Source organism: Sprattus sprattus (assembly GCF_963457725.1).
Source record: "Sprattus sprattus genome assembly, chromosome: 20".
Taxonomy (NCBI): Eukaryota; Metazoa; Chordata; class Actinopteri; order Clupeiformes; family Clupeidae; genus Sprattus; species Sprattus sprattus.
In genome coordinates, this window is record NC_137918.1 from 7201798 (window position 1) to 7268704 (window position 66907).

Below are 66907 nucleotides of genomic sequence, written 5' to 3' on the forward strand. Positions count from 1 at the left end.
AGGTGTGAAGTATGATTCTTTGGACAGGTTTCTTTTATACAGGTCACCAGTTGAGATCAGGTATACCTTGTTAGACCTAATGAGGACTAATCTGTGTGCTTTTTGGGCACATAACTGGCCATTGGGAGCAAGAATTCTTGCTGTTTGCTTGGGGGTTAAAATACTTATTTTTTGCATCAAATGCAAATAAAGTCATAAATCTTATAAAATGCAGTTTTCTGGATTTTTTTGTTGATATTCTGTTTCTCACTGTTAAAATACACCTACCATTAAAATTCTAGATCACACATTTCTTTGCAAGTGGCCAAACTTGCGAAGTCAGCAGGGGTTCAAATACTTATTTTCCCCACTGTATATATATATATATATATATATATATAACATGGATATCACTTTTAACATCCGATTCACCAAATCAGTAAGAGTTTAACTAGTGAAAGAACATTACATTACAACTGAGAGAGTGGGTCTGCCATGAGCTCATCTTCAGATCTCTTAGGTACTCAGCCACTGATAGGGTAAGTGTGCATCGCACCGATGGCTTTAAGTTCACACACACTACAGAGAAGCAGTGATGGCTTTGAGTTCACACACAGGACAGAGAAGCAGTGATGGCTTTGAGTTCACACACACTACAGAGAAGCAGTGATGGCTTTGAGGTTCACACACACAGCAGAGAAGCAGTGATGGTTTGAGTTCACACACACACCACAGAGAAGCAGTGATGGGTTTGAGGTTCACACACACGACAGAGAAGCAGTGATGGGTTTGAGGTTCACACACACGACAGAGAAGCAGTGATGGGTTTGAGGTTCACACACACCACAGAGAAGCAGTGATGGGTTTGAGGTTCACACACACCACAGAGAAGCAGTGATGGGTTTGAGGTTCACACACACTACAGAGAAGCAGTGATGGTTGAGTTCACACACAGTACAGAGAAGCAGTTGCACTCTGTGATGACTTGAGTGAGTGTGAATGTCACTCTGTGATGGCTTGAGTGAGTGCGAGCGTCACTCTATGATTACATAACATGCCTTTCACACGCCACATTAATAGGCTTTAGCAGAAACGGGTTACAAACACTTGAAGCGATGATGCCACCACAGATATGGATCATTGGGTATTGAAATGGGACACTCTGGGCACCACAAATCACATGGATAAAGACTGATCCCCTTCCCTGTCACCAGGGGGCTCTAGCTGCACACTCACCTTCCCCAGTGCCATCAGCAGAGGAAAGTCTATCTTCTCCCGGTGCCGGAGGATCTTCAGGATGCCGTCCAGGTACACTTGGTCCTTACTGAAGCAGCCTGAGAGGAGGAAGAGGAGAGGAGAGGAGAGGAGAGGAGAGGAGAGGAGAGGAGAGGAGAGGAGAGGAGAGGAGTGGAGTGGAGAGGAGAGGAGAGGAGAGGAGAGGAGAGGAGAGGAGAGGAGAGGAGAGGAGAGGAGAGGAGAGGAGAGGAGAGGAGAGGAGAGGAGAGGAGAGGGGAGGAGAGGAGAGGAGAGGAGAGGAGAAGAGAAGAGAAGAGGAGAGGAGGAGAGAGGAAAAGAGAGGAGAGGGGAGGAGGAGTGGTGAGAAGTGGAGTGGAGGGGAGAGGAGAGGAGAGGGGAAGAGGAGAGGAGGGGAAAGGAGAGAAGAAAGGAGGGGAGAGGAAAAGAGACCAGAGTAGAACAGAGGAGGAAATTGTTACACCTACTGTACACACAGCTGTCTCCTGGCCAGCCTCCATAATGTAATTTCACCTGGTGTTTGTGTGTGTGTGTTTGTCTGTGTGTGTGCATGCGTGTTTGTCTGTGTGTGTGTGTATGTGTTCGCGCATGCGTATGTATGTGTGCGTGCATGCATGTGTGTGCATGCATGCGTGTTTGTGTGTGTGCGTGTGTATGAGAATGTGCATGAGTTAGTCTGCGTGATTGTGTGTGTGTGTGTGTGTGTATGCGTGTGTGTATGTGTTTGTGTGTTTGTATGCGTGTGTAAGTGCATGTGTTAATCTGCGTGCGTGTGTGTGTGTGTGTGTGTGTGGGGTCAGGAGGAAGTCACTGGCATGGAAGTGTGTTATATCACAGGGCAGATCATGGTCTCTCGGTTGCACTCATAGTTATTTATGAGGTGGAGGGTTTTTGGATATTAAAGAGTTATAAGATATCAAGCAGTTAGTGCCCAGCCTATTGTGATGTGTTTTATTACACTGTGCTATGAGGCATGATATTTGATGGAATATGATACGTGTGTGTGTGTGTGTGTGTGTGTGTGTGTGTGTGTGTGTGTGTGTGTGTGTGTGTGTCTGTGTGCATGTGTGTGTAGAGCCAGGAAAGTGCCTTAAGATGATGATCATACTTGTACTATTTGATGTCTGATGTTGAGCAGTTTCATGCAGTTAACATTGCTGCAGTGTTATTTGAGCAGTAGTCCAGGCACACGTGGATTAGGGCCAGTTCCAGCCCAGGGCCAGTTCACTCTGAGTAAGCAGTACATCTCCTAGTGTGTTTGTGTGTGTGTGTGTGGTCAGGGCCAGTTCACTCTTAGTAGGCAGTACATCTCCTAGTGTGTGTGTGTGTGTGTGTGTGTGTGGTCAGGGCCAGTTCACTCTTAGTAGGCAGTACATCTCCTAGTGTGTGTGTGTGTGTGTGTGTGTGTGGTCAAGGCCAGTTGACTCTGAGTTAGCAGTACACCTCCTAATAGAAAAGCCCTATGGCAGCATTTTTCTAGCAAAACATATTTGATCTTATTGTATCTTTTGTCACTTTTGGGTTTTGTTGTTCTTGTTATATTATGATGTTGTTATTATTAATAATGTTGTGTTGTTGTTATGTTGTTGTTGTTATGCTGCTGTTGTGTTGTTGTTGTTGTTATGCTGCTGCTGTTGTTGGGCCCTATCTTGCACCCAGCGCAATTGACATTGTCACCGACGCATGTATCATTCCTATCTTGCACCCGGCGCACAGCGCGATTTTCCCTCCAGAGGCGCGCTTCGAAATGAACTTGCGTCGACATGGGCGGGGGCGGAACAGAGAAGGCGTTTCTCTGGCGCAAGTGGTATTTTGCAGTTTCAAAACAACGCCGTGCGCCGTGCGCCATTGACCAAAAAAAAGCTGGTCTAATGTGAGGCGCAATGTCTAAAGTCTGTAACGCGTATTCAGAACGCTATTTTAAGGGCGCATGTGCTTGCCCGCACAGTATAGGACCTGTAGGCTACACTTTACTTCTGTCGTCTTCACGAGAGATTTACACCAATTGTTTGGCAAGCCATATATAATTACAAGGAAAATAAAGTATTTACCACATGAGGAAATCATTTTGATATCCGTATCCAAGACATTTAAAAACTAGGCATACATCTAGCGTACACAATTGACCCAAATGATTCAGGTTAATTGAAGCTGCGTGACATTTGATTTATTGTATGGCTTTGTTGCATTTATTTAATGCCAGTATTATTATAAATCTTGTAAACTCATCTCTGTGTATGTGGACTTTATTTATGTACCTTGGGTTTGGTCAGCTGGTGCACTGGCTTGGGTGCCGATTTCCATGCCCCCAAATCCCTGCACGCTTTCAGGCGTGAGGGTAGACGTGGCGATGTCCTCTGCTGCCGTCAGATCCTGGGTCGAGGCAGATCCACCTCCCGTGAAGGCACGAGAACGTGTGTTACCTTCCAGCTTGGATGTCCCACGTCTCCGGACGTCATTATAGCGTTTTCGGCAACGTTTTCGGGTGCCCCGTTGCAGAAACAATCACGGCAATATCTTGACATGCTTGCTTGACTTTTGGAGGGTTTCTCGCATCCCCATATATATCTATCTCCCGGCTTTTTACAAAGCCATACAATAAATCAAATGTCACGCAGCTTCAATTAACCTGAATCATTTGGGTCAATGTGTAGGCTACATGTATGCTTATTTTTAAAATATCTTGGATATGGATTTCACAATGATTTCCTCAAGTGGTAAATACTTTATTTTCCTTGTAATTATATATGGCTTGCCAAAAAATTGGTGTAAATCTCACGTCGGTCTCCTCGGCTGTGAACTTCTCCGGTCTTCCACCAGGTAATTCCGCCATCAAAATAACAAGCCGCTATGGACTATGCGCTTCTCGCTCTTAAAGGGAATGTGAAATGACGCTCCGATTGGTTTATTGCATATTACGCCCAAACCACACCTATGGCTGAGTAACCTCCTTTGGACCAACCCTTTTGACACTTGCGCTGGACGCAAGTGTGTTTTTTCCGCCGTTAAAATAGCAACTGCGCCATAGAGCCGCCCACACAGCTACTTGCGCTTGGCGCCGTCCTACTTGCGTTTCTGATCGGCAAGATAGGGCCCGCTGTGTTGTTGTACTAAGCTCTGCTCACCTGGCTGCGAGGTATCGGTCTGTCCTCTCTTGGCGCGCACACAGTAGTCCCAGCGTGTGTTGGGGTCGTGCACGAAGCGGCCCAGGTCCTGGAACAGCTGGGCGAAGGGCATGCGGCTGGCCTGGTGCACCGTGTAGTACAGCAGCGCCGCGCGCCACAGCGTCGGATCCTTCCGGAACAACACGCTGTGGATGCTGGCCAGGCCCTCCTCCGTGGGGTTCAAAGGTCGAAGGTTGTGCTTCCTGCGGCCGCTGCTGCTTCCCCAGGGCTGCTGGCTGTTGTTGATGCCCCGGAAGTAGTGTGTTCCTGGACAGGGGCGGGGCATAGGTCAGGGGCGGGGCATAGGCAGTGATGGGCAATAGCGTCACTACTTGTAGCGACGCTACTAGCTTAACTACATTTGTAAGTAGCTTGGCAGTAACGTCTCTATTTACAAAACCAAGTAACTTTTCAGTAGCTAAGCTCTTTTATTGATCAAGTAGCGCAGTAGCGTCCTCGAAAGCTTATCCTGGACCTTTCTAATGTTCATTCATAACAGGCTTCCCTGCAGCCATCAAACACAAAAATGAAGCAGTACGTCACTTTAGTCGAGACGAGTGAAAATAGATAGATAGATATCGTCATTACAAGTACACCAGACGCTGCTCATACATTTAAAATGAATTCTCCCCTAATTTTAAATTGGTAGTTTGCATGCAGATTCTAGACAACCGATAACTAGAATGCTGTTGATATTTAGATACAGCTGAAGATGATGAAAGTTAAAAAGTGAAAAGTCCGTGCTGTCTGCTCAGGGAGTCGAATTGCGAAAATGCACGAAATAGACGAAAGATGAAGGTAGACGAGGTCTTCTGCATTCATTTGTTTTCATCTGCGTTTGAATGCCTAACTCAACAGCCATACCTTCAAAAGTACGTCACTTTATACGAGACGAGTGAAACTAAATATGTTTTCAGATGCCTTCTTTGTAATCCAAAGAAAAAGTTCCTGTCAACGTCAATGACATCCAACACAAACATACGAACACACGTTCAAGTGATTGAATTTCATCCATTCAACCGTTTTTATCTGACTGACAGTTGTGTTGATCACTAAAATTGCATTGACTTGGCATGCAGTTTGTTTAACTGAAAGTAGCTTCTAATGTATCAAACTACTTTTGACAGGTGTATGTAACTTAGGTGGCAACTCTTTTTATGAGTGGTAGCTTCTGTGTAGTGAAGCTGAATTTATTGTAGAGTAGCTGATGGCTTAGCTCACTACAAATATCAAGTAGCTTGCCCATCACTGGGCATAGGTCAGGCGACAGCGACATGACACGTCGCACATAATCACGACATGAGATTTGAACACCTGACTTTAAAGAGTAAAAAGCTCAGTTGTGTAACTCCACACATCATGCCCCACTGGGAGTTAGCTTAGCTCACAGCCCTGAACCTGTGTCAGCATGGAGCTGTTCCACACTCAGCATTCAGTTGTTCATTAATCGCCTGAGATAGGAAAAAAACCCAGAGCTTATTCAGCATTCACTCACACACACTCACACTCACACACACACACACACACACACACACACACACACACACACACACACACACACACACACACACACCCTTACTCGCACTCACTCACACACTCATACACACACACACACACTTACTCACTCACTCACTCACTCACTCACTCACTCACTCACTCACTCACTCACTCACTCACTCACACACACACAGAGAGCTCATTCAGCATTCACTCACACACTCACGCACACACTCACTCACACTCACACACACACACACACTTACTCACTCACTCACTCACTCACTCACTCACTCACACACAGAGAGCTCATTCAGCATTCACTCACACACTCACACACACACTCACTCACACTCACTCACTCACACTCACACACTCACTCACACACACACACACACACACACACACACACTCACACATTCACACACTCACTCACACACACACACACACACACACACACACACACACACACACACACACACACACACCCTTACTCACACTCACTCACACACTCATACACACACACACACACACACACACACACACACACACACACACACACACCCTTACTCACACTCACTCACACACTCATACACACACACACACACACACTTACTCACTCACTCACTCACTCAGTCACTCAGTCACTCACTCACACACAGAGAGCTCATTCAGCATTCACTAACACACTCACACACACACACACACACACACACACACACACACACACACACTCACACATTCACACACTCACTCACACACACACACACACACACACACACACACACACACACACACACACACACACACACACACACACACACACACACACACACACACACACTGGAGAGCTCATTCAGCACATACTCACTCACAGACACACACACAAAATCACTCACACACACACACACACATATACACACACACAGAGTGAAATGGAGAAGAGTAAATCAGGCCAGTGGAAGCAGTCAGTGATGAGTGAGGATTGCCTTTAATTACTGAGTGCTCTGGAGTGCCCGCTGCCTTTAATCTGACGGCCTGTGCTGAGTGCTGCCATCCATCAGGCACACACAGGTCCATCTGTCCATCACTCCATCTCTCTGTCTCTCCCTCACTCTGTCTCTCTGTCTCCCCATCCTTACGTCTCTCTATCTGTCCCCCTATCTCTCTACCTCTCCAACACTCTGTCTCTCCCTCACTCCGTCTCTCTGTCTCTCCATCCTTACATCTCTCTACCTCTCCATCTCTCTGACTCTCTATCCTTCCATCTCCGCATCCCTCTGTCCTTCCATCTCTCCATCTCTGTCCTTCCATCCCTCCATCTCTCTGTCCTTCCATCTCTCCATCTCTCTATCCTTCCATCTCTCTATCCCTCTGTCCTTCCATCTCTCCGTCCCTCCATCTCTCTATCTGTCCCTCCATCTTTCTACCTCTCCATCTCTCTGTCATTCCATCTCTCCATCTCTGTCTCTCTATCCTTCCATCCCTCTGTCCTTCCATCTATCCATCCCTCTGTCTCTCTATCTTTCCATCCCTCTGTCCTTCCATCTCTCCATCCCTCTATCTGTCCCTCCATCTCTCTACCTCTCCATCTCTGTCTCTCTATCGTTCCATCTCTCTATCCTTCCATCTCTCCCTCTATCTGTCCCTCCATCTCTCTACCTCTCCATCTGTCTCTCTATCCTTCCATCTCTCTATCCTTCCATCTCTCCATCCCTCTGTCCTTCCATCCCTCTATCTCTCTATCGTTCCATCCCTCTGGCCTTCCATCTCTCCATGCCTCTGTCCTTCAATCTCTCCATCCTTCCATCCCTCCATCCTTTCATCTTTCCATCTCTCTATCCCTCTATCACTCTGTCCTACCATCCCTCTATCTCTCTGTCTCTCTATTGTTCCATCCCTCTGTCCTTCCATCTCTCCATCCCTCTGTCCTTCAATCTCTCCATCCTTCCATCTCTCCATCTCTCCATCTCTCTATCCCTCTATCACTCTGTCCCAGGTGACTTATGCCTCTATTGTAACTCCATCCTGCAGCTAGGCTGCATCTCAGTGCTCCCACACAACAGAGAAGCTTCATCAGGTCAGCAATTATAGATGAGGCTCATAACTCACGCTGATAAACAACACAGCATCTCTTAGCAATCAGAGCAAGTGATGGATCATATGTCTCAAACACACGTGTGTGTTCACACACACACACACACACACACACACACACACACACACACACACACACAGCTTCATCAGCAAGAACAAACACACACAGACACACACACACACAACAAAGAGCTACTGATTACTGTCATTGACTCCTTAACCAAGAACCACTCAGAGCCTCTGTGTACAAATTACTAGCAGTAAGGCACATACACATGCATGCAAACACACACGTACAAGCATACAGCTGCACACACATACATACACACAAACCCTATCTCACACACACACATACAAACACACACCCCTATCTATCTCTCACACACACACACACACACACACACCCTACCTATCTCGTGTCTGAGCATGCCCTCCAGCCAGTGTTCTCGTGCGGTGGCCATGTTAATGGTGAGGGTGGGTCTGCTGTTCACAACCGTCATGGAGGCCCGGGAGAGCAGGTCGTCTGTCAGGTGCACCACGATCTGAGGAAACGCACACACAAACACACCCACACACCACACACACACACACACACACACACACACACACACACACACACACACACACACACCTTCACTATGGGAACCTTCGTATCAACAGTGTGGGCCTCAAACAGAGCCCTAGCTCAGCAAGCAGTGCCTTACCTCGAGGAATTCCGCGGAGGACACAACCTGACTGGCATATGTCCACACTACACTGTGAGTCTCTGTGGAGGATAATGGCTGCTAGATGAATACATGTTAACTTTATTCCAGCAAAGGGGAACCTGCTTAATGACATGGGGTTGGCCTCAAATGCACAGGTAAGTGAACTACAGTAACCAGAGGGCCTCACAGTTGGTTAGATGTCTTCAGGTTAGTGAACTACAGTACCCAGAGGTCCTCATAGTTGGTTAGATGTCTTCAGGTTAGTGAACTACAGTACACAGAGGGCCTCACAGTTTGTTAGATGTCTTCAGGTTAGTGAACTACAGTACCCAGAGGCCCTCAAAGTTTATTAGATGTCTTCAGGTCTAAATAATTCCAGAGCGGTCTTCTGCGTATTCCCTACATGTGTTCTACACACAATCCCACACAGCTTCAGTGGGCACAGAGGCTCCCTAGACTCACAGATCCAAACACACGGACAAATGATTCATAGGCCAACATGTTCCTGTTATTCTGAGTTATGTCCGCATCATGTGTTCATTCCATTAGCAACAGCAGTACATCATTAAGGAGAAAAAGTGTTTTTGTGAGTCTCGATTTCGTTTAATTGTTGTTTTGAAAAAAAAAAAAAAGATAAAAAAAAGTAGAGAAGCATTATGTTCCCCTTACATAAATCAAAGGGCTGTCCCTATGAGCCACATGCGTCTGCAGAACGTTCCAGAACAAACTCTTTTTAATGTCCTGACAGCATATTTCTCCTGCTGTTTGTCACCCTACAGTGGGTGACTGTTGAGTCATGCTAGAGATAGGACCTCGGGGACCAGATATTTTGCAAGGTTTTAGATGTCTGTGGGCATTTTCTCATGACTTGATTGGCCGTGTCAGTTCTGCTGAGCGGATGAATAATCTGTTGAGACATTTTCCCACAAACCCAGGGGACAGCAAGGTCACTCGCCACAGACTGCTCCGGGAAAAACACACACTGAATCAGATGTTGATGCTGCACAGACACACACACACACACACACACACACACACACACACACACACACACACACACACACACACACACACGCGCGCACACGCACACACACACACACAGCTGTACTCCAAAACAGTCTGTGTCTCTCTGGGGGAAGTTACCTGTAAGGCACATTACATCTGCACGTGAACACCCAGCACTGCAGTACATACAGACCTCCATCCAATAGGGAACGAACACAGAAACCTGCTTTACTTTTGAATACATACGTAGGTTAAAGTACAGTACAAGTGAACCTCACCCAGGCAGCCCACTTTCTCATAGAAAAGCACTTTTAGTAAAGAACTTAAGTGAGTTAAATGCTGTAATATACTCAAATATACTACTATATTTAGTATTTAAAAAGTAAATCCTAAATCTCTCTGAAAGGACGTGTGTAATATGGTGTGTGTGTCTGCTGTGTCTCACCTCTACCAGGCAGCCCTCCTTCTCATAGAAAAGCACTTTTAGTAAAGTTAAATGTAAGTGAGTTAAATGTGTTTAAGCTGTAATATACTAAAATACACCAGGACGTGTGTAATATGGTGTGTGTGTCTGCAGAAAGGACATGTGTAATATGGTGTGTGTGTCTGCTGTGTCTCACCTCTACCAGGCAGTCCTCCTTCTCATAGAAAGGCACTTTTAGTAAAGAACTTAAGTGTGTTAAATGTGTTTAAGCTGTAATATACTAAAATACACCAGGACGTGTGTAATATGGTGTGTAATATGGTGTGTGTGTCTGCTGTGTCTCACCTCTCCCAAACAGCCCTCCTTCTCCATGTACTTCTTGACCTGGTACCAGATACGGCTCTTGGTGAGTAGGGTGCCCCCGGTGGCCTGTTCAAACTTCTCATAGCTGCCATACTTCTGCAGGGCCAGCTCCATGATGCGCACCGCCTGCACAACACACAGAGAAGAAGGCACATCACACCATGACATCATGAGCTCCATGAAGCGCAACGCCTGCACAACACACGGAGAAGGCACAACACACCGTGACATCATGAGCCCCTCAGTCATCCTGATTGCACCGCCTACACAACTAGGGCTGGGTATCACGGCCGATTTCGATTCTGAAGGCTTTAAATCGATTAATCACGATTCGATTCGATTCGATTCAATCCGAATCGGTTCCATCTGCTCCTAGATTGAATGATAATTTTCTTAAGTTGTAAGGAAATATTCTTTTTAGGCGATTTTTTTACCCAGGCCTATACACAACACACGGAGAAGTCACAACACACCATTACATCATGAGCTCCTCAGTTCTATTTATTCTCATAGCAATTGTGCAAGATGAGGTAAAAAAAAAAAAAACGTCTTAAATATCTTTGTGTGTGAAAATGGTTACAACCAAAGTTGTTGAAAATGTTGAAACTGTAAGGATTCTATTTCTACAGGTCATGTGATAAAATATAATTTTCTCGAGTGGTGTACATCTACATGTGCTCAGTGATATTGCTGCACCATGACGGTTTGTGCTTTTCTCTTAAGCCAGTTCCCTACACTCCTGGTCCGCCCACTGTAACATTACACACTTTACACTGCAGGCTATCACGTCATTATAACCATCCTTATGCTAACCCCTGGATCACATCCACCGTCAAAAGAAGACTGGGAAAAAAAAGGGCCGTTTGCTCATTGGGAATGAAACCTCTTCCTTATCTCTTTCTCTCCCCATTAATGTGTGGAAGTGTCAGGAGTTGTTAGAACTGAGGTAACTTCAACAGATCCTGATGAAATGTAGTTTTCAGAATACAATGTGGAACACGGAATGTGTCGCTATCTCTGTGCAGTGAGATGCTGGCTTACTGGCCTAGGGGCTTCTGTGTGTTCAGCTGTCCAGTATAATCAATACTGACCACCGCAGATCATTACCACAGTCACTGACAGGCCCACCACATAGAGCCATTACGCAAAGCTCACATGGACATCCGGCTAGCACTCAGTCAGATTTACAGAAGGCTAAGGCTTAGCTATTGACTTTTACAGGAACTAACTTCAATGATTTAGTACAAAGAATGAGATAAGACTATGCCTTCAAACGTGTGCTTAGTATTTCCACATTGCATGCATTTTTAAAACTTCCATATTTCCACACAATTATCTTTCTTGTCATTCATCAAAAGAGAAGATCCATAATCTGACTGCAGTAAGTTTGGTGAGACTAAATAAGCAGAGCTCCGAGCAGCTCTTGATCGTCTCGTGAGACTGGTGGTTTATTTAGCTTCAGGTGATCCTCCAGAGGTCCTGCTCAATGGAAACTCATCCCCTTCAAGGACGCTCCGCTTTAAAGCAGGTGATGTCACTGTAGGACTGCAGGACTCCACTGGCAAAATCACTCAACTAGCAGCTAGAGAAAGTGTTCTGAGAAGTGTCTGAAGATCCTTTCCCTTAAGCACTGGCTTCTCTCAGAACTGGCTCTGGGTTAAGAGAGGAGGAGAGAGGATATAAATAAGACAGGAGGGGAGGAGAGGACAGGAGAGGAGAGGAGAGGAAGAAAACCTCTTGGCATCCTTTTACCAAGATTCTTGTTCAATGTTCTCGTGTTTCCCTGACGCTGTGGGTGACAACCTGAAACTAGCCAAGAGAACGCCCACCACTTCTCCACCACAGTGATCCAACAAAGACACACCAACTGTAAACAGAACAATGGGAACCGTAGCAACCCAACTGTTCTGTCTAGAGTGCATCCACCATGTCTGTAGTTTGTGTTGGATTCTCTGTAAAGATCATACACACAGATCACGGTCATACACACAGATCACGGTCATACACACACATCACGGTCATACACACACATCACGGTCATACACACACATCACAGTCATACACACAGGACAGGTCACGGTCATACACACACATCACGGTCATACACACACATCAGTGAATGGAAATGATTGCTTAGCTTTCTTGCTTGTTGTTTGAATGTTCTTTGTTGTTATATAGTGCTTGCAAACAGGTTCGGCGATGCCCCAGATCGGTTTCTTGAGTGACAGCTGTGGGTGTCAATGACAAACGAGGAAGAACCTTCTCACTGGGTTTAGTGAGTTCACTACAAAATGAACCATTCACTTTCATAGCTGGGCAGCTTCAGGCTCAAAGAGGAAAATAAATCCGTTCAAACTTTAGCTAAGGTTGGGGTTGGCGCCAAGTGCACTCGCTGAGTGAAGGTTGTTCTTTCTGAACCCGGATTATCCAGTTCTGTTTACACAATGAACACCAAACGGGTCTCTTAAACTGTAATGATAGTGTAGCATCCTCTGACCTCTCCAGCAGCTCAACTGTCCTGGCTGCGTCGCTGACCTCATCACTCCACTGTGTTTAGCAAACACCCATCGATCCCACTGCTCTGCTCAAGCACAGGTCTCTGGACGCCTGCCTAATGACTGGATATGTGAGTGCTCTTGTTTTTCCACTTTAGCCCTGGATCTGAGCACCACTGCCATCTCCTCTCTGTCTCCTCTCTCCTCTCTCTGCCTCAACTCTGCCTCATCGCTGTGTCCTCTCTGCCTCAACTCTATCTCCTCGCTGTCTCCTCTCTGCCTCCTCTCTATCTTCTCTGCCTCAACTCTGCCTCCTCTCTCTGCCTCAACTCTGCCTCCTCTCTGCCTCAACTCAGCCTCCTCTCTGCCTCAACTCAGCCTCCTCTCTGCCTCAACTTAGCCTCCTCTCTGCCTCAACTTTGCCTCTCTCTGTCTCCTCTCTGCCTCATCGCTGCCTCTCTCTGCCTCAACTCTGCCTCCTCTCTGTCTCCTCTGCCTCTCTCTATCTTCTCTCTCTGTCTCCTCTGCCTCTCTCTGTCTCCTCTCTCCTCTCTCTGCCTCAACTCTGCCTCCTCTCTGTCTCCTCTCTTCTCTCTCTGACTCAACTCAGCCTCCTCTCTGCCTTCCCTATGTCACCTCTCTGCCTCAACTCAGCCTCCTCTCTGCCTCTCTCTGTCTCCTCTCTGCCTCATCGCTGCCTCTCTCTGCCTCAACTCTGCCTCCTCTCTGCCTTCCCTATGTCACCTCTCTGCCTCATCGCTGCCTCTCTCTGCCTCAACTCTGCCTCCTCTCTGTCTCCTCTCTGCCTCAACTCTGCCTCCTCTCTGCCTCCTCTCTGTCTCCTCTGCCTCTCTCTGTCTCCTCTCTGCCTCATCGCTGCCTCTCTCTGCCTGAACTCAGCCTCCTCTCTGCCTCAACTCAGCCTCCTCTCTGCCTCCTCTCTATCTTCTCTGCCTCAACTCTGCCTCTCTCTGTCTCCTCTCTTCTCTCTCTGTCTCCTCTCTCTGACTCAACTCAGCCTCCTCTCTGCCTTCCCTATGTCACCTCTCTGCCTCAACTCTGCCTCCTCTCTGCCTCCTCTCGGTCTCCTCTCTGCCTTAACTCTGCCTCCTCTCTGCCTCCTCTCTGTCTCCTCTCTGTCTCTCTCTGTCTCATCGCTGCCTCTCTCTGCCTCAACTCTGCCTCTCTCTGCCTCCTCTCTGTCTCCTCTCTGCCTCCTCTATGTCTCCTCTCTGTCTCCTCTGCCTCAACTCTGCCTCTCTCTGTCTCCTCTCTCCTCTCTCTGTCTCCTCTCTCCTCTCTCTGCCTCAACTCTGCCTCAACTCAGCCTCCTCTCTGCCTTCCCTATGTCACCTCTCTGCCTCATCGCTGCCTCTCTCTGCCTCAACTCTGCCTCCTCTCTGTCTCCTCTCTGCCTCCTCTCTGCCTCCTCTCTGTCTCCTTTGCCTCTCTCTGTCTCCTCTCTGCCTCTCTCTGCCTCAACTCAGCCTCCTCTCTGCCTCTCTCTGCCTCCTCTCTGTCTCCTCTCTGCCTCCTCTCTGCCTCCTCTCTATCTTCTCTGCCTCAACTCTGCCTCTCTCTTTCTCCTCTCTTCTCGCTCCGTCTCCTCTCTCCTCTCTCTGACTCAACTCAGCCTCCTCTCTGCCTCCCCTCTGTCACCTCTCTGCCTCTGTCTATCTCCTCTCTGCCTCAACTCTGCCTCCTCTCTATCTTCTCTGCCTCAACTCTGCCTCCTCTCTACCTCCTCTCTATCTTCTTTGTCTTCTCTCTGCCTCCTCTCCTGTGTTTCCCCCCCAGAGGTTGGGGCCCCGTGTGTCTTGTGCGCTTGCTCTCCAAACCTGCCTGCCGGCCAGCTGGCTTCCACCAGTGAAACGATCCACTCCACCTGTACCCAGGTAAAGCAGAGACATGTTCCTCGCCTTGGCAAAGAGCAAGGGGTGAGGGTGAAAGGCAGGTGGAGGACAAGGAGGAGGAGGAGGAGGAGGAAAATGAGATGAGACGCAGATCAGACGATCTTAAGTTGGCACAGACTTAGGTTGGCACAGACTGGATTGCGCTCTCACTGAAGCCAACGGGATTACCAGAGTTGGCATCGGCCATCGGGTATGAAGAGAGGTGGAGGTCAGAGGTCAGGGCAGTCTGTTGTAGCCAGTCAGGCGTTCAGCTGTTTTAATCAGTGCCAGCCTGGATCGTCTCACACTTACAATATCTACCGTAAATCCTCAAATTGTGGCACGGGTCTTTTATTTACTTAGGCTGCACAGCGAACAGGCCTTAAATTGGGGCAGGCATGTATTAGGGGCAGGCCTTTATTTCTTACTTATTATACGGCTCTTTATAATGTTCCAAAAGGTTCTGTCGATTTGAATGGGGCACCCAAACGTTTGCAGGTCTGTAATTTCTTGATATTCACCATTGCGAAAAGTTAATGGCCGCTGTCATTGGCAACGGGTTTTGTTCTTCAAATTTACATCTTTCATATCATTCCGCAAGTAGTCCGATCATTTAACGTAGCGGAAAGTCATTGTTACTTGAAGTAACTTGACGCAACACCTGGAACTTTAAAGTTCTTGTAGCCTGAAGAACAATTTTTCCTTAACGGAAATCACGAAACAGCAACAAAATCATTAAAAAGAGGTATTTTGGAGGAATGTCTTCTATCGTTTTGGCAAGTAACAGTATAATAACAAATCCGCCTAGTAAACTGAAACATTTCTTTTTTTAATTGCAAACAGCCCATGAAATTAGCCAACAACATTAAACATGAGGAGAACATGTATTTATGAAATGCTTTGTGCTGAAAGACTGATGCTGGTAGGCTACAGTAAAATAGACTACCGGTACCTTATTTTACCCCTGGCCTGTATTCGGGGCCTGGCCTTTATTTGTCCATATCGACCACGGCCCCAGCTACTATTTGAAGCCCGGCCTCTAATTGAATCCCGGTCTTTATTTGAGGATTTACGGTATATTACAATATTATCTGGCATCAGGTCAGATGGTGACTGTAAATGTGGTATCATGTATCTGATATGTGTGATATTCATAACCTCATGGATATATGGTGTCACCGTGACAAAACTGTCAAGGAACTCTTCACTGTAATGACAGGAGGACAAGGAGCACTCTGTCAGCAGGTTCTGGCCAGCTCTCCTCCAGCGCTGCAATTCAATCTGATACATTATAAACTACAGATGCCTGTGTCTCATTATACACTACAGATGCCTGTGTCTCATTATACACTACAGATGCCTGTGTCTCATTATACACTACAGATGCCTGTCTCTTATATACACTACAGATGCCCGTCTCTCATTATACACTACAGATGCCCGTCTCTCATTATACACTACAGATGCCTGTCTCTCATTATACACTACAGATGCCTGTGTCTCATCATAAACTACAGATGCATTTGTCATTGTGATATTTGTTGATAATGATGTTCAAATCTACAACAAAGACACTGATATCCAATACCAGTGGGGCCACGCACTGTGTGTGTGTGTGTGTGCGTGCATGCTTGCGTGCGTGCGTGTGTGCGTGCATGCGTGGGGTGTGTGCGTGTGTATGTGTTTTTGTGTGTGTGTGTGTGCGCGCATGTGTGTGTGTGTGCGTGTGTGTGTGTGTGTGTGTCTCACCTGCGTCAGGAAGCGGTCGGAGGCGTTGTTGTGTTTGTCCAGCACCTGAGAGGACACAGGGTTGCTGTACTCAAACTGGGGGTTGTAGGTGTAGTTGGACTTGAAGAACTTCAGCTTCTCCTTCTCCACGTTGGTGGGCTTGATGGCCGTCAGGATGCACAGCCTCTTGATGGAGTTCTCCCCCTCGCGCGCACCGCCACTCTTTGCCAGCAGGGGGAGCTTGGTGGTGCGTGGGGTGTTGCCCAGGCCGTTCTTGCGGGTCTGGATGCTGGGCCGGGGGGCCAGGCCCATGGTGCTACCCAGCACCGTGATGCTCTGGCTGGGCCTGAGGCCGCCACCGCCACTGCCGCCGCCGCTCGCCTGGAGGGCCCCCGCGGACAAGATGGCCTGGCTCTGACGCGCGTCTCCACAGGCCTCCGGCGTCGGCAGCATCAGGGACCCTACCGTGCTGGAGGTGCGGCTCTTCTCGTTACGCCCCAACCCCATTCCCGGCACCCCCACCCCCTGTCCGGACATGGAGGTGCAGCGGGCGGCCCTCCGGGGCCTGGGGTAGGGGGAGTGTTTGGGGCTCTGGCGCTCCTCGGCCTCGCTCTGCAGCAGCACGTTGAAGCTGCTTGTCCCCGTGGTGAAGAGGTCCTTCAGCACCCCGGACGACAGGCACCGCTCCAGGCACAGCTGGCTGGGGCTCAGGGGCTTCTCCGCTGGGCTCAACACATGCTTCTTAGTCTGCTCCACCTCTGGCCAGTGGAGATGCTCTATGGGGCAGACAGGGGGAGAGAGAGGGAGCGGGAGAGGGAGAAGGAGAGGGAGAGAGATAAACAGAGAAAGAGTTAGAGAGAGAGAGAGAGAGGGAGGAGAGAGGAGAGAGAGACATAGAGGGAGAATGAGAGAGATTAACAGAGAGAGAAAGCGATAGAGAGAAGGGGGAGAGAGGGGAGGGAGAGAAAAAGAGAGGGAAAGAGAGAGTGAGAGAGAGAGGGAGAGAGAGGGAGGGAGGGAGAGAGAGAGAGAGAGACAGAAAGTTTTTATTCTTGTTGTTGTTTTGTTTGTAATATGACACTATGCTCCTGTCATTCACTGTACATGAATGGTCATGCCAAAAAAGCTATATGAATTTGAATTTCAGAGAGAGAGAGAGAGAGAGAGAGTCATGAGTCATGAGAAAAAGAGAGGGGGAGAGATACAGGGAAGGAGCGAGAAAGTGAAGAGATAGAGAAACAAAGAAAGAGAGAGAGCAAGAGAGAGAGAGGTGACGTGAGGGTAACGTGAGATGTTTACTTTAAGCAGTGGCTTAACAAAGTGAGGCCCATTCATTCCTGGAGGAGCGTGCGTGTTCTATCTGTACTTGGACAGACTAATCCTCTTACTCTAACACGGAGAGAGAGAGAGAGAGAGAGAGAGAGAGAGAGAGAGAGAGAGAGAGAGAGAGAGAGAGAGAGAGAGAGAGAGAGAGAGAGAGAAGGGAACAGGAGTAATATATTTGGGCCAGTTTCTTTCTAAAAAACAAGCTGTCAAACTGAGACCCACACTCGGTTCTGCTTCCCACTCGGGATGAAGTGAGGGGGGGAGAGAGAGAGAGATGGAGGGAGGGAGGGAAGGAGGGTTTCTTTGTGGCCACAGCATCCCACGTCTCATTTGCTTTTCAAAGCTACACACAGCTCTCATGCGCTGTCCTAGACAATAACAGCTTCCCACTCCAAACACAAACACACACACATACATAAAAACTCGGCTTCAAACGGCGCCTATTATAGCAGTGCAGATGTGACGGTGCGGATGTGTCTATATTTAGCCAAGGCTACAGAGAGTATGATGTAAGCTTTCTCCTGCTTCACTGGGAACTAGGTGTATCACACGGGCTAGTCATTATAAAGTGATCCTGATGTCAGTGGGCAGAGGAGAATAGGAGCGAGATCAGGGGCATGGGACGCCTCGGTGCTGAGGGCCCACGGGCGGCATCACTGCCAGCTCCGCTGCTGCGCTTTGGCACGCGTAGTGAGGTGGAAGAGAGTGACATCCACAGCACACTAATGGCTGAGCCTCCGCGGGCACCAGACAGGCTGAATGAACACTTAGGCTGAATCCACGTCCATTTAGAGAGAGACGGCTAAACTTTTAAGAGGGTGCAATGAAGGGGGTTGAGAGCTCTCAAACGCTGATGTTTACAAATTAGCTTCAAGAGTCATGAATCATCACATCAATTTGTTTCTACGACCATGGAATGTTTCCAAGTCATTGCATCATACTGGTTCTCCCTTTTATATACTGTAGATGGTATGGCGTGATGTGATGGATTGTGTTCCCCCAAGAATGAATGGTCAATCTGAGGTTTTTAACAGCAGATTGAAATATTTGAAAACTAAACTGAGCTGATGTATATTTCTGACACCTAAGAGAGTCCATCTATTTTACATCACCATCCAAAACATGTCAAGCCGTCAACTACGAAACATGTACAGGGGAATTCTAAGGCTAGGACTGTTAACATAATCAGTACATAACCACGCCATTTAAGACATACTGCTCTATTTCAGTTATTCTGGGACCAGTTAATGCCAACTGACAAGATCAACTATAATGAGTAAACAAACAGTTAGTGGCCTTTTTTAAGTAATGTATTTGACAGAAATTAATTTGATCATTTTGCTATAGCATAATATAGGATAATAAAAATAGACATGACTATGGACGAAACAATGAGGCAACTTTGAAAATCTCCTAAATACCCTTAGATTCAGGGCATACAATATAGCACTGAACTCGTTTAAATATGATTGAAGAAAAGACCAACACTTTGCATAAGGTTAAATAAACGCAGAGTTCTGCGCGAGCTGACAGCTTGGTCATATAGAGTGAACTGTTGAAATACTTTGTTCTATTACATTTGTCAAATAGATGAGGAATTTTTAACACAACGTTTTCTGAAAATGCACATTAAACGAAATAAATACATACCGGTAACCTTGATGGATTCAAGCATTATCTTGTTCCTTGGATGTCCACCTAGATGACTAGCCTAAACTACACAACAGAGAACACAATTTGGCCAGCTAGCGTGACGTGACTACTCTTTCCGTGGCTGGTCTGTACTAAGTTAGCTAAAGTAGGAGACGCAAATAACTCAGCTAAAAACGACACAGCTAGCAAGACAACGATGACACAGGCTTGCTTGCTGATAGCAGGTGTCATCATTCGGACCGATTCCCAAATGAAGACATAGTTACTGGTGGTAAGTAACTACAGCAGTTGCAATGGACTTGCAGTTGCAGTCGCTGAACCTGAATGGTGTGACTGACAGAGCGAGGAGGAACGTCTTGTTGCCATGATACACAATTACGTCACATAGAAACAGTCACTTGGAGCGTCATATCCGTTCCTCTGTCGCACAGGTAGATGAATCAAAAGTCCTTGGATGAATGGAACCGGAGGTAGCAAAATACATTTTCATTTAGAATGCCTGAAAAGCCTGTCTCACGCTGGGTGCCCACGGTAGATATGTCTTGCGTTTAGTCGGTAGGCGAAAAGTCGGCTGGGGGGCGTGGTCAGAAAAAATGATGTTTGGCTGTAGCAATGTTCAAGTAGCAATCTATGATTGCACTGCTGGTTAGATGATAAACTTTATTAGTTGTACTGGTTTCCCTAACTTTGTGCAATGCCAATAAAGTTGAATCTAATCAAATCTATCTTTTCTAATGTAATTACCGTTTTTAATTGACTGTCATTGTGTGATCATGCTCAGTGGTCAGGGCAATGACCTCTATTTTAATAACTGCACTGGACAATTTAAGGTAAAACTAATTTAATATAGCAAAAATTAAACTCACCATCACAGCCAACAATGCCTGACACCTTCTGCCATGCATCCATCCTCAGAAGGTTGTTCTTGTAGTCAGGTAATACAACATTATATAAAATCGGGAACGAAGCCACGGTAGCAATGAGTTTCTCCATTTTTAATAAATCTCAACCGCTGTTTAAAAAAGCGCAATAAAGAAAACCCACACCCCTCCCCCCTCCCCCCTCCCCCATGGGACATGATAGGGATAGCTTTTGAGCGCTCGTGGTTTTGGAAGCACCCAACACCGTACGTGTTGTAGCCGAGGTTATAACCGCCTTTTTTGTGCTGCCAATAAAGTCATCATTAGAATACAATAAGTCATCATTAAAGTACATAATTAAAAACTCAAACTCCACGTAGTGACTGAGATCGCTAATATTGGAGTGGGTCATTTGCCCCAAAATCTGCTCATATGCAAAGTAAACAACAATCAATGTAATGTTATATGAAACTTATTAGCAGCCAGCTAGCTAGCCACTATGTATTCCAATTGGGGTTTCGGTTAAAGTTGTAGCGGCAAGCTAGCAGTAATAGTTCAGTAATAGTTCAGAGTTCAGTTAAGATTTTGTGCTGATTACTTTAATTTATAATTTGTGTACATATTCTATCTAAACCATATCAGCCAGTTCAATCACGAAAACGTATGTAACATATTTAGCAGCTAGCTAGCTACAATGTGTTTTCAATGGGGTTTCGCTCATAGTATTAGCGACAAGCTAACTAAATGTTGAAAGCTTAATTTAAGCTCTACAATATTCAGTTTGACCTCACAGTATTCGTGTAGCATATAAACAACAAAACGAGTCAATTAGACGTATACAAGTCGTGTAGATAACCTTTATTCACATAAAATATGTCACGGTAAATGAGTCCCGATGTCCGCCATCTTGTTTCAAAATTTCTGTTTACTCCCGCCCCTATGAGCTACGTTGACTTCCAAATCACACACACGCCGAACTGATTGGCTCTCAGCAGGCAGCAAGTCGCCTTCATTTGCATAGAGTTAAAAAATCCCGAACTTTTAGCAGCCAGGAGAGCCGACTTTTTCCTCAGCCGTTGTCGGCAGCCGACAAGTCGCCTCCATTCTATCCCAATGAGAGCGACATAAAGTCGTGTCCCGTGGGCATCCACCGTCATCCATTCAGACCTCAAGGCTAGTGTGTCACCTATTTCATGGATCTATTCACTTTACAAGACAGGGTCCTCGTGATTTTTATGACTCAACATTGTATACATGTTTGTCACTAGGTCATTAATGGGCTATAATTTGGACAATAGCCTGATTAAATGATGATTTCATTTACATTTAGTCATTAAGCAAACACTTTTATCCAAAGCGACTAACAAGGATGTATATACATTTGACATCTTAACTGATGGCAGACTGCACATCAGGAGCAATTAGGGGTCCAGTATCGTGCTCAAGGACGCTTCGACAGAGTGAATCAAACTAGCAACCTACTGATTACAAAATGACTTCTCTACCTCCTGAACCACTGTCGCCCCAGTTTGTACTTTGTATCTGAAAAGTGTCTGACAGTGTCATTTTGGTTTACTCTTTGGGTATCCATGTCTTGGTCAGTCAGGCTAATCAGATTTACTGCCTAAAATAGTCACTTTGATGTCCTTCTGGTTATTGTGATATTCATTAAATCTCTCTTTTATTTCAGTGTTGTCAGACTTAGCTGAAAATATGAATTTGATATAAATATCAAATATTGATTATACGTAGTATAAGTTTTTTTAATTCATTTATTTTGGACTGTGTTAATGTTGCTTCGTCATTACATGGGTGGGACTTGCATGAAACTGGTTACAACGTTTGCTTACTCGTGTATTCAACTGCCAATCAAGCCTTCCGTGTCCGTTGGCGCCTGCGTAGCGGACACAGCGCTAAAATTCAAATTTGAACAGATGTTTGCGTGACACATTAGAGAGAACTGGTGCGTTTTTGTGATAGAAGACGTTTGCCTCTCAGCAGGGCAGGTTTGTTAGCTATTGTTAACCATAAAAAAAAACAAGCATCCCGATCGACTGGGAGGAATCTGGCTTAAAATGGATCCATTTACGGAGGTAAGTTTTATGTTTTGAAATTAAGAAATTAGCGATGGCTAGTTAACGTTATCTATCTTTAGCGAAAAGTTAACTCCGTTGTTGCTATAGGTAAAGCTAACCATGCTAGCGTGTGAACTAGCTAGCAAGCAAGGTATACCTTACTTGTCATGTTGAAAACGTTATTGTTCGTTGTGTTGAATCCGTTGTGTTAAATATTGAACATGTATGAATATTTGTTGTATATAACGTGCTTTAACAGAGGAATAGCCATTTACGAGGTCAATATCTAGCTGACGTTAATGTTACCTGTAGTGTGGTCCAGTCCGCCGTTACAACAAATATAATATTATTTGGGTTTCTGGAGTATCCATGGAACGGTTGCAAGTTAACATTTGTCTTATAAAGAATTGGGCTAACGTGTTCAATGCATGTTCGTGAGCACACCCTTTTTACCCACGCTCGTACATTAGTCTTTCCTAAGGTGCGTGACAATTCATTTCCCTCGTAAAAGTAGCTAGACGTTTGCCCACTGACAGTGTACATTTAGCTAACTGTTACTTCCCTGATTCGTACTGATTTGAAAATGTATATGTGGAAATGAAACGTTCTGCAACACCAAATAAAACACGACCAGGCCAGTGCTTAGTTGCATATTTAGTTCTAACTGCTGACAAAATGTACTTCCTTATTCGCCCGTTTGAGTTCAGAATTATTTTCAGTAAGGTGACCACTTGTATATGTACAAGGAGATATCTGTGAAAGAGTCATTGTCAGGCAGTTCTAAGAAACTGCAGTTGCTGCCAAATTTGATTTACCTTTATGGAAATGTGGGTGTTTTAACAGTGCACGCTTTCATCCCTGACCAATAGAATTAAAGTTTCACTGGGTCACGTGTCAAAGCATGGCTCATTCCTTGGGAATGACACCCACAGTAACTGAACTTTCCATAAGAGTCCAAGAGCCAGCTTGCAAGCGGAAAAGCAGCAGGAATGTGTTGGGTCTTGCATAGAAGGAGAGTGATAAACCGCAGTCCGTTGCCACAGGAATGTTTACTGATGAGAGGAACAGAAGTTTTGAAAAGGCCGCCTTGGGCTGACTGTAGAACTTTTGAATAATGCCCAAAAAAACAGTTAGGTTATATTTAGAGCTCTAGCTTGCTTGATTTTTTATTTATTTATTTTTTTTGGTATATTCCCCTTTTGCCAACTTCAGCAGCATAATGCCCATATATTACTACCCTGACATTCAACACGGTCTGAGAAGGTTTACAAAGCTGAGGATCCAGATTAACAACTTGCTTTTTCCAGGCACTTTAGAGATTTGTCCACCCTTAGGTCCACCAAACACTGTATTATGTGTCTTGTTTTACAGCAGTCCTTGTTTGACTTTTATCCAAACTAGTAAAATGTCACTAAATGCCACACCATACAGGTAAAATATGTTCTTAACGGATGTTTGTTCTGGTGTGCCGTCCCTTCAGAAACTTCTGGAGCGCACTCGTGCTCGCCGTGAGAACTTGCAGAAGAAGATGGCGGACCGGCCAACGGCAAAGAGGAACCGAGAGCCGCTGGCAGAGAACAACACTCTGATCAGTGAGACACCCGTCGAAAAGGGTACATTACTCTGCTTTATCGTTTTTTCTTCATTTCACTGTGACATTCCTCTTTGTGTGATTTCTTGGGCTGTTCAATTGTTCCCTGCAAAGGGCAGCAGTTAACTTTAATAGTTTTATTCATATATGGAAATCTTAAGTTCTGCAGTATTTGGAACAGCTTTTTTATGGGCGTTTGATTTGAATGAATTGATTTCCCCCCAACGGTTGTAAGTTACAGGCTGTCACTAACAGTTGTGCCTTGTGCATGTAGTGTCGTTGTGGAGGGGTCTTCATGTGTTGCTTTTGAAAATAAATATCAAGAGCTCTAGTCCTAATCACGCCCCAGGAAGTGACACCACTTCCTGTCTCCATTAGTCTTTTGTGTTGAATCCTAGGAGCTGTCTGTCAGACGAGCCGTAACGGCCGAATTCTCATACTGGACATGTCCAAGCTGTTCGTTTTCACTCCAGCTGCTGACTTGTTATAGTCGTCATACACAATAAGGGTTTATCTGATAGGCACATATTGTGTTTGTGTTACTACATTGTTTAGGTTGATTCGGTATGATCATTTGTGATGTTGAGAGTTCTGGCTGTGATGGGAGGTGCCCAATCAATAGCATATGTTTGTTTCTAGTATTATTTATTGTAAGAATACTATTGTTTGATTGGGTTTTGTGTGTTCCAGTGTTTTTTGTCTGGTCACCATGCCACAGAAACTCAGTGGGTTATATTTTTTTATTTCAGTGATTGTCGGGGCAGGCGCTAAACCTTCTCCCTCCAAGCGCCGCTGCTCAGATGAGAATGCCCTCAAAGTTCCCGAGGTTGAGAGCAAGCAGCCAGTGGTCTCCCACACACACACTCCTCCCTCCACAGAGCGCGTCGTCGACAGGAAGCCTCCCAGAGCCCCGGCCAGTGTGCACTTTGCACTCTCCTCGTCTCTGGAGAGAGCTGCCCCCGCCCCCACTCCCACCCCAACCCCCTCAGAGCCCCTAGCTGTGACCCCCAAGCCTGCCCCAGAGGTGGAAAGGATGGCCGTGACCCCCAAGCCTGCCCCAGAGGTGGAAAGGATGGCCGTGACCCCCAAGCCTGCCCCAGAGGTGGAGAGGAGGGCTGTGTCTCCCCCAGAAGAGGCTCCCCGAGGCAGGGACATGGAGACGAAGCCCTCTGTACCCCCGCCAGAGAGGGAGGCCCCGACAGACGTCTCCACCCCAACCACCAACCCCATGAAGTCTCGGCTGCAGAAGCTGGCTGCACAAAGACACAACTGGGACTCCGAGGGTAAGAGTCAGGCTCTGGGGTGTCTTCTGACCTCACGAGAACACACTTCATTCGGCTGTCTCATTAGAGCTCATGTTTTCAAAATTAAAGTCTGTCCCCGCAGGAGGAGTTTCACTCTTTCTGGCCTTGATGCCCTTGTGAATATCGCATGTTCACCTGCCACTGTGGCCTTGATGCCTTGATGATCTGCTTTCATTTATTTATTTATTTTCTGACAAACCAATACACCAATAATTTGAGCGTCTATGTCATTATAAATGTATCCGTTGCCTACTTTGACGCTTTGCGCTCTTATTTACCGTAATGTACGATGAAAGGCCAATGCTGAGGTAGTTCTGGTGTAGGTAGTAATCTTAGTCATAACATTAAGGTTAGGATTACCGGATTGCTAGCTGTGTAATTAACTACCTTTATGTTATTAGCAGGAACCTTAGATAACTAAGTGTCCCAATATAACATGACAGAATTAGGCTACGTCTGTGTGCACCTAGAATATGGTTAAGGTTTCAAAGACGTTTACCAAATATTGCCTGGGTGTAGAGCAATCTAACCAGATGACTTCACTTCTTTGATGCAAAGTTCTCAACTGAAACATAATTTTATCTGGTCAGCAGTCAGTATTCCCGTATAATGTTACTTCGCCCATTTTTGCTCATCAAGTTTAAACTGATGATTGGAGAAAGGTGAAAGTTGCGTCTACGTCATACGTCCACTCGATCGAATGCTGTTAGAAGAACAGTCCAATAGGCTACAGTAAACTCTCAAACACAGGTCAATCGGACATGCATTAGAAGGAGAGAGCAATTGTTTATGTTCGTTGTTATGGTTACCATTAAAAAAAAATTATGTGGACTGGTGATCTTTTGCCCACTTTATAGGCCAGTTGTCCCTATAACTCTTTCTTCTTTTCTGAACGCATGCCAAGGAAGGGTCAAATGTATAAAGCTCATTTGAAAACTCACGTTGACTAAAGTGCTGTACAATTGGAGTAGGAAAATCACAATTTCATATTAAATCGAATAATAAAACAGCTACATAAGAGGGTAAGAGGAATATGCATTAATGTGTTTAGCCAGACAGTAAAATGTGTAAAATTCAGTAAAATAAAAATGTTTTTTTTTTTTTTTTTTTTTTTTTTTGACTGCCTTGATGCCCTTACATTTGGCCTAAGTGCCCAAAAACAACATGCCCTGCCAAATGCCAAGTAGCCTTGCCCCTAAAAGGACAAACTTCCAGGCCTGTCTGTCACTATCCTAAAATGTATGAGTTTATTTGTCTGTGTTGTCCTTGTGCTTTGTGTACGTTTTTTTCTAGAGAAATTCTACGGATAACTTATGAAACTCAAAGCCAATGCTGAAATCATATTGAAATAAATGTAGACATACCATCTTAAGATTCCACAAGGAGACACGCCTCTAAATGTTATTCTCTTTGCTGTTGATTGGCAGGTTCCGCTGATGCCGTTGTCACAGAGGCGTCCTGTCTCTCCCCCCATAAGGCCCAGAGGTACGACATGCCCCCTGACCCAGAGCCCGAGCCCCCATCCTCGGGTATGGGCAGGAAGGGTCGCTTTGCCAACCTTGCGGCCACCATCGGGTCGTGGGAGGACGATCTGAGCCATGCAGCCGTCCGCAAAGACAATGCACAAGGGGCACCAGCGAAGCCTGGCACTGCCTCCAGCGCCACCCGCGCCCCCACACCCGCCAGCTCTGCCCCCAGAGCCAGCGCCCTCACAAAGCAGACGCCCGCCACCAGCCAGCACGCCCCAGGAACACGCCAGGTACGGAGGGCATCATCAAACTCTACCTGCTCAGAGTGACATAGTAGGGCTAAGTTGAACAGGGTGTTTAGTATTGGCTGTATACCATGTTACTTTCAAAGGCTCTTTTGTTGATCAAAGTGTCTGTGTGCACATTTGTTTGTTTACATGTCTTTCTTAATTAGCCTTGCCACGTCATTTTGGTCAAATTTTTTAGCTCCGTTCAAAGTGTGTATGTTTACATGGGATTGCCCTCCCATCGTTTTGTTTTCACGTGTCGTAGGAATTTGCTAGATTGATACATATATATAATGTGTGTTTCTCTAATGATGGTGTGTCTGTCTCAGCCCCCGCCGTATTCTCCGGTGAAGTCCAGCCGCGTCGTGTTGCCGAGCGCCCAGCACACTGAGGTTCCCGAGCGCCGTCCTGCTCAGCAGACCTCCAGGGGTCTCCCTTCCCCTGTCTCCAGCCCCCAGAAGACTCCCCTCTCCAAACAGCCCAGTGGACCACCGTCCAGGGGACTCCTCCCGGCCAGCCCCCAGAAAAGCCTCTCGTCCCTGGGATCCACAGCTCCGCAGAGTCCCCTAAAGACTCAGGGCTCCTCCAGGGACCTGGACTTGGGGAAAGGGGTGGTTGGTGTCAGCCCCCAAAAGCCCACCCTGTCTAGCAATTCCTCTGCTGCTGCTGCTGCTGCCCCTCCTCAGTCCAAAAAGCCCTCTGCAGCTGCTGCTGCCCCCCCTCAGTCCCAGTCCAGGGAGAGGGGTCCCAGAGATGCCCCCCCTGCACAGTCCAAGGGCGCTGCTGGAACCCCAGGTGAGACTCGCGCCCCTTTTTGTTACAGTACAACTACGACTAGTTGTTTAGTGAAGAATAAGAACAGAGAGATGGATGGAAAGGAGATAGAACTGTCAAATGGGAGTGCGCTCAAGTTCTCTGGAGAAATACATGTTTAGAATGTACACAGCATAAGAAATGCTTAAAATGAGGGAGCCTTATCAGAGAGAGTATAAAGCAGTTTCACTATAGAAGTTGAACTGATGCGATACACTGAATGACACCGTGTATGACTAATATGTAGTTTATATATATTTGTGTGTATAAATATATACATATATTAGTCTGCTTTGTGTAGTGTATGTAAATATGTGTGTGTAGTGTATGTATATGCGTGTGGGTGTAAATATACAGCCGCGGAAAAAATTAAGAGACCACTTCAAAATTATCAAAATTTCTCTGGTTTTACTATTTATTGGTATGTGTTAAAGTAAAATGTACATTTTTGTTTTATTCTATAACCTACTGGCAACATTCCTACCAAATTTCAAATAAAAATATTGTTATTTAGATCATTTATTTGCAGAAAAATGACAATTGGTCAAAATAGCAAAAAAGATGCAGTGTCTTCAGATCTCGAATAATGCAAAGAAAACAAGCTCATATTCATTTTTAAACTACACAATACTAATGCTTTAACTTAGGAAGAGTTCAGAAATCAATATTTGGTGGAATAACCTTGATTTAAAATCACAACTTTCATGTGTCTTGGCATGCTTTCCACCAGTCTTTCACATTGCCGTTGGGTGACTTTATGCTACTCCTGGCGCAAGAATTTAAGCAGCTCGGCTTCTTTTCATGGCTTGTGACCATCCATCTTCCTCTTGATCACATTTCAGAGGTTTTTTTATGGGATTCAGGTCTCGAAATTGGGCTGGCCATGACAGGGCCCTGATCTGGTGATACTCCATCCACACCTTTACTGGCCTGGCTGTGTGGCATGGAGCATTGCCCTGCTGGAAAAAACACTTCTCAGAGTTGGGGAACATTGTCAGAGCAAAAGGAAGCAAGTTTTTCTTCCGGGACAACGTTGTACTTTGCCTGGCTGAGGTTTGTAAAAGACCATAAGGATTGAACCAAAGCGGACTGGAGGGTCTCCTAGTTCGTCTTCTCTGATGAGTCCAATTTCACAGTAGGTGCAAGACTCTGTGGCTTGTAGGCCTCTCCAGGTCTCCGTCTAACCATCAGACGACCATGTGTTGGGCAAAGCTGAAAATTGGACTCATCAGAGAAGACGAACTTACAAACCTCAGCCAGGCAAAGTACAACGTTGTCCCGGAAGAAAAACTTGCTTCCTTTTGCTCTGACAATGTTCCCCAACTCTGAGAAGTGTTTTTTCCAGCAGGGCAATGCTCCATGCCACACAGCCAGGCCAGTAAAGGTGTGGATGGAGTATCACCAGATCAGGGCCCTGTCATGGCCAGCCCAATTTCGAGACCTGAATCCCATAAAAAAACCTCTGAAATGTGATCAAGAGGAAGATGGATGGTCACAAGCCATGAAAAGAAGCCGAGCTGCTTGAATTCTTGCGCCAGGAGTAGCATAAAGTCACCCAACGGCAATGTGAAAGACTGGTGGAGAGCATGCCAAGACACATGAAAGTTGTGATTTTAAATCAAGGTTATTCCACCAAATATTGATTTCTGAACTCTTCCTAAGTTAAAGCAGTAGTATTGTGTAGTTTAAAAATGAATATGAGCTTGTTTTCTTTGCATTATTCGAGATCTGAAGACACTGCATCTTTTTTGCTATTTTGACCAATTGTAATTTTTCTGCAAATAAATGAACTAAATGAAAATATTTTTATTTGAAATTTGGTAGGAATGTTGCCAGTAGGTTATAGAATAAAACAAAAATGTACATTTTACTTTAACACATACCAATAAATAGTAAAACCAGAGAAACTGATAATTTTGAAGTGGTCTCTTAATTTTTTCCGCGGCTGTATATATCAGTCCGCTGTGTGTGTGTGTGTGTGTGTGTGTGTGTGTGTGCGTGTGCGTATGCGTACTCACACTGTTGTTTGTTTTGTCACTGGCGCAGGTGTGAAGTCCTTCCTGGAGCGCTTTGGGGAGAGGTGCCAGGAGCTGAACACCAAGAACTCCCCGTCTGCTGCCAAGGGTAGCCCCAGTACCCCCACAGCCGCCGCCTCCGCGCTCACCCCCAAATCACGTCTGGTCCAGGAGAGACTGACCAAGATCCAGGGCACCACCACCACGGCCGACCTCACTCAGAAGCAGAAGATGGTACCCAGCCCTCCTTCAGTTATCACGTTACATTTACATCTTTTCATTCAGCACACACGTCTGTCCAAAGTGACCTACAGCAGTCATTACGCAGCCATGTTTATTATCAGTATCAGCTCCTTTTGAGGTTGAGTCCGTGTCACATCTTGATCCATCAGCTGAGGTACAAGAAGATGCTAGCATGAATCTCCCTGTGTCTTTCTGTCTGGTTGTGAGATGTGCAGAGCTGATGTGTGATGTGTTTTAATCTGTCATTAGGAGCGTGAGCTTGAACTGGCACAGATTCGGAGTCGCTTCCAGAAGGGGAACCCCTCCGAGAACAAACAGGAGGTAGCGAAGGAGAAGGTTGACCCACAGGGGAAGGTGAGTGTGTTTTTAAATATCTTATGTTGCCTAACTGACTGAACTGTAATTACTGCATATTCAATTTCTGGGCTGCAAAGCCTGCTGCCATTTAAAAACACACCAGCACACCTGATGCTTGTTCTCTTGCAGGAGAGTGAAGTCAGTGATGAGCCTCTGGCGCCATCTGGTGGTGACTTGAGCATAGCCACTGAGACTAAATCAGCAGGTACAGAATGCATTGTGTTTTTTGTGCTGATTTTTGTGTTTCTCAGTACTGAGACTCTGGTCTTGTTTATGATGTATGCACATGTGTTTGTTTGATGGCTGATAGCTTATATGGTGAAGTAAGTGTTGATTTGTATTCGACCCGACACATTATATTATCTCTATGCATCTGGCTACTCATTCTATGGCTGTCAGTAAATACTTATGTTTGTGATGAAAATGTTTGATCTCCACAGAGAGGCACTTAAAGCCCCCTGCCACTTTAACTTCAAGCCCGCTGAAGAGAGTAGATGTTTCAACTGAGAAAAAATCAGAAGAGCTCAAGGAAGTTGAGAAATATGGTTAGTAAATGCGTTTGGGTCATCTTCCAAAAATCTTTTCAGATGTCTGTTGGGATCATTCAGTGTTTGATGGACGTGAACCCTGACCTCTCGACCAGCGGTGTTTAAAGGAGGTGTTTGTGTGTTCCTCCATCTTAGGTGCAGAGAGAAGTAGGGAAACGAGAAGTGAGGAGGAGGAAGAGATCGAGAAGGAAATGAACGTGGATGGCTCCATCAACTCAGCGGTCATTAACGACCTCTTTGATGGAGTCTTGGGGGAAAGCAACGAGCTGAGCGGCGATTATGATGATGATGGCGAAGAGGAGGGCGGGCTTAACATCTCGTCCATGTCCCTGTTGACCCCAATGGTGGAAACGGTGGCCTCAGTGGTCAAGAGCCCAGAGAGGAAACACATGGTGAGCCCTACACACACACACACACACACACACACACACACACAATGGAATAGTATACACCTACTCTCTCACACACACACACACACACACACACACACTTTTGAGAAGAAATGTATACCCACATACACACACACACACACACTCGAGAAGGAGAAATTTATACACACACACACACACACACACACTGGAGAGCAAACTACTAGTGACTCCTGGAAAGTCTGTTGCGCACACACCTATATGTTGTTGTAAATACCTGACCTTTTGTATAGAGTTCTCACTGGTCCTGTCTTATTGTGTGTCTCCCTGAACAATTCTTCCATCCATTCCCAGACTGACCTGCATTCTCTACATGTTTGAGCACTGCTGGTTGTGCCTCACTTTAAATCTGTAAGAGATTATGAGGTTTGTGTGACAAACTAAACTTTGAAATGTCCCTGACAGACGTCGACCCCCGCTAGCTCGTTCCTGGAGAAGAGCTGCACCCCTGAGAGTGCCTCCAGGCCCAATAAGTTCCAAAGGGCACGCATGCTGAAGGCTGGTTCCGCTGACAGCCTGGAGAGCGCAGATGGAGAACAGAACCTGCTCTACAGGTAAGGCAACCCCTGCAGCCATCATGGCCCGGGCCTCTTCTCTGCGTTAAGAACCACCTCTCTGAGATGGTCAGTAGGTTTATGCACGCTTAGAACCGAGGTCTGTAGGTTCTACCTCGATGGCGAGCAATACGTGGGGGAAATCTAGCTTTCATCTGCAGGCCTAGTTGGCATATTTCTAGGGGAAGTTGATGTGTATACAATCTCTAGTTTTACAAGAAATCCCCCCTTCAGTCTCCAAAGACTGGATTAATAAAGTCGATATAAAAGCTTTTGAGGCTCATACTCCCTCCCTCCTCCCCTCTCGTGTGTCAGTATTGATGCGTACAGGTCGACTCGTGTGAAGACCGAGACGGAGAGGCAGCACGTGAAGCAGGTGATCGTCAGGAAGGAGGATGTATCCCAGAGGGCCGAGCAGCAGCCCCGGGCCGCCAGTCACGTCAGCATCAAGCAGAGGATGAAGGTGAGGAGGGCTTTCATTTACCTAGCAGGAGATTGCCCTAACAGGATTGTTCCCATTGGTCAACTGACCTAGCAAGAGTGCTCCCATTGATCATCTACCTTAGCAGGAGTGCTCCCATTGGTCATCTGATCTAGCAGGAGGGCTCCCATTGGTCATCTGATCTAGCAGGAGTGCTCCCATTGGTCAACTGATCTAGCAGGAGTGCTCCCATTGGTCAACTGATCTAGCAGGAGATTACCCTAGCAGGAGTGCTCCCATTGGTCAACTGACCTAACAGGAGATTACCCTAGCAGGAGTGCTCCCATTGGTCAACTGACCTAACAGGAGATTACCCTAGCAGGAGGGCTCCCATTGGTCAACTGACCTAACTGGAGATTACCCTAGCAGGAGGGCTCCCATTGGTCAACTGACCTAACAGGAGATTACCCTAGCAGGAGGGCTCCCATTGGTCAACTAACTTAGCAGGAGGGCTCCTGTTGTTAGTTAACATTGACCCAGTGCTTAATGTTTCTTGTACTGCTACTACTTTTGATAGATATCATTATTTGATAGTGAGTTTAAAAATATACAAGTATGACATGCATGCCACTCAATGTATCATTGCACCTAAACGAGTGCAGCATTCGAACTACTGATTAAAATTGCTTAAATTTTCAGTATTATCCGAGCTCCAACAGTGCCTGAATCTAGCCCTGAGCTCATGGAAGGTCAAATGCATGTTGTTGGTTCAACACTGTCTGCTATATGACCGCACCACCCCGAGTGCTTGACCTCGACAGATGTTGTGATCATCCAGATGTCTGAAGAGAGACAGCGGCGTGATACAGAGCAGTGTGTGTGTGTGTTCAGTGGCGTACTGAAGTTGATGGATGGCCATTCCAGGCAGCTGTGTTTGAGGGGAAGCTTTTCACCAGCCCTCACACAATGGCCGTTTGTCTTGCCGCTGTTTGGCAGAGCCATTAACAGATCTGTTTGTCTTCGTCTGCTCGGCCACGTGCTTTTGTCTCTGTTTGTTTATCATTGATTTAGAAAAATATTAACAGTCCGCTCAGTCGGTCTGTCCTCGTTTGATTTCATCCTTAAAGGATTACTATAGGAGGGCGTCAGAAGCTCTCGTTTGATTTTATCCTTAAATGATTACTGGAGGGTATCAGAAGCTCTCACCTTCTCTAAAAATGTTGAAAACAGGTGAAGAAAAGTAATAGCAGGCCTTTGACTTCCCTGATTTGCTTTTCCTTAAGGTTGGCTTATCTTTTGTTAGCTGTGTGCGTGTGCGTTTGCGTGTGCGTCATCATCATCAGTGTAAGCTGTGGACATGTTCTTATGGGGGTGTGTGTGTGTGTGTGTGTGTGTGTGTGTGTGTGTGTGTGTGTGTGTTTCATCATCAGTGTAAGCTGTGGACATGTTCTTATGGACGTGTGTTTGCGTGTGTGTCATCATCATCATCATCAGTGTAAGCTGTGGACATGTTCTTATGCACGTGTGTGTGTTTCATGTGGTCCCCCAGGACCTGACGAATGAGCTGAACATGCAGCAGACAGTGATCCACCAGGCCAGCCAGGCTCTGAACTGCTGCACAGACGAGGAGCACGGCAAGGGCTCTCAGGTGGAGGCAGAGGCCGAGAGACTGCTTCTCATCGCCAGTGAGTACCACACACACACACACACACACACACACACACACACACACACACACACACACACACACACACAAGTGATTATCGTACACACACAAACACAGCTTGAGCAGGTAATGCCAAGACTCACTTGATTATGGTGCACTCAAAGAGTTAGATGTCTTGCCTAAAGATCAGGCCGGTGCTCTGTTGCTGCTGTTCTGTAGCTGCTCTAACCATCTCTTGGTGGTTGGCAGTGTGTCTTGTTTGTGACTTAGGGCTGAACGATAAATTGCATTTGCGATTTAATCGCGATATGATCAAAACGCGATTTTCTAACCGAACATTCGCGATTAAAAACGTGGTCGTCAAAAAAAAAAATACAAAAACACATTTTAGACACAGTGTTTAAAAAGTGCGTGCTTGTGTTTATTCTTACAATTACTTTGTTTAAATTACTTAAATCCACAGTGGCAAAGCCACCGATTTGTTGTTCTTGATTCTGTAATGAGCAGTTAAATAAAAATTTTAAATGTGGGAAGTAATATTTTACACTAAATGTATTTCATATTGTGTTTGTCAGATTTAAATCATTCATTACGATCTGTTGGGGAAAAAATGTGAATAAAATAAATAAATAGGATATTCTAAATCGCATATTAGATCGCAATCGCAATATTGGGGGGGGAAATTGCAATCAGATTATTTTCCCAAGTCGTTCAGCTCTAGTGTGACTTGTCGCTATCAGTATTCTTTATGTCATTATTGCCACTGTTTACCTTCGGAGACATGGATGTCATTTGTCTTTTCACCAAATGCCCCATCATCTCTAGCTCGTGTGTCTGTGTGTTTGTGTGCTCTGCTGACTCTTTGTTTGTTTGTTTGTTTGGTTGTGTGTGTTTGTGTGTGTGTCTCTCTGTGTGTCTCTGTCCTCAGCTGAGCGTCGCCTGGGCCTGAAGGCGGAGCTGGAGCGCCTGAAGGCGGAGGGCCCCGGTGCGGAGCGTCGGTCTCCTGACGGGGCCGCTGCCTCCAAGGGCTCCATCAGCCTGCTGGAGCTGCGTCTGCCCCTCAAGGCCGACTTCGTATGCGCCGCCGCCAACAAACCCGGTGAGGGGACGCCTCCGAGTCACGCTTACCTCAGCTCCTAACCGTATAGCACTGCCTCTCTGAGTCACATGTACATAAGCATCACAATGTATAGCACTGCCCCTCAGTGTTGCTAATGTTAATGTGACTCGAAGTATAGCATTTACATTTTGATTTTCATTCAGCTATCGACTTAACTCACTTAGGGCTGGGCGATATGGAAAAAAACATATATCACGATATGGATTATTTTATATCACGATAGCGATATATATCACGATATGCCCTCTTGCTTTACTGGATAGGGGTGTCCTTAAAAGTGTGATCCATCACGACCTGTACCACAATTACGCAGATGGTACTGAACGTTTCCATTGAATCTTTAAATAGTAAGATTAAAACAAAGTGCATGACATTTAGTCCAGTGCTTGTGACTTTTAGTGGTTCTTTAATGTAGGCCTACTTTCAGAAGATAAATCAAGTTTAATTTAATTAAAAAACTTTCTTTTCAATGTTTGTTCATATGCTATAGCAATAATGATGAGAAAAACATTTTCTTATATGGCCACGTATAAAAATAAGAAAATTAAGAAGTTGGCCATTACACATACGCCCCATTGACCGCTTCAGCCCGTTGGTGCAACAGTGAAGATGGTCCTGTAAACAAACGCAAGTAAACGATGGAGCTGCGTTTTATCTGGATAAAAAGCATATTAGCGTTTACATTTCCCAACCAATTTCATTTTTATCTTCAAGGGTTTATGATCTACGTGGAGTACCAAAAAAAACCTCCATGCTACTTAGAATCTAGATAGTTAAGCTATAAACGCCAAAGACATATACACATATGCTATGTCTATGATAATCGCTGCTAGATGCTCACTGTTCTTGTGCTCCCACAGCTCCTTCACTTTTGAAATACTGAAAAGAAATCTAAACTAACGAAATAGTGCATCTTAAACTACAACTATTTGACCATCATTGAGAAAAATGGAACAGAATCTGCTAATAAATGGCTACACTTGTATTATACTCGTATTATACGGCTCTCCAAAATGTTAAAAAAAGTTCCGTTGATTTGAATGGGCCACCCCAGCATTTGCACGTCTGTAATGTCTTGATTTTCACTGCTGCAATAAAGTAATGACGCTGTCATTAGCAATGGGTGTCGATGCCCAATTGTATAACAGCGGCTGTGGTAACAGTTACACCTTCCTGCAGCGCGTCCATTATTCATTTTTTTTTAAAACCAGAATTAAATTTCGCGGGCTCTCACCGTCAATCATGTCGCAAGCGTATGATGCAAAGCAGCGTAATGTAAAGCGGTGTCGTGTCGCAAAACCACGTTCTCTAAAATGTATCTTAATATTCTTTTTTTACAGTTGTATAAACTTAGAGTTTGCATAATAAGAAAAGCAAAATGTTATATTAGGATGTGAAATTATATTAAAATGTATATTAGCTGTAATAGTGAAAAAATAAGTTTATCACGATAGAAACGATAGAGGAGAAAGGTCACGATAGACACGTTTCTATCGTCCTCACGATATATATCGTCATATCGCCCAGCCCTAAACTCACTAGACTTTAGTCATTTAGGGTCGTTTATTGTGTACTCTACGGGGTTGTGATCTTGACTCCCGTGTGTGTGTGTGTGTGTGTGTATATAGAGTCGAGTAGCCATTACTTCTTTGTGATGATCCGCTCTGGGGCAGAGAACACAGTGGCCACGCCCTTGGCAAGCACTCGCAGCGCCATCAGTGGAGACGCCCTGACCTTCTCCACCAAGTTTACACTGTGCGTCTCTCTCTCACACACACACACACACACTGCAGACGCCTTGACCTTTTCCACCAAGTTCACATTGCGAGACCCCCTCTACACACACACACACACTGAAGACATCCTGACATTTTCCACCATGGAGACAAGCCAATACACCCATGCCTATCAATATGCCTTTGTTGAGATGCTCTTTCTTCTCCCTCTTCAGGCCTCATGTGTCAAATGACTTTGAGATTGACATTGAAGTGTACTACCTGGTGAGTACATACTGCTGTTTCTCCAGTGATTGTCTCCATACTGCCTCTGATCACTATGGTTACTGACCCAGCATATGACCACAGGTGCAGAAGAGGGAGCTCAACGCTGACAAGAAGAAGAAGCCCACCAAGTCAAAGGTATTATGACCGACGTTTCTGTTGGTGGCTTGGAATGGCACGACTGTGGAGAACATGTAGACGTGTAGTTTTTACAGAGGTCAGAGGTGAAGAGACAAGATTATGTTGAAAAGAGAAAAAAAAACATGTAGATAAATAATACATATTCTCCATAGAATGTTGCTGAATGTAGGCTGCCACTTGGTTCAGGCACTGTCTGTGTTCAGATTCTACTGCAGCATATTCATGATCGCCTTAGCCACACTGGTGCTTTGTCTTCACCAGCTTTAACACACTTCGGGGTGTGGTGGGGTGAGGTGTATATTGATGACAATACTGTGACCTAATGGATTAGAGCTGTGCAGATGCACTGAGAATCGTTACACGTACAGTATATAACTTAACTTGAGCTGTCGTTGCATGTATATTACTTAACCTGAGCTGTCGTTGCACATATATAACTTAATTTGAGCTGTCGTTGCATGTATATTACTTAACCTGAGCTGTCGTTGCACGTATATAACTTAACCTGAGCTGCTTGCGTGAGTCAGAAATGCAAATGACACTTCAGAATCTGACTCTGAACTTTCTCTGTTCCTCTCCAGGCCATCACTCCCAAACGCTTCCTATCAGTAAGTCCGCAGTCTTGTCAAGACTCTTCAATCTCATCTCAAACACTTTGATGTTAACTCGTTAGGAATCTGGCCTTATTATTTTCTGGAAACGCTTTCATGAATATCTTTCTCATTTGTGTTCTTCTCCCATTGCAGAAGAGTAATCTGCAGACTCCTGGTAAGGCTTTGAATCACATACAGCTGAACTGAGCTCTTCTTATTGGTGTGGCCATTCTTTAAACTAAGCTGGGGTCTGTTGGCAAGCAAGCATGTTTGCCACTGAAAAGAATAATGTCCACTATTACAATGTAGGCAAACCCAAGATGTGTATTCAAGCTATCTTAGCTAGCAGCCAGGGAGCTCCTTCTGTTCTAGAACACTCGACTAGTCTCATCTGTGTCTGCTGTCCTACCCTTCTGTTTTAGAACACTCGACTAGTCTCATCTGTGTGTCTGTTGTCCTACCATTCTGTTTTAAAACACTCGACTAGTCTCATCTCTGTCTGTTGTCCTACCCTTCTGTTGCTCTGTCTTAGCCTTACTCTGTGTGTGTGTGTCTGAGCCTAACTCTGGATGCGTCTGTGTGTCTGTAGTGGTAGCCAGCCCTGGAGGACCTAACGCTGTGCGCACCAGTCACTTTATCCTGGTGGGATCACACAAGTTGACGCTCGCTTCCATCGGGAAGAATAAGTTTCCTCTAGAAAAGGTACTCTTCAAAAAAAAAATGATTTAATTATTTGGTCATTAGTAGTGTTTTTGTGTGCTTAAAATGTGTTCATTTTTAACTTAATTTGGTTTTCTCACCTTTCTCAGTTTAAAATAACATTTGTAAAGACAAACAAACATTCACCTTCTCCACATCCAGCACTGCTAGACATGCACATCTCACTAACACACAGGCCACAGCGCTTTAAAGCGGAGCTCATTCTGTTTCTCTTTTTTTAGATCAAATATGAAGGGAATGAGAGAGACCTTCTCAGTGACATGTTTCAGAGAAAGGTTGCTACATGCTTGTTACCATAGTAACACATTTACTGTTTAGTATTGTTTACTTTTGCTTTTTTTTGTTGGTGTTTGCCATAAGGTGTTTTGGTTTGGTGTGTGTTTGTGTTACACTTATACAGTGGTTCCCCAAGGGTGGGGCGGGCCCCTCAAGGGGGGGTTGAGGGTGAGAAAACGTAACACGAACCCTAAACAGCCAATTTTAGTAGGGCAGTGCTCTAACCTGAGGTTATAGCCTACTATGTTCTTATATAATATGGTCAGGGCCTACTGTTTAGCCTATACGTTAGCAGGGAAAGCTAGCCTAATTATGGAAGTGTAACTCCATTGTCAAAGAGGAGCCTGTCGTGAAAGCTTGGGGACCACTGCGCTAATATTTAACCACTGGTTCACTAATCATGCCTTTTGTTCACAAAGTTGGGGTGTCTGTGTGTTGAATCTGTCTACTTTAAACATGGGTAACCTGCATCTCTAGTTAGTCTGTGTGATTTGTGTAATGTTTAACAGCTCAGAGAATGAATCAGGTTCGCCCTGGGAGATGGAATGTAAACCATGATCTGCTGTGATTTCAAAAGCTAACTTAATCTTGTCATTTCTATTGTAGGCAAGTTGTCAGTTAACACTGTGCTCTGAAATGCCCTTCTCCTGTGTGTGTGTGTGTGTGTGTGTGTGTGTGTGTGTGTGTGTAGGTGCCGTTCCTGTGTCCGCTGGAAGGGCACATCTACCTGAAGATGCAGTGTGAGGTGGGCTCCCGTGTGGAGGAGAGGGGCTTCCTGGTGAGACCACACATCCTCCGTCTCCTGAGTCTGGTGTCTGGGATTAAATAAATACATTTATTATGGCAAAACCTTTCTTAAAACTTCAATTCAGTATATTCAGTAAAAAATGGTCTTTATTGATGTAAATTTTTAGAACTTATGATTGTGGATGGAATTAAATGTATGTCTCGGTTGGCAATGGTTTGGTTCTTTGGTCGTTTGCTTGAAGTGCATCAAAGCATTTCCTATTTAGTTAGATTTCAAGGAATAGTTTGGTTTAGTTTCTATGTCTTGTGAGCTGTGTGAGGTGTGACATGGGTGTTTGGGTTTCTGCTGCAGACGATGTGTGTGTGTGTGTGTGTGAGAGAGGTGTGGCGTAGGAGTTTGGGTTTTGACGGCCTGTCTCTTCTGCAGACGATGTTTGAGGACGTGAGTGGTTTTGGCTCGTGGCACAGAAGATGGTGTGTGCTCTCCGGATACTGCATCTCCTACTGGACATACCCCGACGATGAGAAACGCAAGGTGAGACACACACACACACACACACACACCCGCCCTCTGAATAGAACAGTACCCACCAGTGTCACTTGACCTGAGGCGCATTTCACTGCCAGGGCCAGAGTCTATCAGAGTCTAGTGTAATATCAAACACGTGAGATGTAACTATCTCCAGTGTAATATCAAACATTTAAGATGTAACTCTCTCCAGTGTAATATCAAACACGTGAGATGTAACTCTCTCCAGTGTAATATCAAACATGTGAGATGTAACTCCAGTGTAATATCAAACATGTGAGATGTAACTCTCTCCAGTGTAATATCAAACATGTAAGATGTAACTGTAGTGTAATATCAAACATGTGAGATGTAACTCTCTCCAGTGTAATATCAAACACGTGAGATGTAACACTCTCCAGTGTAATATCAAACATGTAAGATGTAACTCCCTGTTGGACATGCGTTCCCTCACAGAACCCAATGGGGCGGATCAATCTTGCAAACTGCACCAGCCACAAGGTGGAGCCAGCGAACCGCGAGTTCTGTGCGCGACCCAACACATTTGAGCTGATCACGGTGCGGCCCCAGAGAGAAGACGACCGGGAGACACTGGTCAGCCAGTGCCACAACACCATGTGTGTCACCAAGTAAGTCAGCCATAACACCATGTGTGTCACCAAGTAGGTCGCAACACCATGTGTGCCACACAAGTTGCAATACCAAGCAGATCAGTTCCTTATAGGAACATGCTTCCGAATGGATCTGTGTCTGATTGTTGTCTGCCAGTTTGCATGTCAATTAGTAAATCTGACATTAAATCATGATAATGACTACAATCGGTTGATAAACTGTTGAGTGTATGTCTGATTTGTGAACAGTGTTGAGTTGTCTTTATGTGATAGGCCATTGACCTTCATGAACAGGAAGTGTGTGTTCTTTGTTGAAAGATGGCAGGGGTTGACGCAGACTGTGATTCCTCTGTGCAGGAATTGGCTGAGTGCTGACACTAAAGACGAGAGGAACCTGTGGATGCAGAAGCTGAACCAGATTCTGGTGGATCTGCGCACATGGCAGCCAGACTCCTGCTACAGGCCTATTTAAGCACGCCCCCTAGTGGCGGGGAGGTGGTCCGACGCCATCCCAGCCGTGACCAACTTCAGGGACAGTCAGGGGAGACGTGCAATACAAGCATGAACGAATAATAAGGAACTTGGTGGTATTTTTCAGAGAGGATTGGTGTTTCAATAAATGACAATGAGAAGAGATGTCAGTTAAGCCATACTTACTGCCCTGGATCTGTTCAGGCATTTCAATAGGACGGGGGGCTGGAGAGGGCCCTCCCATCGTTTTCCTAATCAGTCTAGAGAACAGAGCACTGCTCTCTAATCCCCTCACCTCTGAATTCATCACAGGGCAGTGTGCTCTCTGGGTTTGTTTTATGTGGATTTTATTTGGATTGATCAAATATTCATCCTGGCTTATTGATTGAGTCTGGCAATGTCATTTTAGGGCCCCCCCCCCCCTGTTTTGTGAAAATATCTAAATGTTAGACATTATTAGTTTTCTGTAGCGTGTGCTATTGAACACAGGGCTAATATACGATTGTTGAGCTTAATCCTCATAATTTACTTTTAACACACAACTTTTGTTTTTTACGTTTTATCAACTTTGGCAGAATACATATAAAACTACAATTTGTTGTATAATGTGACTGTATTTATCATGTAATGCACCATTAGAACATTCAGAGCGGATATTTTTACTACTTCTACCACCACCAGCAAGACACTTTATGTGTTTATTTTTTGTATGTACATGTTTGTTTGTGTGAATGTCTGCCCGTGTGTGTGTGTGTGTGTGTGCTAGGAATTCCTAGATCCAAATGGTTAATGCTTGTTACTATCAGTCTGAGCTTTGAATCTAAACTGAATATATATGCTACATGCTGTTTTAACCTCCATAGTTTGAGGAGCAAGGCTGGGTCTCTGGGGTTTGGTGGGGGTTTACCATTTAAGCGTTTACACTAATGCGTGCAAAGTGCACGTTGCCTTGCCGCCATGGCTTAACCTATATCAATAAGCATGTGTGTGTGTGAATATTTTTAAAGAATGTTTTACGCTGTCACGCATTTCTTCCGTCGCAGCGCAGTGGCTAGCTCAGAGCGGATCTGGCTTAAGACCAGATGCGTCCTGAATCTGTTTGGAGGTCTGCTTCGGTCGAGGAGTGATATGATTTCACAGTACAGCTCCGTGTTGCATATAAAACATGCTTTAAACTTTGATGTGGAAGCACTCCAAATCCAGGATGATGTTACTTGTCTGGAGAAATGGAAACAAATAAATACCAACTTTGCCCAAACTAGTCCTGACTCCTACCTCTTAACATGCAGTACACATGTGAATGTTTTTTGTATGTATGTTGTACTAAGAACATACACTTATGATTTATATCTTAATTGTTCTGGTCAAATGTTGTGTGTGTGCTCTTCAGTTATTATCATTGGTTAGTTGGAATGGAAATTATCCTTTTTTTTAGGTAAGTAAATACAATTGATGCCATAATGTTGTATAAACTTCACACGTTGATTTTATTGAGAACAACGATGACAATTGGTGCACCTGTCCGTGGAGCCCCTTCCCGTTCGGAGTGCCTTCAGCCGGACACCTGGCATGCTTGATCGATCAACTTTATTGGGGGGTAGGTATAAACCTAATCTACATAGAACGAAAGTACGTTACACTTCCTGCATGACGTCATATGACGCGGATATTGTACTTTTTGGGGAGCCGAATAATCCGCAACCGTGCAGTAGTTATTCTTGGAGACAGGTGACCTTGAATTGTAAAAGCTGTGTCAGACCATTGGTTAATTGTACTACATTACCCATGTGCCATTGCTACAGTGCCGCAGCCTTCATGTCAATGACGCAGCGCGTAACAGTTGATTGTGGCCGACTCAGGAAACTGACTGAAACAGCAGTGTTTGTTATTCTGACCGGTGTTATTTTGTCCTCAGGACGGGCGAGTTGGCCAATTCCTAACATTTGATCCTAACATCTTGATTTTTCGTGTCTTATTGGACTGAAAAAGCCGATATTCATGGTGGCCTGTTAACAGATCGTGTTTTAGGCAGCTGTTGGAAGTCGATCGCCTTGCTTGACAGCGGTTGGCATACATGTTTTGGCGAAGAGGAACGCATCCCAAACCTTCTGGAGATGAACGAGCATTACTTTATGACTTAAAAATTCTGGTAACTATACTTCATTTGAGTAATACTAAACTGAGTGTTTGTTTGTTGATCGAGTCGGCCATGTGTCGGCCCTTTACTGGCTCTTACTGTGGCCCAAGGAAACATTCCAACTGACTTTTAGGTAACGTTAGCCAGTTGTAGTGAGTTAACGTCTAGGATAGTCAGCTGTTTTGTGAGAGATAAGCAAAACATGAACGTTATTTCTCCGATTATAAGGTATAATTATTATAATCTTCTCCTTTGTACTTTTTTTATAACCCCGTAGCAGCAAGTCTGAGAGGCGTAAGTGTAGCCTCTGTGTTGCGATCAGGCAGAGATTGAACTCCCAAGTGTCTGTCGTTCCCATAGATGTCTATGGTCGTTCCCACCCAACCTTAGTATTGTGGCCCAGGTGTGGCATGTGAGAACAAATCAGCTGGGACCGGTGCTACTGTGTCTGTGTGTAACAGAAGGAGGGCACCCAGGTGATAGCCCTCTCCCTCGTTTCTAGCATTACACTAAAGACCGGGCGATGGGTTGGCTGCACTGGCACTCCTGATAGGCGTATCACAACCTAACTACTTATTTTTTGTCGGTTAGCAATGTTTTGGCGTGAAACGTGGTATTCAGTCTCCAACGAGCTTACTCAGACCACAAGATACTGTGTCAACGGCGCCGTTGTAACGGACTAGATGATAATGACAGATGTCATTGAACAAAGGGCCTTCTTCAGACTACTGTCTAGTTTGTACTGACAATAGGTTTAGAAATAATTGACAGATGGCTGCTCTTTGCTCGGAACTGCTTGACTTTGTCCCCCTCTAAATGTGCAACACAAGCGAGTGTAAGTTAGTAGCATATCTGTAGGCTGTTTGCTTGCATGGGTAAATGCACATGCATTTGTATTGCATGGGTAAATGCACATGCATTTGTATTGCATGTAGCACTTAACTTTGTGTGGCTTTTTTTAGTTGGTTCATGAAAGATCACTACATTGATATACTCAGCTCACTCTCAAACTCGCCTCAAGACTCCCACAATGCCACTCTGCCTATAGCACTAACCCTAAGAAAATAGCGATACACTTGAGTATCGCGATATTCTCCTTTGTAATGCTGTATCGATTCCCAAAAACATTGTATAGATTTTTTGTTAATTACATGCAGAGATTCGAGGCAGGCAGTGGTTCATTTTGTGTTGTGTTTAAACCACTGACCACCAGATAGCAGTGTTGTAATCAATCTTCAGCCTTTTGACTCTTCCACTCCAACGTTACAACTTAAACTGAGACATGAAGACTATGCATATGGCATTTGGCTTACTGTACGCAGTAACCTCTCTGGCTCACTCATCCCCCCCCCCCCCCCCCTTCCTCTCTGGATCTATCTTTCCCTCTCTCTGTACCTGTCTCTCTGTAGGTTAAGTGGAGGGCAGGATGTGATGGGGGAGATTAGGTTGCTCTGTTTGCATAATTTATCCCATCTCTTTGTGCTCCAGCATTGTGAGCTGTGATTGAGTGAATGAGTGATCTAGGAACAGGCCACGAGTTTAGATCTCACACACACACACACACTGGCAGTGTGAGTATGGCACAGGGGGTGCTGTAGGTGCAATAGCAGCAATTGGTTGCTGGGTTCACTAACGGGCGTGGAGCTTCATCCCATCTCTTTGTGCTCCAGCATTGTGAGCTGTGATTGAGTGAATGAGTGATCTAGGAACAGGCCACGAGTTTAGATCTCACACACACACACACACACACACACTGGCAGTGTGAGTATGGCACAGGGGGTGCTGTAGGTGCAATAGCAGCAATTGGTTGCTGGGTTCACTAACGGGCGTGGAGCTTCAGTAGGAAGAGATGCCATCTTTATATGTTAACCAATGACAGGAGCGTGACTGAAATGTGGTTTGCCTGTAAATGTTTGTGGCTTTTGATTTTGAGAGGAAATAACAGGCTTCTTCTTCATCTGTGTGGTTGCTGTGCTCTCTTGTAATCAGCCATCTCTGACTTCCTCTCTTTGTGTGTGTGTGTGTGTGTGTGTGTGTGTGTGTGTGTGTGTGTGTGTGTGTGTGTTTCAGAGAGTGTGTGTGTGCACATGGTTGGTCAACACTCCACAGGCCCCCCCCATGTCTCCCTGACCACTCCCAGTCCTTCCAAGCCTTCTCACCCCTCCTCAGACTTCCCACCAGGCCCTGGCCCCGTCATCTGTGTCCCCACAGCCACCCTTAACCCTTGACTCATCCTGACGTCACCACCCCTCGCTGGTTCACCTCCACAGCCCTAGCTCTCTTCATCTCCCCCAGCATACGTTCCCCTGTCCCCAGCATACATTCCCCTGTCCTCCTGCATACGTCCCCCTGTATACGTCCCCCTGTCCCCCAGCATACGTTCCCCTGCCCCCTCTCCCCCAGCATACCAGTCTCCTTGTCCTTAAGTTCCTGGTCACAACCACTTCACTCGCACTTCTTCCTGTGACTCGGTCAACACTCCAGTTTTATTCCTGGCACCTGCTCCCAGCGAGTGAGCGAGTGAGTGAGTGTGTGCGTGCGTGCGTGCGTGCCTGCGTGCCTGCGTGTGTGTGTGTGCGCACGTGTGTGAGTGTGTATGAGTGCCATGCTGTGTGTGGCGCGCAGGAACATGTCCCAGAAGCTGAGTGTGTTTCTGGTGCTGCTTGGCTTCTGTTGGGGACTGCTGCTGCTGCACTACACTCTCTCGCAACCGCACCACCAGAGCAGCGCCCAGCTACGCCAGCAGATCCTGGATCTCAGCCGACGCTACGTCAAAGCCCTCAGCGAGGAGAGCCAGGACCCGTCCGGACTGCAGGGAACCTCCATGGCCGGTTACGGTGAGGAGCAGACCTCGGCAGAATTTACAAGAGAGAGATATGCATGAAGGGGATGGATTGATAAAGTGATGTTTAGATGGAGGAGTTACTGATACTGTGTGTGTCTGTGTCTGTGTCTGTGTCTGTGTCTGTGTCTGTGTCTGTGTCTGTGTCTGTGTCTGTGTCTGTGTCTGTGTCTGTGTGGCCTGCAGCGGATCTGAAGCGAACCATCGCCGTGCTGCTGGATGACATCCTGGGCCGTCTGGTGAAGCTGGAGGGCCTGGTGGACACGGCTGTGAATGCCTCAGCCGTTAACACCTCCCACGCAGCAGGGGGCGCTCTCTTGTCCCCACCTGCAACTTTACAGAGGCTCCTCAAAAAGGACATTTCTCTTCACCAGCTTCAAGTTGCTGCCCAAACCAAAACAGAAGCAGCTGCAGCGAAGCACCAATCACACACTCCACACCGGCCACGCACGAGAAGTCGAGACTGAACTGAGATGTGTGTGTGTGTGGGCGGGCGGGTTGGTTGGCCGACAAGTTATAAATACTGCTTTTATAACTGATATAAAATATTATATATTTTTAGATTGACTCAGCAGCAGCATTCAAAGTTTACTTAGCTTGAAATTCAGCTTTTTGTATGATTTTGTCATGGGCCGTTACTGTGATTAGTCACAGTGCTGAAATTGAAAAGAAGAGGGCCTGTGTTTGTTTAAGAGGATACATGGGTTTTACAATGTCTTTGGAATTATATTTGCTAATATTTCTGTTATTACACATTTCACGGCACTTCAGAGTGCTCGTACAATTAACGTTATGTTTGTTCTCATGTTGTGCAATGGAGATGTAGTCCAATGCTTTTTTACTACTGCACGGTATGTCAGTAAAGATTGATTGAAGGATTTATGTAGGACAAGATTTAAAAAAAATCAAAAGATGGATGTTTTACACTGCATAGATTAGATCAAATAAATTAAATATGATTATAATATGATTGAAATGATACATGAAGAGAAGGGGTGGAGTGAAATGCAGGGTTAAATGAATGTAGCCTTAAGGAATGATTGAGTTCTGTTACTCACAACGACAGTCTGCTCACTGGATATGACATGTTGAACAAGTGAAAGAGTTGCCTTGGCTTTACCTTTCACCTTTCACCGCCCCTCTCAAAACGGATGCACACACCCTTGAAGAAGAAAAAAGAGAAGAACAACAGAAGTCTGTCTTTGCCATCTTGTTGAAGGACATTCTGGCAGGAATATGTGGCCTGTCTTAGCTACCACAAGATGGTCCACAACTGTTTTGTCCACAACTGTTTTGAGCATGTTTTTGCCTTTGTTGCAATTTCAAATCACCTCACGTGCTTAAAAATCCTGAAGAAAAAGTCACCCCATATGCTTTCAAAAATTAAAAAAGTGAAAGTACCTTAATGCCACAGGAAAATGATGCCTCTTGGGCTTATTGATGGATCACAATGTTTACTGGTTTCTTTGTAATCGCTAAATGAATGACTAGGGCAATAAATATTCTTGAGTTCATTATGAATGAGACACAGTTTTGTGCCACTGTCATTGCTTCAGCAGGTTACAGGCCTGTATCTGATACACATTTTTATTCTCATGCAAACTTAACTGTAAGGTTGTTTGGATTGGATATATTTATTTTCCTCTAATACGTTTGTTCCAAGTTGATCTGTTTGTTTCTGCATTGTGTATAACTTTACATGTCGACTATTGTTTCATATATTGATTTCTAAAAAGACAGTGACGTAATGTTTACATGACCCTCCCTGCACGCATTGCGCAGTATTAAATGCGTCGGCGTGAACCATCGCCATTTCCTCCGTTGACTTTCGATGCTGAAAGTAGCTAACTAATCAAGTAGTTAACGACTAGTCAGACGGGAAAGAAGCTTTAGTTGTGATTCTCTGAAAACGTTACTGTCTCATTACTCTAAGTTAGTCTAAAATGAGTGACACTGAAGATGGCAACTTCGAGGGTCGAGTAAGTGTGGTTATTTAACTCAAACAATTTGTATTTCTCTTTTCTTAAACCTCTTTCGCTTTCTTAGAGACATTATTTATTAGCTTGCTAAAGCTGATAGGCTACTGTTAGCATCCTGTACAGCGTTAGATAGCTAGCCTGTAACGTAACCATTAATGATTTCTACAAGAGTTTTAAATCAGTCAGGCTTGACGTCTGTGCCAGATGAAAGTTACTAGATAGTTTAATAATTTTACTTCTACGCTGACAAAAATAAACCAATTACCCATAAATAAAGCTACAATAAAACATTATTGAAGTAACGTTATCTTAAACATTAGCTAGCGAACGCTATGCAGCTACTACCTAATTTTATACATCGAATGAATCATAGGATACTTAGTGCATTTGACATGTTCAAACAAAATACTCAGAGTCTTCAATAGTATATATGCTTTCAATTTTACGAAGGTAAGATGGCCTGGTGTTGCAGCAAACTAGTTGGTTAGTGTAAACTAGCTTGCGAGCTAGCCTGTATGGCTTGGCCTCGTTTGATTTGTGGACAATGGCTGCAGTCTTTTGCTGCGTTATGCGCCAGTTTAACAGCATTTCAGGCCAAACATGAGATGAGAAATGAGACAGGCTTGTGAACCATGTGTCTATTGTGATAACTGACATGAGACTCAAGGTGGCAGAACTTGCTTCTAGATAGTAAATTAGCCATTAAGGGTGTTCTGCAGGAGAAGGGATCTCATATCATTACTGTTAGGTATCTAGGATATCTGTGTTGACAGTTGCTTCGTCCACTGCCTTTCCTCTGCCTTTCAACATTCTCTGACTTTTCTTGAAGTTAACCGCTCACCCTCCAAGATAATTTCAGCCTATGAAAATTTGTCATTAATCTAATTTATGTTTTATTTTGACCGATTGAATGCCCATTTTACGTTGCTCAGTATCAATCAAACACCATGATCTTAATTGTACTGAATGTTCTTTTTTCATTAAGGTTATTGGTCGTGAAGGATTTGAAGAGTTTAATCCAAGAATGTGGAAGAATATCCAAGAATATCAGAAGGCTTTTGAAAATGTGTGCAGAGCAGAACGTAAACAGGGCGGGGAAATAACAGGACGGAAGAATGTCAGATAGAAGGCACGCTCGCGTTATCGCTCGTAAAGCATAAAGAAGGAAAGAAAAAGGTTTCAAATTGGGGGAAGAAAATGGAACAGAAACAGAAAAAAGCAAGGCATGAAAAAATGAAAACTGAAAAAACGAAGACCGAAGAACAATAAAATGCCTGAAAGAGGGAGTAGGAGGAATGAATGTGTCCGTTGTAGGTTAAGTAAACATACCTGTACCTTTAACTTGCCCTACACAACTGCATGACTCCTGTTACCATGGTGATCCAGGTAAAGACCTGATTGCATCGTGGAAGGTCATTTTTTTGGTATTTTAAATGCACCTATGCATATATGTATTGTTTCTTTATTATTTATAGATAAAAGAGATACTAAATGATTGATCTAACATTTTTCTCCACAGCATTTGAAATGCACTGTAAGAGTGTGTGAGTGAGACTTGCTGTGTTTGTGTGCGTGTGTGTGTGTGTGTCTGTCAGTGCGCGGCCACTGTAAAGTTGCTTTAACATTCTTGTGTGACACCAGGACTCGCACTCCCCATCTAAATCGGATCGGGGGAGCCCGGCCCGCATCAAATCTGAAAGCCGCTCCGGCTCGGCGAGCCCCTCACGCGCCTCCAAGCGTTCAGGGTCCAGGTCACCTTCACGCTCCAAGTCCAGGTCAGTGCGTCGGCCGGTCCGGTCCAGATGTGACGGAATGACATTAATGACTTATGTACCTGAGAAGTGTTGAATGCATAAGGACTCTGTTGAGTTAACCTCGTATATGAGCTAGTCTCTTGGTCACAACCAGTGTATAGAATGCCTAATGCCACACAGTGATGTGAGGCGACAGTGGTTCAGGAGGTAGAGAAGTCATTTAGTAATCAGAAGATTGCTAGTTCGATTCCCACTGTTGAAGCGTCCTTGAGCAAGACACTGAACCTCTAATTGCTCTTGATGTGTAGGGTGCCATCAGTGTAGATGTAAAATGTATATACAAACTTGTAAGTCGCTTTGGATAAAAGTGTCTGCTAAATGACTTAATGTAAATGTGATGTCTGCTCTGCATCCTACCCATCGTCCCCTGTCCATCTTTCTGTACCTGACTGAGCTCAGTATGGGCACACTTGATTAGGTTTAAAAATGAAAGCAATGTTGGACAGCATGTTTTTCATTCCTCTACGCCATCTTATACAGTAGAAGGGTGAACATTTGAAAGGCCCAGGGGGCGCCAATGGTTCAGGAGGTAGAGGAGTCATTTGGCAATGGGAAGGTTTCTAATTCAATCCTGACTCCTCCTCACCAAGTGTCAAAGTGTCCTTGAGCAAGACACTAAATTCCCATCAGCTCCCAGTGCACAGGTTGGCACCTTAGATAGTAGCCTCTGCCATCGGTGTATGAATGTCTGAGGCATTCGTGTGTAAAGCGCTTTGAGTGCTCCATGAGTAGAAAAGCGCTATATAAATGCAGTCCACTTACCAGGTGCATCTATTGGGAAAGTCCCAAGTGGTATGGACTGGAAGATTAGGCTGCAAGTGTGTAAGTGCATTGATTAGAAAAGGCCCAACTGGAACCTCTGTTCACTGAAGTCTTTCTGAACAAATACAGCTTGGTGTTGATTCACTCCCTGTGTGGTAGCGAGACTCTTCCTTTTAAATATTGAGGTGTTTGTGTCTATGCCTGTGTTTTAGTGATCCCCTGTCTCTCCTCTCTTCTCTCAGGTCTCCCTCACGCAGGCATTCCAACCGCCGGTACAGCCGCTCGCGCTCCCACTCTCATTCCCACCGCAAGAAGTCCCGCTCCCGCTCCTACTCCCCGGAGTACCGCCGGCGTAAGAGCCAGAGCACCTCCCCCTTGTCCAGCCGCCGCAGACACGCCAGCAGCAGGGTACGGGCATTCTGAGCACACACACACACACACACACACACACACCCTGTAGACCACATACCCTTACACGCGCACACACACCCTGTAGACCACATACCCTTACATGCACACACACACCCTGTAGACCACGTACCCTTACAAACACACACACACCCTGTAGACCACACACACACACACACACACACACACACACACACACCCTGTAGACCACATACCCCTACACGTACGCACGCACACACACACACACACACACCCTGTAGACCACATACCCCTACACGCACCCACACACACACACACACACACACACACACCCTCACCCTATGAGCCTATGGCAGTACTCACTAACCCCTCCTAGAGAAACACACACCCATGCTTTCAGTGGGGTAGTGTTCAAGTCAATGAAGTCACTCCTACATTCACTCTATCTCTCTCTCTCACTCTCTTTCTATCTCTCACACTCCTACACTCTCTCCATCTCTCTCTCTCACTCCTACTCTCTCTCCCTCACTCCTACTCTCTCTCTCACACTCCTACTCTCTCTCTCTCTTACTAAACCCTCTTAGAGCAGCACACACCCATGTGTTACAGTGGGGCAGTGTTCAAGTCAACGAGTGTTAACAGTAGCCCCTTATACATGCGTCAATGTAAAGCTGTTAAATCGCGTCTGCACCGATAGAAACTCGCGAACGTGTTACAATTGCCTCATGTATAAGGGGTCTAGATGTGAACTGTTCGTTTTTCCGCCGATCGTCTGAGCCTTTCGAGAGAGGTGGTTTACCACGATCGTTCGGCTCAGAAAAGGGCGTGTCAAATCAGGCCGATGTGTCATGGGGGAGTCGGTGCGTGACTGGGGGGAGACGGTGACAGGAGGCTAGAAAGTTAGAGGCTAGAAAGTTCTTGCCTGTTCTTGAAAGGAGACTGATCCAATAGGCTAGTAGGCCTACAATTTTTTTATCAGTAATTAAACGCAATTTGGTACACCATTTTAATATGGTAATATAGCCTACTGTTTTTTTGCAAAATGAAAGAAAGCATATTTAGGAAACGCCACTGGAGCCTATTAATTCCGAAATTTCACCACATTGTAGGCTATATACTGTAACAACCCCAACACTTGCCTGCTTCCCTTGCAGATCAAAGTTTTCCGACTATTTTTCTTACCTTCTTTCTTAGCTGTTGATGCTGAGCTAGAAGTTTAACTTGTTCTGAACATCTCGCGCTGCCAATGGCCAATGTCACTTCTGAGTCAAATCACTCCATCATCTATTTGAAATTCCTTATTCCACGAGTGGTAGGCTACAATGACTGGCTGTTTTAAAATATAACTAATAGCCTAACGAAACAAAATAACCCAGGCAGTTTCATCTTCGAGACGTTAAGGCTTCTTCCAATACTGACAGCTGACTCATAGCTTGCAGGTTTGTCACCGTTGTCCCTCCCTGTATCTGCTCCAGCCGCACCATTTTACTTGCAATGTGAATAATTTAATTTAAATATGCTTATTGCCATTTGTTGCACCTTAATCATTTTCTACAAACATGATATGCTATGTATGGTGCAGTAGACTGAGACTCTATTCACTACTGCACAAAAACTAGACACGTTTGCAAAACTAGACGTTTGCAATGAAGTAGGTAAAACAACTTTCGCCAATATCTCCGTAAGGGAGATGGGTTCTGTGCTCAAATTTCCTGGGATCAAAGAAGACGTTAGTATTCATGTGCAAACTAAAAATCACGTCTCATGATTGCTGCGCATGCAAGTTATTTCGGGTGTCTCAACTGTAACTAATACCACTGTCAAATAATTATGAGTTCAGTAAAAGACGGAGCAAACACAGTTTTCTATCGTTGTTGAAACACATCCACGCGTAGACTCGCTTTCCTTCCATCTGGGAGTGGTTATTCAAAGAAAATATTAAGAACTATATGCTGATAGAAAGAAGGGAACTTTAAGCCACTACACTGCCTGTGCACGATGCGGATCGGTTGATGTTGTTAGTAAACAAACCAGATGGGAGCACATCTACGTGGTCTTTGGGCATGCCCGAGGCAATGTAAACGCTTCACATTTTGCACATGTAAACACGTAACGACAAGAGCCGTTTCCCTTGAAAATGTTCACACCTACACGCGAATACGATACGATAAACTGTTCTGATCACATTGGCACATGTATTAGGGCCTAGTGACATGTGTGGCACATGAAGGCTAAAGGTAGCAGCGGGCAGCATTGCACTGCTAGAGGGTCTGTGATGCCTGTCTCAGTGGTGGTGGTGGGGAGGGAGTATCTGGGAAGCGTTTGGTCTTTGATGTCTAAATCCATCTTCTGTCTTGCAGGGTTCCCAGGATCATGGAAAACCAGACAAAGTCAGTGAATTTTAAACTCTCAACTTCCAGCCTTGGGGATATCACTGTTTAGACATGTGAACAAGTACTGGGGAAATGTTTGTGTATTATAGCTCATTAGAGTGTTATTTTTTGCAAAATGTGTGTATTTTTAGGTGTACATTATTATTGTTGTATTTCTGAGTTATAAACATGTTTGCAGTTTAGAGACGGGATATGTTTAGTGCAAGTGTACCCTGTGTTTAGATATAATGGAATGGGTCTAGGATGTTTAGAGATGGGGCTTGGAAAGGTCTCTGAGTGTCTTTGTTATCGTGTGGGAACCCTTTCCTAGATGGAATAAAGGGAAGAGAGTGGTGAAGGTTTATCAGAATCTATTTACTGATGAAGGCTAGTGAGTGGAGTTTGAGGAGGAGCCATGATTCTACTCCTGAATGTCAGTTTAGAAAACAACAGTACATGATTTTAGTTTCCCAGCTATAGCAGCGAACAGAACAGAACAGAACAGAACAGAACAGAACAGAACAGAACAGAACAGAACAGAACAGAACAGAACAGAACAGAACAGAACAGAACAGAACAGAACAGAACAGAACAGGAGGATAAAGATGGGGACCGAAGCCTTGACAACTGGAGGAAAGGAAGTGGAGTGGGACTGGAAAGGAAGTGGAGTGGGACTGGAAAGGAAGTGGAGTGGGACTGAACAGGAAGTGGAGTGGGACTGAACAGGAAGTGGAGTGGGACTGAACAGGAAGTGGAGTGGGACTGAACAGGAAGTGGAGTGGGACTGAACAGGAAGTGGAGTGGGACTGAACAGGAAGTGGAGTTGGACTGAACCGGAAGTGGAGTGGGACTGAACAGGACGTGGAGTTGGACTGAACCGGAAGTGGGCAATCCTTCTAGAGAGGGGGGAGGGGGCTAGTTAGCCATGGTCAGTGCAGGTCACAGGTGTACTTTTGTACATCTGTGTAAGGGGGGGCGGGGGTTTGAAATAACCCTGTACTTACAGCTCTGGGTGTGGCCTACATGTTCCTCTGTAAGTGGTGCGCTAAGTTCATGCTAGTTTAGATCTGGTGTGAGGGTGTACTTCTATTAGGGTAGGGCTGGTGTGTATATAATATGTGTGTATTCGTGGGAGACGCTTTTGTTAGGCCAGTGTGTAAGGCGAACATGGGTGTGCCTGTGCCTGTGCCGTTGTGTGAGTGTGTCAGTATGGTAACTGTGTGCGAGTGTATCAGTATGGTATCTTTGTGTGCAAGTGTATCAGTATGGTATCTGTGTGTGTGAGTGTATCAGTATGGTATCTGTGATTGCAAGTGTGTCAGTATGGTATCTGTGTGTGCGTTCCCTTAGGCTAATCCCGACCCCAACCTGTGCCTGGGTGTGTTTGGTCTGAGCCTGTACACCACGGAGCGAGACCTAAGGGAGGTGTTCTCCCGCTACGGCCCCCTCGCCGGCGTCAACGTGGTCTACGACCAGCGCACCGGACGCTCCCGCGGCTTCTCCTTCGTCTACTTCGAGCGCATCGACGACGCCAAAGAGGTTAGCACACACACCTCACAGAGCCCTCTGTGCTACTGCAGGTGCAGTTAGTGGCTTTCAATGGGAAAACTAAATACATGAATTAATTAATTAATTAAAATTTGAAAATGTTTCTTCACCTTCAGCGATGACTCGTATCTGAAAGATAATAGGAGGAGAACTGATCCTGTGTTTTTATTTCCGCATGTTGATGCTTTGTTCTACATTTGTTGACGGTGTAGAGGGCCTGGACTATCAGATCTGTAAAGTTTAAACGGTCGAATGCCGAGTTTAAACGGTGCTAAAAAGAACCATTATGTTGCCATAGGCAATGGAACGAGCCAATGGGATGGAGTTGGATGGGCGGCGTATCCGAGTCGACTACTCCATCACCAAGCGCCCCCACACCCCCACGCCTGGCATCTACATGGGCCGCCCCACACAGTGAGTAAAACGGCCTATTCAGCTCCAGCACAGAGGCCATGACCCTTAACCCTAGCAGACCTGAACTCACCAAGGCTTCTGTTACGTGAAGTAATCGTATTAGTCATAATATGTCCCTCTTTCTAACTCAATCTCGGCATCACAGAAAACGAATGTAACCTGAAACAGTAAAATGCATACCGACGATTTTTGCTTGAAATGCCCATCCCTACTTCATACAAACTGTAAAGGGCTAGTAGCACTTGCACCAACACTTCATGGCATTTAGTTTGGCATGACAGGATGACATAACATACGCTACAGACCCTTTAAATAATTCTGACTCTTTTTGTATTTTTGGGCTTTTAGCCTTTAATCCGACAGCAATGTGTAGGTAGACAGGAAATGAGATGGGGAGTGGGATTGGAAAAGACCATGGGTCTGATTCAAACCCGAGTCCACGTGGCTGTTCGACCCATACATGGTCAGGGATGCTGCTTGCGCTACAGCTCCCCCTAATTCTGGCATGTTTGAGTTCTCTTCAAATCAGTGCATTACAGCGACCGTGAGTTTTTACACTCCGGAGTAGCAGAGTCACTAGAATGACAGTGAGTTTTTACACTCCGGCGTAGCAGAGTCACTAGAATGGCCGTGAGTTTTTACACTCCGGCGTAGCAGAGTCACTGAATGACGTGAGTTTTTACACTCCGGCGTAGCAGAGTCACTAGAATGGCCGTGATTTTTTACACTCCGGCGTAGCAGAGTCACTGAATGACCGTGAGTTTTTACACTCCGGCTTAGCAGAGTCACTGAATGACCGTGAGTTTTTACACTCCGGCTTAGCAGAGTCACTCCAGGCAGAAAAGGCCTGTTAGACACAACAGGAAACAGGAAGCACTACTTAACATTTTCCAAACAGGCACACATAAAGTATTTTCATTTCATTGCATCTACTTGAAGGATTTCGACCTGCAGCTTTAATCAGCTGTTTTCCAAGGCTATACTCACCTACACATATCGTACTGCTCAGTTACCGAAACTTGTTCTCAGGCCTGTGTGTGTGTGTGTGTGTGTGTGTGTGTGTGTGTGTGTGTGTGTTTCAGTAATGGAGGAAGCGGAGGAAGTGGAGGTGGAGGAGAAGGAAGAGGTGGAAGAGACGGTGGTGGTGGCGGTGGTAGTAGCAGCAGTAGTGGAGGCAGGAGGAGAGATTCCTACAATGACCGTGGCTACGACAGAGGCAACGACCGAGGCTACGACAGAGGCAACGACCGAGGCTACGATCGTTATGATGAGTACGACTACAGATACAGGTATCTCCTGTCACTCTGTCTCTATTTGTTGCACACAAACACACATACACACACACACACACACACACACACACACACAGACACACACATTTACGCTCTCTCTGTCTCTCAGTCGCAGGCGCTCTCCATCTCCCTACTACAGTCGGTACAGGTCTCGATCCCGCTCCCGCTCCTACAGTCCACGTAAGTTCCTTAACACACACACACACACACACACACAGTCACATTATTGACTTTTCCACTGTGAAATGATTCAATACTGAAAGGAACTCTATTCTGACATTGTGTGTGTGTGTGTGTGTGTGTGTGTGTGTGTGTGTGTGTGTGTGTGTGTGTGTGTGTTTGTGTTTGTGTTTGTGTTTGTGTTTGTGTTTGTGTTTGTGTTTGTGTGTGTTTCTGCAGGACGATACTAAAACTTAGTTTCCTGTAGCCTGGTCCTTCCAAAGGGCATCTGCTGGTGGGAGGGGTGTGATCCTGTCCATGGCCAGAAGATGGTGCTGTTTACTGATAAGAAGAGTTTTCTCTCCAAGATGTTTTGGTTAACATGTCTTACTTTTTTTTTTATTTAGTTTTTCTTCTGAAGGTTATCACAACCTTGAGATTGACCAGGGGGGAAGAAACACATTTTTTTTATGCTTTCTAGCCCCACGTGAAGGAGAGACCTGTAATTCCCGTGTTTATGTACATTTACAGTGTGTCCGTGTTTCTTTGTGTTGAATTGCATATTTGTTGGCTGAGAGGTGTGTGTGGGTGTGTGTGTGTTGGAGAGAGTGACTGAGTGAGTGAGTGAGGGCAAGCACACCAAAATGTCGAGTAAGCCTGGTCTGTTTTCTGTTATCTATTTCCTGTTGTTGGTTTAACGAAGAGTAGTAATGTTCCCGTAGTAACCAGGCCGTGAGCGCTCATTACGTGTCTAAAAAGAGGCTGAAAGTGGACATTCTGAGGTGAACCTAACACTGGTGTGGTTTCAGCACATCTCTGCTGAAACCCCCAAACCTGTGTGTGTGTGTGAGAAAGAGATTGTACCATCAACATGACATCTGTCCACATGCATTAACAACAGATGTGCTTTTCTCTTGAGATTATTTTGTGTGTATCGTGGATGTTCTCGTAGAGTTGTGTCTTTTTCAAGAAATAAAAAGGCCTTCCAGCTACTCTGTGTGCATTTTGTGGACGATGACACACACACACACACACGCTCTTGCTGTGTGTGCAAGTTGTGGTGGATGACACGCACTCACACTCACTCTCGCTACTGTGTGCATTCTGTGGATAATGTCGTTGATGTGTGTTACTGCGCAGAGGTACCTAGGATCAACTCCGAATCCATTTTGAATAAGACTGACTTTAAAAGAGCAGAAGGTTGAAATTTGCTCTTGCAGGACTGCTTCTGTCAGGCAGGTGGAGGAATGAAATTGCTCTCAGTATTAGTACTCTTAGGAAGATTCTCTTTGCAGAATGTTATACTGCAATTTGGTAAAACCAGTTTCCTCACACATAACTGCTGAATCATGCACTAGGCACTGATCCACCTATCCCTGCACTAAGCACAGCTGATTAAGTAATTATTCTAGTAATAAACATCCACGTTCATATTCAAGGGACTATATGGATAACTGTTGTGAGAATAAATTGAAAATGATGGCCAAGAGCTGAGACCAGCGAGGTACTCCCTGCCTCAGAGGTTGAGTGACATCTGTGTGTCCTCCTGTCCAAGTTATGTCAGGGAAGCAGCTGGCTGGAATGGAGCTGGCGTAGACCCTACAATGAGTGCTTTTCCCGAAGTGGCGTTGAACAACCAGCATAGTTGAATGATAGAGAGACTATCGCTTTGAACGCTCTCTCCGTTGTTACCGCCGTGGTTGCTCAGTGACGCTTTTGGGAAGCGCAGTCCTGTGCCGGTAGATGCATTTGGAATGTATTCTACTTACTTACATGCGATCCTTTCAGCTGTGACTTTGCAGAGTACGACGGTGTAGTCACTTGTCCATGAGTAAAAAAAAAAAAAAGTCTACCGCACACGTAGAATGGAGAGTGTGATGTGGACCGGTGAACAGCAGATGGCACTGCTACATTTCAAGATGAATAGACCTTGGCATAGTCTGCATGCTTAGAGGTTATATACCCGATCCGGGCCCTTCGGAACAAATATAGAAATTATATTCGGGCTCGGGTCGGGCTTGGACACATCAGCACGATAAGGCATTGAACTTTCCATATTTAAAATATGTTAATAAATAGTGAAGTCAACGTGTCTGCTTCACCTATTCTTTAAGTATTCTTTAAACTAAATCACATTTGGGATAACAGCCTTCTTCCTGTGGCGGGACCTTGTTTATGTCCTAGCTGTGACAACACGATTACAGGCATCATGGAGGAAGTTAAAAAGAAACTGTCATCTGGAGACACTAAATGAAGGAAAAACTACTGTATGGAGATATTTCTGCTAAGTAGTCGATGCGGGTTCTAATGAGGCTGTTGGAGGTGTCCAATGAAATATGATTGATGCCATCCTCTTTCTCCACAACAACATGGCTTAAACCTCGATGGTTAGACTATTAAGATAGTTTTATAACGAACGTTGCAGTGCACTTTTTCAAGGAAGAAAAAAAAAGATCTTCAATGGTACGACTTGTTTGTTGTGCCTCCTCTGGTGTAGCATATAACGTGAGTTTTATTTATGCCTATATGCCTGACGTGTATGATTTGTAGGCTATTTCATTCCGTTCTTGCAATGTGAATAATCTAATTTCAATATGCCTATTGGCCCTCTTGTGCATTTAACATATATTATTTATAAGCGAGTGTATTTATATGTTGAAGCCCGAATTTAATAAAGGCAGGCTATTCATAAAAAAAGTACATAAATGTGTCATTAGTGTAAACATTTGAGACATTGACTCTGTCGGGCTCAGGCACTTCTCTTTCTGACACAGGCCGGGTTTGGACAGAAATATTCAGCCCGATCCACACTTTAGTAGGCTATGTATGAGTCACAATGGATATTACTTTGGTTTATATTTTTACAAACCTTCCTCTTTCAAGACAGAATAAACAAAAGTTAAGTTTTATCAACGGAAGTGTAAATACACAAACATACACACACACACACACACACACACACACACATACATACATAAACATACACACCTACTATATCTGTGTATTCTTGCTTTTTGGTAGTATTCTGACCCCTACCAAGCGTTGGCCAGTGTCAACACTGACTGGCATGAAGTTGCTAAACAGCAAGTTGTCTGAGAGTGTTTCTTGAGACACATGTGGACACAACAGTCATACACCTGACAGTGTGTGGGTGTGTACAGTAAAAGTAATCTTAGATGTTTGTTTTCTCTCAACAGAGAGGAGGTTGTGAGTTTAACAAGGCAGTGTTACCCAATCAGGCTTTCACACAGTTTAAAGAGGGTTACCACAAGCAAGATATTTATTTCCTGCTGCAACATGATCTGAATGCTGTGTGTGATTTAACCACAGATCTCATCGCCAGAGTGTTTACTGTGTGAAGTGACACAACCTCACAGACCTGGAGTGACACAACATCACTGTCCCGGAGTGACACAGCCTCACGGTCCTGGAGTGACACAACCTCACGGTCCTGGAGTGACACAACCTCACGGTCCTGGAGTGACACAACCTCACGGTCCTGGAGTGACACAACCTCACGGTCCTGGAGTGACACAACCTCACGGTCCTGGAGTGACACAGCCACACGGTCCTGGAGTGACACAACCTCACGGTCCTGGAGTTCTGGGATGGTTGGCTGCAGTGGTGGCTTCCACTTGGGTTTCCTGATCATCTGTGTGTGGATGTGTCCTTCGAGACCTGATCATCTGTATGGATATGTCCTGCAAGACCTGATCACCTGTGTGTGGGTGTGTCCTGCAAGACCTGATCACCTGTGTGTGGGTGTGTCCTGTTAGACCTGTTCATCTGTGTGTGGATATGTCCTTCGAGACCTGATCATCTGTGTGTGGATGTGTCCTGCAAGACCTGATAATCTGTGTGTGGATGTGTCCTGCAAGACCTGATCATCTGTATGGATATGTCCTGCAAGACCTGATCATGTGTGTGTGGGTGTGTCCTGTTAGACCTGATCATATGTGTGTGGGTGTGTCCTGTTAGACCTGATCACCTGTGTGTGGGTGTGTCCTGTTAGACCTGATCATATGTGTGTGGGTGTGTCCTGTTAGACCTGATCACCTGTGTGTGGATGTGTCCTGCAAGACCTGATAATCTGTGTGTGGATGTGTCCTGCAAGACCTGATCATCTGTATGGATATGTCCTGCAAGACCTGATCACCTGTGTGTGGGTGTGTCCTGTTAGACCTGATCACCTGTGTGTGGGTGTGTCCTGCAAGACCTGATAATCTGTGTGTGGATGTGTCCTGCAAGACCTGATCATCTGTATGGATATGTCCTGCAAGACCTGATCATATGTGTGTGGATGTGTCCTGCAAGACCTGATCACCTGTGTGTGGATGTGTCCTGTTAGACCTGTTCATCTGTGTGTGGATGTGTCCTGTCAGACCTGATCACCTGTGTGTGGATATGTCCTGCAAGACCTGATCACCTGTGTGTGGATATGTCCTGCAAGACCTGAGCATCTGTGTGTGGATGTGTCCTGCAAGACCTCTGAACCAGCTAACATACATTTCCTTTTCAATCATGACTTGTCTTCCTCTGTCAGAGAGAGGGGGATTCTCTGATCAAGCTAACATACATTTCCTTTTTAATCAAGACTGTTCTTCCGCTGTCAGAGAGGGGATCTGCTGAACCAGCTAACACACATTTACTGTTCAATTAAGACACTTCTTCCTCTGTCAGAGAGGGGGGGGGGGAATTCTCTCAACCAGCTAACATACATTTCCTTTTCAATCAAGACACTTCTTCATCTGTCAGAGAGTGGGGATTCCCCCCAGCTCTCGACAAACCTGTCAGTCGCCTCAAAGACACGCTAGGCTCCCCCCCGCCTGAAACGTACATGTGTCTTTAAGAGTGAGGGGACACAGACTATCTTTTAGAGGACACAGACTATCTGTTGGGGGACACTGAGTGTATTTTAGGGGAACCAGACTATCTGTTGGGGGACATTGAGTGTTTTTTAGGGGACACAGGGTGTCTGTTGGGGGACACTGAGTGTCTTTTAGGGGACACAGAGTGTCTGTTGGGGGACAGAGTGTCTTTTAAGGGATACAGAGTGTCTGTTAGGGGACACAGAGTGTATTTTAGGGGAGACTGAGTGTCTGTTGGGGGACAGAGTGTCTTTTAGGGGACACAGAGTAGAGCCTCCACCCAGCACAGGGAGCTGCTGCAGAACTTCCACAGCGCCATGCAGCTGAGGGACTGCCAAGACGTTGTTGCTGTTATGTCAACTGGTTTTAACTTCCTGTTGTTATGGAGACAGATCGGCTGAGGAAGAGGGCTCTCACGGGTAAGACTTGTTTTGAGAACTGTGTTTCATATCCTCATTGAGCGGACATGTGTGAGTGTGTGTGTGTAATTGATGTGTGTGTGTGCCTGAGGTTCCTGTGCAGCAGCAGAGGGCAGCACTGGGACCTATTCTGCAGGGGACACACACACACACACACACCCACACACCGCTAGATACATGAGACACACACCGCTAGGTACATGAGACACAAACACACACACACCGCTAGGTACATGAGACACACACACACACACACACACACCGCTAGGTACATGACACACACACACACACACACACACACACACACACACAGCTAAGTACATGAGACCTGGAGAGTGTTTCCACATATGTGGTTAAGTGAAAGCCCTGTGTAAGTTAACTCAGAGTAGATAGTTAACCTCCTAATACAAGAACCCCCATTGCTTCATTCTCTTAGCAAAACAAAACCATAGGGCCCTTCTTTTAAGAGGTTTACCACTTAGTCAGTTAACAAACATATTCCCGGTAGTCTGCATGGACTTTGGAACAGTTCACAAATAATTCTCAATAATTACAAGGTCAGTACTGACTGTTTTTTTTAATTATAAGAAAAGTAGCTTGATGAACTACCTTGATATCAACTGTGTCGTCTTTAATTTGGTCATAACAAAATCTATTTGTTTCTTTACAATATGTCTTAATAGTTTATAGTTAAAGATAGACATATGTCATCACAACACTTATTAAACTATTATAAAATAGTTATTTTATACATATATATATATATATACGTATATATTTTGTGTTTTTGTGCAAGTAGGGCATAACTTTATCAGAAGGTGTGGTGCCTCAGTCTAAGACTATAATGGCCCTTTGAGCTTGATATTGTTTGAGCCTTGAGGTGCAGGACTTGAAGACGTGAGGTGATGCTGATATGAATTCCACAATCACGTTAACTTTTTCCTCTTTCTGAGAGTTTGATGCTGTGTACTAAAGCAGTGGTATTCACACCAAATCCAGTTAACACCACAACAGAAAGTGCCATTGCACCACATTTAGATAATCAGTGCAGTGATCAAGTGAAACATTTGTTTTTTTAAAACATAGATCCAACCGTGACAGCAGTGCTAAAGCTAGACGAAGAGATCTAAACAGTAGTAGCAATGCTGAAAAAGAATGTGTAAATGTATTCATAAAGAGCAGAGACATTGTTTATTCACCATCAGCGAGGTTTGGGAAAAGGCTCATATCTCAGCTAGCACTGTTGGTGGTGGAGCAGGAGATATAGTAGCAGTCCCATAGGGGTGAAAGCTGATTGGTTAAAGGCTGGTCCACTTGTTTCAGAATTAACCCAAAGTCTACGCCCTTCAGGATGCAAGGACGGGTAGCAATCCCCAGTGGAGCGTGACCAGACCCTATCTGCTCACAAAGTCAATCTGGGTCTCCTAATATCAGGATATCCTTACACCACGTTAAGATTCAAACTCTTTTCACACTGGTCACTGCCCCTAACATCTTGAACCATGACCTTCTCGCTCACCTAAATCTACAAATGACCACTGAGGCTTCATAATTATAATTATAAAACAAGCTTTTAATTACAAATTGCATTTAGACAGTGATCTTCACAAACTGCCACAATCCCTGACTCATTAATGCTGCTGCTTTTGACTATCTAATGTCAACTTAATCCCAGTATTAAAATGGAGGTTTCCCTTTTTTGTGGGTGATAATTTAGAAAATGTTTGTAAATACAAAAAAAGTAAAGAATAAAGGGTTATGGAAAATGAAAGCACACCAATTCTGGAGTTTAGAAATCACGAATGTATCTAGTCCTTAAGGCATGGAAGCACTCAAAGCTAGTCAAAGTTTATAGAAGCAACATTTTAAAACCTTGGAACTTGTCTTACTAAATCAACTTCATTTGAATTTGAACTGCGGTCTCACTATTGAACCATGGTAAGGCTAGAGTGTCTATTCGCTCCCGAAAGCATACTTTGAACATATGAGGATTTCTATTAAACACAACTGTTTCCATGTGTTCATATGGGGTCTTTACAGACAGTCACTCCCCCACGGTCAGGGAACAACAGAGGGAAGACACAACAATTCTTCAGTGATTGTGGTTGAGGAAAACCTGCCCTCTTTCTTAATTTTTTTAACTGTTTTAAATGACGCCAAACGCCAGGCAGAACCCAAGCCTTCAAACCCAAATAGGAGCCCATTCGGGAATGGACGTGGTCTTGATCTGACCATGATTTATTCCCCCAATGGGTATTTCTGAGTAGCTTGTGTCATTTAAACTCTTTCATAGCAGAAGACTGAACTGCAGTATGGGAGGCAGAAGCAATTAACTGAGACAAATACATGATGTTGTTGAGTAGGGCAAGCTTTTATTCAGAAAGTGATTGGATTGACACGGCACACATGAACAACACTCACATCGGTGGGGAGACGTACCTGAACTGGACATGCTGCACCTGAATGACCCATGAGAAAGTGAGATCATAACACAATAGTTCAGAGCCTGCATATCCGAGAAAGAAAATCTATATGCAATATCAATCACAACACACTACGATACACTTCCCACTGCTCTTACGCCCCATTCCATCAACTGAAAGGCATCATAACAATGCTTTTTAAGAAACAAATCACACAACCAGACATAGTTTATACCACCCCTTCCTCATATATTTTCATTTTACTATGGCATTAAAAGTAATTAAATCTAAATGGAGAAGCATGACGGTCAGAGTAGAGTGTGGAGACAATGCTGTTGTGACAGACGGAAGAGGACTGCGCCGGGTCAGATACAGGAGGCGTTAAGACACTGTTTAGCCCTGATGTTCCAAGGTCGTGGCACCAGGACTTTTAACATTAGCAGAGACCTCTGGCGTGACCTTCACCATCATCAGAAACCTTTTTCTTGCATCACAGCAGCTCCGTTTGCAGTATCAAAAAAGAACCCAAAAATCTAGACAACATACAAAGACACGTACATTAAACCTGACATTTACAATCGCAAAATACATATTCAAGACCCTTTAACGTACATTTGATGTGGGCTTCAGGGCCAGATTTTATTTTAGGATTGACTGCTGCACGAAAGAGTGCTTCAGTCTCACCTTATTAAATTGTGGAAACCTGTATCTCGGATTTTATGGTAACAATTTCTATTCACTGTTCAGGACATGGTTGGGGTCAGACACAATGTTATTGGTCAGCCTTAACGTGTTACTAGGGTTAGCGATTCATATAATTTTTTCAAGGGGTAAGCTTCTGTCTTTGAGCAGATTCTTATGTGGTGGAACAGTTTTGACTAAAGGTTGTTTGTCCTGCTGAATGCACCATAAAATAACAATTAAAAATCACACCAACTACGTTTCACGTAAACCCAGAATCCAGAGAATAAGCCTTTTTGTGGCATTAATAAACTGATATGTTGTTAAGAGTTTGCGGTGCTGCAGATAACTTTCCCCCACAAAGATTAGTACATTACGGTAGTTGTTGTGTTTTTTGTTTTTTTTTACCAAACTCAAACTACTCCTAGCTTAGCTTATCTTATCCTATGGAAACGCACAAAAAAAAAATGTCTTTAATATGATGTGATTTTAACATAACTCTAAAAATGTGACTTAAACTTTTAAGTTTGAAATTTTGAAATGCAACCTTCTTATAGGGGGGGAAGGGCTAGAGAGGGGAGTTTCTCCTTTTTTTCAGTTGTATGTCACCAAAGCCTTTTTAAATCAATCACTCTCCCTCTGTTCTGTCACAATGGATGTATAGTCACCCTAGAAACAGAATGGCACTCCACTGTCTTGCCTTGTAATCACAGTGTTCTCAGTGTGTTCAGCCTTAGAATTCCCCAGGACTGGGCATCATTCCTTTGACCGCCATTTTGTGCCCTGAAATCTCTCCCATAGTGCAGCTGTGCCATTTGGACCAAATGCAGTTTCAGTGCAGCTCCTCAGCAGCAGCCCACCAATTAATACATATTAGACATGATTGTTTGTGTTAAAGATAATCAGAATTGCAGTGCTGATTGAAATATGGTGTCATAGTTTCAGGACACAGACATGTGTGTGGTTTTATCAACCCTTGAGGATACGCCCTCAAGACTTAGCCCCTAAACATCTCCCTAACTATAAAAAAATACATATATCCTAAAAGACAAATGTAAGAATGTTCTATTCCCATTCATTTGATGTATTTTCGTTCTCCTACGGGCTATTAGAGACTACATTGACCAATATTCCATATATCGGTCATGGCGTGGGCTACTATATCCAATTGCTCGTAACATTATTTTTGAACGTTTTAGGTAATGAAGCTTAAACATTCACTTCCAACAGCCAACGTGCTGAACAACTTCTGCCTACACATGGATTGCAACTTTACTAAACAAGATAAACTCATATCAAAGCAAACCTGTTCATACGAACAAACTTTTTCAACGATGGCCTTCCACGAGACAAAAGGCGAACACTTAGACATAAAGAAACAATAACA

At 44.9% G+C, this 66907-nt stretch overlaps 4 protein-coding genes across 9 annotated transcripts in view; 3 read left to right on the plus strand and 1 right to left on the minus strand.

Moving 5' to 3' along the window:
- The window catches only part of matcap2 (microtubule associated tyrosine carboxypeptidase 2), a gene marked incomplete at both ends in the record, with an annotated part of 23621 nt that extends 4015 nt beyond the window's left edge, over nucleotides 1–19606 (minus strand). The window contains 7 exons of one of the 2 annotated variants that reach the window (XM_080858886.1): nucleotides 1216–1313; nucleotides 4359–4664; nucleotides 8401–8533; nucleotides 10473–10616; nucleotides 16627–16998; nucleotides 17128–17381; nucleotides 19582–19606. In XM_080858886.1, coding sequence (XP_080715012.1) covers nucleotides 1216–1313; nucleotides 4359–4664; nucleotides 8401–8533; nucleotides 10473–10616; nucleotides 16627–16998; nucleotides 17128–17381; nucleotides 19582–19606 — 1332 coding nt within the window. Of the gene's footprint in view, nucleotides 1–1215; nucleotides 1314–4358; nucleotides 4665–8400; nucleotides 8534–10472; nucleotides 10617–16626; nucleotides 17382–19581 lie in introns of both variants that reach the window. The other variant, XM_080858885.1, reaches the window with a different exon arrangement.
- A 2913-nt stretch (nucleotides 19607–22519) lies between these two features.
- On the plus strand, nucleotides 22520–41686 carry anln (anillin, actin binding protein; the record flags this gene model as incomplete). Its single annotated transcript, XM_080858767.1, has 25 exons — nucleotides 22520–22537; nucleotides 24000–24132; nucleotides 24875–25393; nucleotides 26842–27173; nucleotides 27500–27965; nucleotides 30030–30232; nucleotides 30491–30589; nucleotides 30728–30803; nucleotides 31039–31143; nucleotides 31282–31538; nucleotides 31980–32128; nucleotides 32444–32591; nucleotides 34099–34234; nucleotides 35144–35314; nucleotides 36964–37090; nucleotides 37287–37335; nucleotides 37420–37473; nucleotides 38058–38084; nucleotides 38223–38244; nucleotides 38659–38771; nucleotides 39011–39064; nucleotides 39757–39843; nucleotides 40240–40347; nucleotides 40798–40970; nucleotides 41310–41686. The coding sequence occupies 25 exons, from the start codon at nucleotides 22520–22522 to the stop codon at nucleotides 41422–41424; spliced, it is 3741 nt and encodes a 1246-aa protein (XP_080714893.1). The 3' UTR covers nucleotides 41425–41686.
- A 1600-nt stretch (nucleotides 41687–43286) lies between these two features.
- On the plus strand, nucleotides 43287–47923 carry ccdc126 (coiled-coil domain containing 126). 2 transcript variants are annotated; one of them, XM_080858990.1, is made up of 3 exons: nucleotides 43287–43572; nucleotides 45631–46397; nucleotides 46589–47923. In XM_080858990.1, exons 2-3 carry the CDS (start codon nucleotides 46157–46159, stop codon nucleotides 46867–46869), a joined length of 522 nt encoding a protein of 173 aa, XP_080715116.1. In that variant the 5' UTR covers nucleotides 43287–43572; nucleotides 45631–46156; the 3' UTR covers nucleotides 46870–47923. The 2 variants fall into 2 exon arrangements, with proteins under 2 accessions (XP_080715116.1, XP_080715117.1); XM_080858991.1 differs by having other exon boundaries at nucleotides 45670–46397.
- Nucleotides 47924–48242: 319 nt separating this feature from the next.
- Nucleotides 48243–58121, plus strand: tra2a (transformer 2 alpha homolog). Of its 4 annotated transcripts, none has more exons than XM_080859106.1 (10): nucleotides 48243–48381; nucleotides 49367–49767; nucleotides 50023–50156; nucleotides 51200–51365; nucleotides 53705–53734; nucleotides 55067–55255; nucleotides 55563–55678; nucleotides 56761–56967; nucleotides 57080–57150; nucleotides 57370–58121. In XM_080859106.1, the coding sequence occupies exons 2-10, from the start codon at nucleotides 49741–49743 to the stop codon at nucleotides 57378–57380; spliced, it is 951 nt and encodes a 316-aa protein (XP_080715232.1). In that variant the 5' UTR covers nucleotides 48243–48381; nucleotides 49367–49740; the 3' UTR covers nucleotides 57381–58121. The 4 variants fall into 4 exon arrangements, with proteins under 4 accessions (XP_080715232.1, XP_080715234.1, XP_080715231.1 ...); XM_080859108.1 differs by having other exon boundaries at nucleotides 49367–49691; XM_080859105.1 differs by lacking the exon at nucleotides 49367–49767 and having other exon boundaries at nucleotides 48285–48381.
- Nucleotides 58122–66907: the final 8786 nt, after the last annotated feature.

What these genes read in the sequence shown, in the direction of transcription:
- ccdc126 (XM_080858990.1), top strand. Translation starts at nt 46,157, where the DNA reads ATGAGTGCCATGCTGTGTGTGGCGCGCAGGAACATGTCCCAGAAGCTG. An exon ending in AACCTCCATGGCCGGTTACG is followed by an intron (nt 46,398 to 46,588) that starts GTGAGGAGCAGA and finishes TGTGGCCTGCAG; the next exon opens with CGGATCTGAAGCGAACCATC.
- tra2a (XM_080859105.1), top strand. Translation starts at nt 48,346, where the DNA reads ATGAGTGACACTGAAGATGGCAACTTCGAGGGTCGA. An exon ending in GCAGACACGCCAGCAGCAGG is followed by an intron (nt 51,366 to 53,704) that starts GTACGGGCATTC and finishes TCTGTCTTGCAG; the next exon opens with GGTTCCCAGGATCATGGAAA. An exon ending in GAGTACGACTACAGATACAG is followed by an intron (nt 56,968 to 57,079) that starts GTATCTCCTGTC and finishes TCTGTCTCTCAG; the next exon opens with TCGCAGGCGCTCTCCATCTC.